The sequence below is a fragment of the Lactuca virosa genome, chromosome 8 (genome assembly GCF_052849685.1).
Source record: "Lactuca virosa cultivar CGN04683 chromosome 8, Lactuca_virosa_CGN04683_v6, whole genome shotgun sequence".
Lineage (NCBI taxonomy): Eukaryota > Viridiplantae > Streptophyta > Magnoliopsida > Asterales > Asteraceae > Lactuca > Lactuca virosa.
Window position 1 is genome coordinate 67,378,838 of NC_136433.1, and position 72,089 is coordinate 67,450,926.

General features: G+C 37.2%; 2 protein-coding genes, 1 long non-coding RNA gene and 2 pseudogenes across 5 annotated transcripts; 3 read left to right on the forward strand and 2 right to left on the reverse strand.

Annotated features, from left to right (window-relative positions):
* Positions 1-13,339: 13,339 nt before the first annotated feature.
* LOC145128241 (Regulator of Vps4 activity in the MVB pathway protein) lies at positions 13,340-16,341 on the reverse strand. The gene is made up of 6 exons (XM_079063037.1): positions 16,158-16,341; positions 15,614-15,746; positions 15,436-15,539; positions 14,875-15,046; positions 14,657-14,797; positions 13,340-13,791 (listed from the first exon to the last, which is right to left on the reverse strand). The coding sequence occupies exons 1-6, from the start codon at positions 16,205-16,207 to the stop codon at positions 13,483-13,485; spliced, it is 909 nt and encodes a 302-aa protein (XP_078919163.1). The 5' UTR covers positions 16,208-16,341; the 3' UTR covers positions 13,340-13,482.
* A 3,689-nt stretch (positions 16,342-20,030) lies between these two features.
* LOC145132774 (caffeoylshikimate esterase-like) lies at positions 20,031-23,402 on the reverse strand. Its single transcript, XM_079067673.1, has 8 exons — positions 22,958-23,402; positions 22,825-22,854; positions 22,271-22,400; positions 22,038-22,184; positions 21,048-21,178; positions 20,811-20,948; positions 20,603-20,701; positions 20,031-20,507 (listed from the first exon to the last, which is right to left on the reverse strand). The coding sequence occupies exons 1-8, from the start codon at positions 23,273-23,275 to the stop codon at positions 20,289-20,291; spliced, it is 1,212 nt and encodes a 403-aa protein (XP_078923799.1). The 5' UTR covers positions 23,276-23,402; the 3' UTR covers positions 20,031-20,288.
* Positions 23,403-28,981: 5,579 nt separating this feature from the next.
* LOC145134750 (uncharacterized) lies at positions 28,982-30,153 on the forward strand. The gene is made up of 4 exons (XR_013719327.1): positions 28,982-29,151; positions 29,333-29,375; positions 29,456-29,529; positions 29,604-30,153. It is a non-coding gene; the product is annotated as an uncharacterized LOC145134750 (long non-coding RNA).
* A 5,636-nt stretch (positions 30,154-35,789) lies between these two features.
* Positions 35,790-39,392, forward strand: LOC145130441 (putative ubiquitin conjugation factor E4; annotated as a pseudogene). Its single transcript, XR_013717759.1, has 10 exons — positions 35,790-36,670; positions 36,786-36,990; positions 37,081-37,232; positions 37,338-37,549; positions 37,634-37,786; positions 37,861-38,064; positions 38,137-38,249; positions 38,348-38,465; positions 38,969-39,058; positions 39,158-39,392. The product of XR_013717759.1 is annotated as a putative ubiquitin conjugation factor E4 (transcript).
* A 327-nt stretch (positions 39,393-39,719) lies between these two features.
* On the forward strand, positions 39,720-44,747 carry LOC145129628 (uncharacterized; annotated as a pseudogene). Its single transcript, XR_013717570.1, has 11 exons — positions 39,720-39,809; positions 41,943-42,326; positions 42,481-42,771; positions 43,037-43,096; positions 43,358-43,411; positions 43,532-43,575; positions 43,666-43,859; positions 43,971-44,030; positions 44,138-44,212; positions 44,481-44,614; positions 44,698-44,747. The product of XR_013717570.1 is annotated as an uncharacterized LOC145129628 (transcript).
* The last annotated feature ends 27,342 nt before the right edge of the window (positions 44,748-72,089 follow it).

Here is a 72,089-nt window from a genome sequence, read left to right on the forward strand (position 1 = left end):
AAAGAGGTATGTATTCTATCTTGTTATATTTATTATTTTGTATGCTAGATTAGGATAATACCTTGGATGTTCATAATTGTATGTATAAAAGAGAAAACATAGATCCAAGGTATTTAGGGTTGCATGTACACTTAGGAGTGTTAGAATGCTCATAACCCAACACTAATGGGGTAGTGATCGACTGCGAGCAGTAGTTGGTTCAGGTCAGGACCCCAAGTGGGTGAGAGTTGGTGATTCAGGGTGAGAGGTCGTAGCGTGGGCCGACTTTGTGTTCAGGAGCGAGGGCTAGGCGCTACCTTCAGCAGGGTTGTGCATGTTATGTCGCCTACGTTATGGATACCCGGGAGGCGGGTAAGGCGACCGTGAGCGATGTGCCAGTTGTGCGGAGTACTCAGATGTGTTTCCAGAGGAGTTTCCTAGGATACCTCCGGAGATACATGTGGTGTTCTGGATTTACCTAGTCCCTAGTGCAGCTCCTATAGCCAAGGCACCATATCGGTTGGCTCCTTCCGAGATGCAGGAGTTTTCTACACAGCTGCAGGAGCTGTTAGACAAGGGATTTATCAGACCGGGTAGTTCGCCTTAGGGAGCCCCGATTCTGTTTGTGAAGAAGAAGGACGGGTCCCACCGGATGTGCATAGACTACCGAGAGCTGAACAAGGTAACTGTGAAGAACCGTTACCCACTCCCAAGGATTGACGATCTCTTCGACCAGTTATAGGGGGCATCTTGGTTTTCCAAGATAGATTTGCGTTCAGGCTACCACCAAATGCGATTCAGAGATGAGGATGTACAAAACACTACTTTCCGGACTCGCTATGGCCACTACGAGTTCGTGGTGATGCCCTTTGGGCTCACCAATGCCCCTTCTGCATTCATGGATCTTATAAACCGCGTATGCAGATCGATGTTGGATCGGTCTGTGATAGTCTTTATCGATGACATCTTGGTTTACTCCACGACACAGGAGCAGCATCAGGAGTACTTGCAAGAAGTGTTGGATACCTTGAGGAGGGAAAGCTTGTACGCTAAGTTCTCCAAGTGTGAGTTCTGGTTGCGCGAGGTGCAGTTTCTGGGGCACCTTGTCAACCAGAACGGTATTTTGGTCGACCCGGACAAAGTGGAGGTCGTGATGAGATGGGAGGTTCCGAAATCTCCATCTAAGATTCGGAGTTTCCTCGGGTTAGCAGACTATTACCAAAGATTCATTCATGATTTCTCCAAGATAGAAATACCATTGACCCGTCTGACGAAGAAGGTCGTTGTATTTTGATGGGGGCCTGAGCAGCATGCAGCGTTCGAGACATTGAGGAAGAGGTTGTGCGAGGCACCGATCTTAGCCCTGCCAGAGGGCGTGGAGGATTTTGTAGCGTACTGTGATGCGTCCATTTCGGGCTTGGGAGCAGTCTTGATGCAGAGGGGGCACGTCATTGCCTATGCCTCGAGGCAGCTGAAGCCTCATGAGGCGAACTACCCGACGCACGATCTGAAGTTGGGGTGGTTGTCTTCGCCCTCAAGATTTGGCGGCACTACCTCTATGGGGTCTGATGTACCATTTACACGGACCACAAGAGTTTGGGGTACCTCATGGATCAGCCGAACCTGAACATGAGGCAGCATCGGTGGCTAGATGTGGTGCAGGATTACGACTGTGAGATCTTCTACCACCCGGGGAAGGCCAACGTTGTGGACGATGCTCTTAGCCGCAAGGTAGCCCCAATCAGAGACATTTTCTTGAGGATGATGGCGGTGACTTCGCTTCTGGAGAAGATCCGAGAGGCCCAGCAGAAGGCTATAAAGGAGGAACATCGGAAGAGTGAGCGTATAGTGGGACAGATCTCCTCCTTCGACTATGATAGTTGTAGGTTGTTAACACTACATCGCAGAGTGTAGGTTCCGTACGCAGGTGGTGTGCGCCAGATCATGATGGAGGAGGCGCACAAATCCAGATTTTCCATCAATTCCGGGGCGACGAAGATGTACATAGATCTTCGTCCTAATTACTGGTGGCCCTGCATGAAGCGGGATGTAGCCTGGTACGTCAAGAGATGCCTGACCTGCAGGAAGTTCAAGGCCAAGCACTAGAGGCCTCACGGAAAGACACAGTCGTTGGATATCCCTATGTGGAAATGGGAGGATATTACTATGGATTTCATCACGAAGCTTCCCAGAACCAAGAGGGCCCATTTCATCCTGATCCAAGAGAGCCTTTCGGCCGAGAAGTTGACTGAAATCTACATCAGAGAGGTAGTAGCTCGACACGGAGTGCCAGTCTCCGTGATTTCTGACCGAGACGTACGGTTCACTTCCAGATTCTAGAAGAAGTTTCACGACAAGTGGGGTACTCGTCTGCACTTTAGCACGACTTTTCACCCGCAGACGGATGGTCAGAGCGAGTGGACCATCCAGACTCTAGAGGATATGTTGTGGGCATGCGTCCTAGACTTCAGTGGTAGCTGGGATACCTACCTTCCCTTGGAAGAGTGTTCCTACAATAATAGCTACCATGCGAGTATCGACCGTCCTCCCTTCGAGATGTTATATGGGAGGAAGTGTAGAACCCTGATATGTTAGGGTGAGGTTGGACAGAGGGTCATGGGGAATACTGAAGTGGTATTCAAGACGACAGAGAGGATCCAACAGGTATGGAGTACGCTTCAGACTGCTCAGATTCGGCAGAAGAGCTACGCCGACAGACGCCGATCGGACCTGAAGTTCCAGGTCGTGGATATGGTTCTCCTGAAGGTGTCACCTTGGAAAAGTGTCATCCGGTTCAGGAAGCGGGGCAAGTTGGGTCGCAGGTACATTGGTCCTTTCAGGGTTGTAGCCCAGGTGTGCAAGGTGGCGTATCGACTGGATCTGACAGTCGAGCTTAGTTAGATCCACAGTACCTTTTATGTCTCCCAGCTGCGGAAGTGCCTGGTAGATGACTCTGCGGTGGTATCTCTGGAGGATATTCAGGTGGATTACAGCCTGAACTACATCGAGCGGCCGGTATCCATCCTCGACAGGAAGACGAATGATCTGAGGAACAAGAAGGTCGAGTTAGTGAAGGTGCAACGACAACACCGCAAGGGTTCAGAATGGACTTGGGAGCTAGAGGACGAGCTGAAGGAGCACTACCACGAGCTATTCCCAGATGCAGCAGACTTCGAGGACGAAGTCTAAAATAAGTGGGAGAGATTTGTAACGTCCGGTTCCTGGTATGTATTTTAATAAGAATTATTCATTTTTGCAAATGGACTTGATGAGTTGGAGGCCCCAAACTTGTCGAGTAGGAATGGGATTTTTGGACGTGGGACTTGAAGTCTACCCGACGAGTTGAGAAGCCTCAACTCGACGAGTAGATCTTCCAGAGTGAAACCCTAATTTTCAGTGTTTGCACCCTATTTAAGCACCTTAACACTTCATTGTGGCCTCCCTCATCGCCTCCCTCAGTCTAGCAAACCCTAATTCGTGATCTAGAGCCTCTTTAGTGTGTGTGAGTGAAAAGAGATTGATTCCTGGGTATTTCCTTGAAGGAGTGGAAGCTTAAAGTGCTTGGTTGAAGGAGGAAGCTTTGGATCTAGAGATTTCGTTGTCAAAGCAGCCTTATTGAGGTATAAAGTCTATACCTTGACTATTCATTTACTAGATCTCTTCATGGGGTAGTTTAGGGATTTAAGGAGCATATTTCGGAACCATTCATGGATTCAATCATGTTTTGGAGTCATGACTTCAGATCTGGAGCCTTTGAAGGACTCCATGGCATAAAGGTGCCAACTTTATGGCCATGGGAGTCCCATGCAACTTGTGAACCACTTTGTAGGACTTTCGAGCCAAATAACTCATGCATGGACGTAAAGTTAGAAACTTTACATGATATATCGAGCCTAGGGAACCAGATCTATTATTTGAATGCAATAAGCCTGACTAGAAACGACTATATGGATTTAGACTATGGGGGATTCGACGAGTTGTTCATACAACTCAGCGAGTTGGGTCGTGGTTCCCCAACCTTTTCTGTTACTGAGCAAACTCGTTGAGTCTAGAAGATGACTCAGCGAGTTGGCCATGGTTTGGTTTATGAAGATTGAGGAACTCGACGAGTTCAAGGAGGGACTCGGCGAGTTGTGAGTAAAAGGTCCCGACTATGCTATGAAGATGAACTCGACGAGTTCATGAAAGGACTCGACGAGTAGGATCGAGATTTCAGGGTTTTATGGATTATGGAACTCGACGAGTTGATGGACCAACTCGGCGAGTTGAGTCAACCAGGATGTTGACTTTGACTTTGATCATTGACTAGAGTTGACCCTTAAAAGGGTTATAAGTATTAAAGAGTAATTAAAGAAGATTGTTATGTGTAGGAGTTTGAGATGAGTTGATCCTAGAGTCGAGGACAGCTCAGCTACTTCACGACTTTGAGGTGAGTTACCTTCCAGTAGAAGTGGGTCTAAGGCCACAATGTCGGCCCACTAGTAGGAGTTGTTTGTTAGATGATTGTCTTTGTGATAATTGTCTGGTATGCCACTATCTGTTATGTTTTATGTGCTAGTAGGTATGATGTCATGTGATAGTGGTAGTAGGGGGATAGTCCCCGTATCCGGTCGAAAGGACCAAAGGGGTAAGTCGGGCACCCTGGTATGTCTGACAGTATGTTTATGTTATGTTATTATGTGGTAGTGGTAAGGGTGAAATAGTCCCCGTAACCGGTTGAGATACACCAGAGGGTAGGTCGGGCACCCAGATATGCCTGACATGGGGTAGGTCGGGCACCCCGGTATGCCTGACAATGGGGTAGGTTGATCACCCTGGTATGCTCAGCAGGGTAGGTCGGGCACCCAGATATGCCTGACATGGGTTAGGTCGGGCACCCCGGTATGCCTGATGGTATGTTTATTGTATGGTATGTGGTATGATGGGGGAACTTACTAATTTTCGTGCTTACAGTTTACAGTTTTGGTTTCAGGTACCTGTTCTTCGAAGGGTAAGGATCCGGCATGACTACAGCGCATCACACACACGATTTTCCGCAAATGACATTCGTGGGATTTGTACTCTGACATTATTACTATCTGATGACATGTTTTTGAGACATATGATCTCTGGTTTTTATGAAATGAAATAACTTGATGATGTTTTCTATAAATTGTTTTATGAATCGTTATATCAAAAATGAAATATTTTGTTTAGAATTTGGGGTGTTACATAAACAATGCACAAAAAAGGCAACCCTAAATGGTAACAAAAGAACAATTGGATGTATGGTGCAATCAGTTGGTGTGCCAAACTACTCCAAAAACACAAATTTTACAAAAGTGGCAATCTATACCATCCCCACTACACCCCCTCCCCATTCTTCCTAACAAACTACTCCAAGGTGACTGGATTTGCAAAAGAAGAACTACCACCATCTTTTTTATACACACCCTTCCTTAGCTTTATCTTGGTTATCCTCTCAGATGTTTTCCTTGTTCTCTTAACCACGGGGACAACCTCATGTCCTTCATCATCACCCTGATTTCCCTCAAGATCACCCATATCATCACCATCACCTTCAGCTCCATCACCATCATCAGCATCTCCAGCACCATCTCCCTCATCATCACCCCTACCGGCACCATCATCAACATCTCTAGTACCTTTAGCTCCACCATCCAGATCACCATCATCATTAGATGGGTGATCATCAATGAAATCATTCACATCCTAGTTTAAAAAAACAATTAGATCACAACATTAAAAAAAACAATTGTTAACTGAAAAAAGAAAAGATGTATTACCAGTTCAACTAGTTGGTAATCATCCAATTCCAGTTATACCCCTGGCATAGCTTCTATTTCTACAATGCTATAACCATCTTCTATCATATTTTCAATGTCTTCAAGGCCCAACTGAATCTTCTCTGGCAGAATATCCTTCTCTATGCCCTCAGTAAACTCAATCACTTCATTATCGTCCACCACATTTTTACCCTTAGTTTGATTTGACTTTGTTTTGTTTTAAAAGTAGTCCCTTGTAAAATTGCTTCAATTCAATACCTTGTTTTGTTTCATCATGAATTGATTTAAGCTCTCTACATATACTAGATCCTACTTGCCCAAAAGTATCACTACCTTGCATTACACCTTTTTTAGTAGTAGTAACATATGCTTGCATCATATGATTATCATGCACCACACCTTCTTCTACAACATTAGCACCTTCTTGCATGAAGTTATCACCCTCATCAACAACTGGAACTTCTTGATTATTAGTTGTATTAGGGACATCTTGATTAGTAGCTACATTAGGAACATTAGCACCCTCATCAGCAACTGGAACTTCTTGAGTAGTAGCTACATTGGGAACTTCTTGATTAGTAGATGCATTAGAAACATTAGCACCCTCATCAGCAGCTGGAACTTATTGAGTAGTAGTTGCATTGGGAACTTCTTGATTAGTACATGTATTAGCAACATTAGCACCCTCATCAGCATCTACAACTTCTTGAGTAGTAGTTGCATAGGCCTATACACACAGCACACCTAAACCTTTGCCTGATGTCAGTAATCATCTCTTTAAGCTTAACCTTAGGTTTATTTGCAATTTCAGTGTAACAACCCAATTTTTCAAAAGAAAATTTTCATTTTTAATTAGTCAAAACACCTTTCTATAACTATGAAATCCCAATACAATTGTTTTCAAATTTATATCCAAAACAATATTATTTCCAAACATCAAAGTGTCCCATAAAATGCCCGAGAGAGAGTGCACGCCGCGCCATCAAACCTTGCCCTTGCCCTTGGGCTCAGATGTACCTGAAACAAATCCACAAACTGTAAGCTAATTCTTAGTGAGTCCCCCAGAGCATACCCCACACACAATCCACATAACACATATCAAGTTAGCTATAACAGCTACATATATCACATAAGCCATGCATACAACATATAAGGAAGCCATGGAAACCCTCCATGGTCTTACACCTAGTGCCAATGGAACCCCCACATGGTCTTAACTGCCTGTCATGGGAACCCCCACATGGTCTTCCTGCCTTGGGAACCCCCACAAGGTCTTCACTACCAAACAAGACATAATGCAAACTATACATGCAGATATACTAGGATGTCATGGAAACCCTCCAAGGTCTTATACCAAATGCCACGGGAACCCCCACGTGGTCTCAGACTACTGCCATGGGAGCCCCCCGGTGTCTTCCATGCAAAAGTCATACTAACATAACGCATAATCAATCAACAATCCACATAACATAAAATGGGTTGGCCTTGGTGCCTTAGACCCATTGGTATGGTGAGAAGACTCACCTTTCGAACGTTGAACTGACAAGCTAGAATCAGGTATGTCCCACGCACCGCTCTTCCTAAACTGCCTATAACTAACATGTGATTAACTTGTCATAATCCCATAATTGCCCTCCAAGTCAACCTTGGTCAAAGTCAAGGTCAACAGTCAAGGCCAACAGTCCCTGTTGACCTCAACTCGTCGAGTGCATCCAGCAACTCGTCGAGTTAGCTGTATGACTCGTTAAATCGACTAGTTACCTTTGTAACTCGTCGAGTTCCTCCCGAGTCCATTCCACTGAATCCCGCCTCGACTCGCCGAGTCACCCTAGTGACTCGTCGAGTTCATCATATGTCCAAAAAACTAATGTCTAAACGGACCAAAACCCTAATCCTTCACTGCACTGATCCAGAAACTCAAAAACGGCAAACCCTACACCGACTCGTCGAGTCAGCTAAGGGACGCGACGAGTTCCTTCAGTCCTTTCCAAGTTCAGCCCTTTATAGTGGGATCTAAGGTCCCAAACTCCAGATCTAAACTCCCTTAGTACAGATACCACGTAAAGTTGCAAACTTTACGTGCATGCAAGGCCCTTCAAGGCCATAACACCAAAACTAGGCTTCCTACAATGTTTTTGTGCATGGAAAGGGGCTAGGCTGCATAAAGTGAGCAACTTTATGTCATTGGGGACCTAGAGAGGTCCAGATGTGGAACCATATCGTTGTGATAAGTCCAGATCCAAGTTTGAATTCATTTTGCACCAAAAATGGCCATTTACTTCCAAGAAAAGGGATCTAATCAACTAGAGATCAAGGTGACAACTTTATACCTCAAAACAATGGCCAAGGCAGAGTAGATGTCGGATCTACTGCTCCTCTCCTTGCTCCTCCCTCTTCAAGCTCTAGAATCCTTCACAAATACCCCAAAATCACTCACAAAAGCTCTCACTCTCACTCAAGAAGATGCAAGGTCGAAATAGGGTTCTCTCTGGCTAAAAGGGTGATAAGGGAGGCCACAAGAGGCGGGTTATGCTCCTTAAATAGGGTGCAAACCCTAAAAATTAGGGTTTCTCTTTACAGCTCCTACTCGTCGAGTCGGGGACTTCCGACTCGTCGAGTAGGACCCAAACCCCGCGTCCCCTAACAGTCTCTACTCGACGAGTTGGAGCACCCCAACTCGCCGAGTCCATGCACAAAACCCTTAAAATGATATAAATTAATCAATATGGAACATGTGTTACATTCAGTTATGTAGTGTCTACCTATCCATTTAGGAGTAACCATGGAGCCAAGTTTAAACTTCCTACCACAAACATGAGTAACTTCTAAACTCTGTATCTGAATAGATCTTTCATTGAACATCCATGAGGCATACACTCTAAAAGGGCAAGCATTATTCTCATTTGTTCCCACATCTTACAACTATTCTATTACTGTCACACTTTTCAAAGTAAAGTTGATACATATTGTGGACTGCATAGTTTTGGATACAAAACTTCAGCTGTGTAACAGTCTAAAAAATGTTACCAAGCTTTGGTTCCATTTTGTCCCATCTTGTTTTTGGATAATGTATTATGTACTTGTTTTTCACCTGCTCTTGCTCTTCTTGATCACTTTGCCAATCATTCCCATGATACACTTGTGTTCTTACTTCATCATCCAAACTAGAGTTTCTAAGTCTTTCATCAGTTTGTAGCACATTAAGAAATACGTCCTTACACTTGTCTAGTGGAGTAACGAACTCTTGCTCTGATTCATGATCCATGTATATTCCATGAAGCTCAAAATCCATCTCATTAAGACCAGAGAAAGGCTCACGTAAACCAGAAAATGGGTTTGTGCTGCCTTCGTCTTCTGAATCCCAATTCATCACAAGAACCTGAAAAGCCACAAACACATTAATGTTCACCTCTCAAGAACAAAAAGATTAAATATGAACTGTAACAACTTACCCTGTGAAATCGATTCTCGGATAACCTCAAATTGCACCTTTTAGAACACCTTTACCCTGTAACTGAACCTTAATCTCCTTCAAAAACCCCTTAATTTGAGATGAATGAGGTCGATTATCTGAACGTTTCTGAGTGAAGGTGTACATTTACATGCTAAAAGGTGATGGTAAGGTGATGGGTTCGTTTCTCCAGATAAACGGACATTATCTCATTAACATCGTTTGTCAACTCGTCAGTTAAATGCCACTTCTCTAAACTCTAAAGGGTTACCGGTTACAACTTGTTCACCGGCTCAAACTCAATAAATGCACCATTTAATGAAAGTATCCGACTTTATTAACCCAAAAACTCATCCAATGGTAAAACCGACAATTTTTGGAAAACTTAAGGGCTTTTATGTCATTCGCACAAAAAAAAACTCGCATTTTACAATTTTTTTGGGAAAAAAAATGACTAAAAGGGCCGGATCGAAAAAAAATACAAGGTCTTTTTCAGGCAAAAAATATTGACGTTTAATCTAGAAAAAACATAAAATATAAGGTATTTTTTTAGATTAACCCCCTTTTTTATAACATTAAGAATTATATAATAATAATATATCATTTTATTTCAGAAACACATGAGAGAAAGATGAAATTACCAAAAGATCCTCCAGCTTTTTGTTGAATTCGGCTTCGGTTTTAGAAGAATCCCATGAGATGTTGTACTCTTGAGCAATTTCCTTCAAGACATTGAGCTTCATGTCACCCCCGAAGGGGTATAAACGGAAAGTTTTTCAATTATCTAAAACAAAGGGAAAATTAAAGATAAATGATATTTGTCATATGGTATTATGTATAAACATTTTTTAAAAATAATTAAAACAAACAATCATAAATTTAAACGATAAACAAACCAAGAAAAAAACAATAAGATTCAAACACAAACTATTTAGGCAAAAAACAACGCATTGATCTCAATGAACATTTTAATGGTTTGATTTATTGATTTTTGCATGTAAGTTAATAAAATCTAAAATAAAATTGTATACAAACCGTTAAAACATTTGTTATAATATTTTGATAGATATTCAAGAATGTGAAGGAAAAACTACCAAGATGCAATAATTAAGTCATAATACTGTCTAAATTATCACTGTTGTGATTTGATTGAATATTTAAACAATTAAAAGAAACCAATTTTCAAACGAAGACATTGTTTTAAACATTTGCAAACCTCGGTCAACTTGATCAAAGAATGCTCAACGGTTCTTCCTTGTTCTTTTTGTCGTCGAACTTAAATGAGAGAGAGAGAGAGAGAGAGAGAGAGAGAGAGAGAGAGAGAGAGAGAGAGAGAGAGAGAGAGGTTATTGTTTTGGTGATATATTGTTTATTTCCTTAATGATCATAATCCTTACTTTAAATATATTTACTATTGGGTAAGGGGTTGATACTTCCACAACTGTTTTTATTCATCCACAGATTTTTATGGGAAAATGACAAGAATCCCCCTCATTTATATTTGATAATCTAATTAATTAGGCCTAATTTCTCTTTCATATTTTCGTGGTTGTCTTTTTTCTTTATTCCGTCGATACTCGGTGGTATATCAAGATTCCCACAATCATGGTATCTCATCATCCATTCTTTGTTCATCCTTGTTGTATCTTCAATCACCTTTAATCTGATAAAAATCAGTACACAAAACCAATACATGAACATAAACACAACAGGTTTTACATATATCGTCAATGACGAAATCCCAGTCACACAAAACGAGATCGATTCAAATCGGAACAAACAGCGGGATAGACGATACATCAAACCATTTTATCTATGTGATAAGTTCTTCGGTGAGTTAACAAGCTTTCACCATCGATTTTTCCATCGCCGTCGATTCAAAATTGTTCCTAGATTTTGGTGATTGGTTCACATTCTTGCTAACCTGAGATAATTCAATGATTAAGTGGTTCTCGTCGATGGGGCTGTCTGTAAACGGTTATGCAAATGTCAGTACCCCATTTGTTGCAGCGAAGTTTGATACATTTTCAAACGGGATCTGGGTCCAAGAAACTTTAGCGGTGATATTTTGGGATTTCAATATCTGATTTAAAGCTTTGTGAAAACCACCATCCACCAACATTAAGGAGCCCATATCCAATGATGGAAAAGATAATGGCAAGACTTGGAATGAAACTAATCGTTGGATTATCAGTTATGATTCCATTTGTGGTTGTTCCTACCTTCTCTATGTGGAAGTGAAGAAGAAAAGAAATGAAGAAGAATACAAGGATGTCATGTTGTGATGAACAGAATTGGGAACCGGGGCTAGAAGACACTATTAAGCACATGTTTTTAAATTGTTAATTACACTAGGGGTATAATTGTCATTTTCCTTAAAAATATGTGGATGAATAAAAAATAGTATGTGGAATTACAGTTCCCATTGGGTAAGGCTTCCAAGGTCAAGGATATAGATTCGGAAATTTTTGGTAGGAAAGTAAGAAATTTTTTTATATATATTTTTTTTTGACAAACAAAACAAACGAATCACTAGATGAATCAAAAATAACATGATTCAAAAAAATAATAATAATAATCCCGAAAAAACATCTCTATGATTCATTATTATATATATATTAAAGTTATGAAAAGTTTTAACAGTAAATGACACCTTTTTTGTCAATTTTGGTCCTCCAACTTACAACATTGACCATTTATCTTTATGCTTTTGTTCACAAACAACCATTTCACTTTGGTTTGAATTTTTCATAACACTCGCCTTTTATTACATATTATTAGTATTTAGTTTTTTGGCAGAAATGGTCCCTCATTATTATTATTATTATTATTGTTAGACAAAATTACACGATTGGTCCCTGTGGTTTACCAGATTTAACATTCTCTTTTTGGTTTTAAATTAATGTTTTATTTATTATAAAATATCCACCCAATACCATAAACCCACCCACCATCTGCCATCACCACCACCGCCAAAATTACATAAATGGTCCATATGGTTTACCCATGGTGACAAATTCAGTCCCTACTACCTGACAGATCAAATTACCCTCACATTAACGGACAAAAAGCAACCAACATGCTACTTTACTTTACAAAGCAATACCTTCCGACCCCGGCAACGCCGGGGAATCTTTTCTAGTTTTTATGATGATTTTGTTTTTATTAACTAAAATTGTCATAAAAAATGAATTTTTTTTCTTGATTTACTTAAAAGTGAATCATGAATGTGTTTTTTTTTTTTTGAATTTTTCTTATGAATCGTTTTAATTTTAATTCATCTAATGATTCATTTTGTTGGTTTGCTAAAAAAAATATGTATATGATTTTTTTTTACTTTCTTACCAAAATTTTCTTTTATTTGATGTTGGTTGAGGCTTCCAAAGCACTACCAATATTGTTAGTCCATGATCTCATGATTAATATATGGCATAAATAATTATTTTATTTTACCTTTTTATCTAGTAAATAATAAACAAACATATTTATTTATTTATTTATTTAAGTTGATATTTAATAAATTTATCATATAAATATTATTATTTATTCTGAATCTTCTATTTTTTATAGTATAATCTCATAATCTCATATAATTAAGATTTAAGAGTATAGCAATTTATTTATATCTTGCACATTATTTTTAACAAAGGTAACGATGGGCTAATTGTGATCCCTAAGAAAATGGGGTTAAATGCATCACCTCCAAAGCAAACTTCCTTTAATGACTTTAAGAGGAAGGAAGGGTATTAAGTATGGTATAAATTTTTAATATAATTAATACATATCAATAAATAATCAAACCAAGGGCAAAATAGTAATGTTATATAAAAAATGAAACAAAATAAAACTATAGATGCAACCAAATTTGCAATGAAACAGAACCACAATGACTTTCCAAAAATACAAAGTTGTCTTCAACTTAGAGACTTTTCGAAAAACCACATGCTCTATTTCTACAATTATATGTACAAATAAATGTTCAAAGTTCAAAACACATTGTACATGTTGCTTGAAAAGCAAGTAAAGATTTCAAAGTATATGATAAAAATTCAAAAAAGATAAAAAGAAAGTAGAACCCCAATATTTTTTGTTATATCTATATTAACAAGTCCATTTTCACAACTTTAGCAAATAAAATCTTATCAAACTTTTCATTCCCATCTATCAAAACAAAAGTACAAAACCACTCAACATTCATTCCACATCAAACAAAAAAGAAAAAGAAAAAAAAAAGTTTACATTTTGTCATCATAAACTTAAGTATAATTACCTATTTGCCCCTTGTAACGTACGCGAGTTAAAATTAACATTAACCAATTCAGCAGCAGCCCGAGCAGCAGCCGATGCGCGATCCGCAGCAGCAATGGCAGCTCGAGCTCTCTCCAAGACATCATTTGATTCTGATGAAACCGGAATTACCATTTTGCCCTCCACTGATGATTGATTTACTTTGGTGGGATTTGAGTTTGCAGTATTTGTTGGAGGTTTAATGGGGACATGATTTGCAGCTTTAGGGGATTCTTTATGACTTTCAGGGAGTTTTGTAGTCACATTTGATATTTGCTTTGGTCCATTCTACAAATTAACATTTTAAATATTATTAACTCGTTAAGAATCTGTTTGTTTGGTATGATGGAATGGAATCACAAATGAATGGAATGGAATGAGATAAGTAATGGAACAGAACATTACATTCGATAGATAAAGTTAATTGAAATGACTCATTCAGACACTTCTGTAATGTATAATTAGAAGAACAAATAAAGTTAATTTGATAAATGAAGAAAAAACGTTACTTTCATAAAAATAAACTTTAATTAAATAAAGATATACACATATTTCATGTCCTTTGAAATATATACTACATGTATTGCAAATAGTCGAAATAAATTATTTATCATTTAAAAAATTGTTTGCAAAAAAAAAAATGTAAACACCATGGAATCTTGATATAGAATTATAAGAAAAAACTATTTTTAGTTTTTTTTTTTTTTGGAAAATTAGAAAAAATTATTGAAGTTTTGAAATTTTTATAAGGGTTAATCTTGTAAAAGACCTTATATTTTGTGTTTTTTCCGGATTAAACCTCACATTTATTTTTTGCCTGATAAAGACCTTGTATTTTTTCATTTTTTCCGAAAAAGCCTTCAACTTTGTGTTTTTTTTTCCAAAAAAAACCCCTCAACCTTCTAAAATGCTTCCAAATAAACCCTCAACTTTTGTAGCTTTTGTCGAAAAAACCCTCACTTTACAATTTTTTTGGAAAAAAAATGACAAAAGGCCAGATCGGAAAAAATGAAAAATACAAGGCCTTTTTCAGGAAAAAAACACAAAATATAAGGTCTTTTTTTAGATTAACCCCTTTTTACTAACATTAAGAATTTTATAACAATAATATATCATTTTATTTCAGAAACACATTAGAGAAAGATGAAATTACCAAAAGATCCTCAGGCCTTTTGTTGAATTCGGCTTCGGTTTTAGAAGAATCCCATGAGATATTGTACTCTTGAGCGATTTCCTTCAAGACACTGAGCTTCATGTCACCCGAAGGGGTATAAACGGAAAGTTTTTCAATTATCTAAAACAAACGGAAAATTAATGTATAAGAAAGTGTTAAAATAAATAAATAAATAATGAAAAGTAGATTGTATTAACTGTACGATTGACACTAGTATCAGGGCGAAGCTCAGAGGCAGCTGATATGAAATCTTTTCCATATTTTGTGGTAAATAAATTTCTAACAGTTAATAAATCTGGTAAATCTGAGCATCTTGGAGATGCAAAGATTATGCTTGCAACTGCTTCCTTCAATTCCAATGGACATTCCCTGTTTTAAACAAAAGGGCAAAATGGTCATTTACTCACTCAGAGAGTTCATTCAATCCTAAGGGTAAAGTGGCTGAATGTGTAATGATGTTTATCTGGATAAAGTGTTGTATATATAAAGTTAACTTTATGTTTTAAACCGTCTGAACAAGTCAAAATGACCATTTTACCCTTATTATAAACATTACAAATGCAAGTGTTTGTAAATTCAGTGATTATGGTTAACAAACTGGAAAAGTGGAAAACTTTAACAGATTGTTCGATTCATAATTTTGTTTATATGAGCAATTCAATTCACAATTAAACAATCTTCACGTTCATTTGGAAAACAATTAGTCTTCTTTCAAGTTACCTAATAATCATAGGTGACATGCATAAATGTAATTTTACCTCTGGCTTTCGATAATTGGAACTCTTGCAAGAACAAACTCACAGAACATTTCCAAGATCTCATATGCAGCCCAGATATTTTGTTCTCTTATAACATGTTCCACCTAAACGATTAGAATCAATTTCTTAACATGAAAGGTGAAAACCGAAAAAATTTAACAAAAAGTTATGAACATACCCGTATTCTAGCAATTGGTTCTTGCCCAGATTGAAGAAATTGTGCTATTTCCTTGCGCATAAGCTTCAATTGCATGTCTCTCTTATTTTGAAGTAATTTAATCCGTGATATTGCCAAAGTTAGGCATGTTTTACTGCAATAACACCCAATATCGGCAATTGTTCATGAAATGTATACAAAATCTCTTGATTGTGTTCTTACTTCGAAAAATTGAAGCCATTTTTATGCTATTCTAGTTCATCGACTACTATAAGATTCTTTATTTATTAGATCTGAGATAAATCCAGATCAATTTTGGATTCGGGAGGTGAAATTATTGACCATAAAAGTCGGAACGTGTTCGTAAATTTTGAACTTGATCGTAAAAATAGAACAGATTCTGGGCTTGGATTTTCAGATTCGATGATCGAAAGAACATCAGAAATTTTGAGGGTATGTAAGCAAGAAATTGGAGTTGTCGAGTTGACATAGAAATGGAAAACCTAAGGTAAATTGCAAGAATCTTTAGGAATTAAGAATTGGGAAAGAGGGTCGACTAACTGACCATTTTGCGCCAATAAGTCCCCTATTGAAGATTTGGTTCAAGAGCGACATCGGAGCCGACGAAATCAATCATACACTGCTGGTGGCGGATGCACGGCGACAGCGGCGGCGGCGGCGGCGATGATGGTGGTGGGTTCCTATAGTGAATAGATTTAGCAGTCGATGATCGATCAGCTCCGCCTACTGATAGTTGACAATTTGGTTGTTTTTGGCTGTTGGTTTGGATTATTTACAACCTTAGTCCCTTAACTTTAACACTTCCCTATTTTGATCACTGCAATTATTTAAAAGCAAAGTCAAGTAGTTAACAATGACAATGGAGTTGGTGTAACAACAGTATCAACAACTAACAATTAACAAGTATGTAAATCATTATAATATAAAAGTGACATAACATGAAATTGTCAATTTTTGAAGGAATCTATCATATACCATGAAATTGCCATTTCTTTTAGGAATATATTACAAAATAACCATATGCTTTATAAAATGAATTTTGCAAAAGTATCTTTGAATTTGCAAAATGATTTAATAAAATCACCATTAGCAGGTATTATTTACAAATTATTTTTGTTAGAATACTTATTTTTCGAACAACCAAAGGTTTTATAAAAGCAAAAATACTAGCTACAAAAAAGAAGTCAAACATACAAAGGATCAAATACTAACTACAAAAAGAAGTCAAACATACAACGGATCAAATTATGTTTTTCTTTTTTATTTCTTCTATTGGAGTCAAACATACAAGGTCTTACTTGCAAATTATGTTTTCTTACAAAACAGAGATCAAACATACAAAAAAGAAGTCTTAATGGTTGAACAATTTGAGACGCCAAGCATATTACTAGTGTTATGCAATTTATTCCCCCTTGCCCTTCAAATTCAAAAGATATACCTTCTAGAATTGTGGAAATATTCACTTCCACAATACAATTATCATCATGCTTTAGAGAAGTGACTCTTTAGATGTGACAATTTTAGCATGTATATTAGTAATCGTTGTGTTTTACATAATTTTTTGATAAAAATTTCACAAAAAAGAAATTAAAAAAAACCAACTTTTTTTTTTGAAAAAAGTTGTCAATCTTAAAGATGTCAAAAAGTCTCCTGGGACCCCGTTCTCATGGGGGACCCGTCCCGTTTGAAGATATTTATTAAAAAAAATCGTGGGCGGGGGCAAGATTAACCCCCGTTAAAATTTCGGGAGCAGAGGCAGGGGTGGGCAGTCCCGTCCCGAAACCCTAGGGGTCCCCGTTAATAAGTTATACATATATTTACATATATTAATTATATAAATATAATAAACAATAACATGATTTTGAGCTTCCAAAATTCAACAAAAAAACATGTTTTTAAGTTGTTAGTAAATGTTTTTAAGATGCCATAACTTCTTTTTTTGTTTTTAATATGTAAAAGTTTGCTATAAATAAATATTTGTTACCTAAAAAATAGTTTCTTTTAGCCTAAAAATAGGCAACCCAACATTAATCGGGGGCGGGGGAACGAGGGTTGGGGCAGGGGTAATAAGGGGGATTCGGGGGCGGGGGCGGGAGAATGGTGAAATTATGGGGGCGGGGGCAAGGGATACACTCCACGTCCCGTTTGCCCCTGGTGACATCCCTAGTCAATCTTTTTTTCGAAATATCTGTCACGTTTAGCAAACCTTTTGTTTTGACTCACAACTCCTTTGTTTTTTATGTTGGTGGTGTTTATTGTGTTAATGATAGTGTTTATTAACATTAAAATTTAAGGAGACATTTGATGTTTTGAAAACAAAAAGAAAGGATGTCGTGTCTCATTTTTTGGCAAAATACATATCAAAATTTATTTAAATGATACTTGGAGGTTGTAGCAGGTAAAGAACAACAATTTAAACTGACTTGGTATCTTAGACAACAGTCTATGTAGGCTTGGTATCTTAGATCACTCATGGTTATAGATTAAGGCTTAGAGTTTAGGACTCAAGGTATAACTTATAATATATGGTTTATGACTTGGGGCTTATTTCTTATGGCTTATGACATAGGGCTTCTGGTTTTGGGCTTAGAGTTTATGTCTTATGGATTGGGGTTTCAGGCTTAAAGGCTTAAGGATTAAGGCTTAGGACTTATATCTTTTGGCTTAGAGCTTATGGTGTATGGCATATGACATATGGTTTATGGCTTATGGTCTTAAGGTTTAGGGCTTAGGGCTTAGGGCTTATGAGTTATGGCTAAGCAATTATAGGTTTAGGGTTTACGACTTAGGTTTTAGTGATTAGTGCTTATGATTAGGGGTTAGAGGATTATAGCAAGTGAAGACAAGCGCCCTAAGTTGGCTCGGCATGTCCGATTCTTGTTGACAAAATGCATAAACACATATTTGATTTTTGTTGGCAAAATACATAAACACATATTTGATTTTTGTTGGCAAAATACATAAACACATATTTGATTTTTGTTGGCAAAATACATAAACACATATTTGATTTTTGTTGGCAAAATACATATCAAATTCTATTTACATAATACTCAGAGATTGAGATTGTAAAAGGTAAAGACCAACGGTCTAAGCTTGTCATCTTATTTTATTTTAAAAATCAAATAGAGGCGAATTTTAAAGTCTTAGTGATCTAAGATACCAAGTCAGCTTAGACTATTGTTCTTCATTTGCTACAATCTTTGAGCATCTTGTATATAGATTTTGATATAGGTATTTTACCAACAAAAATTAAACAAAACATCCATTCTATTTGTTTTGAAAAAAATCAAATGTATCCTTCAAATTTTAATATTTAAAACTACTAACACCATAAACATCAACAACATGAAAAAGAGCATTTGTGAGCCAACACAAAAAAGTTGATCCAAACAAAAAGTTTTGCCTATTGTGAAGGTTTTTTCGGGAAAAAAAAAGTTTAAGGGTTTTGGAAAAAAAATCGTGTAAAACTGAAATATTACTAACAAACGTGTTAAAAATGCCAAATCAAAAGAAATATAAAGAAAAAATGTAAAAGCTTTTTTATTAAAAAAACAATGAATGAAGTAGAAATTTAATCAATTTATACGATCCTTGTTAGGGGTGAGCAAAAACCGAACCGCAAACTGAAAAAACCGCATAAACCGAAACCGAAAAACCGACACCGAAATGAAAACCGATGGTGCGGTTTTTAGTTTTGCAAAAACCAAAAATGCGCGGTGGGTGCGGTTTCTAGTCTTGCGAAAACCGCAAAAAACCGAACCGCACCGCATATATATATATATATATATATATATATATATATATATATATATATATATATATATATATATATATGAACCAAAAACTTTAAAATTTCTATAAATATAAATATCTATCTTATCTATCAGATGATGATTGTATATTTTTAAGTATAAAAACCGCACGGTGTGGTTTCTAAACTTCAAAAAACCGAGGTTGCGGTTTTCGGTTTGGTTTTGGCCAAAAACCTCACCAAACCGCACCATGCTCACCCTAATCTTTGTAACTACCAAACTACAAGGACTATTTGTATAATTTACCCTAACATTTATATAATAGAATGGGGTTTTTTTATAATATATTGTATTTTTCTGTCACCAATAACATTAAATAAAAGGGTTTTTCATATAAATTAAAATTAAAAGGGGCTTTAAATAGTCACAAATTCAATATAAGGATTTTTTTTTTTTTTCATTTTGGGGGGGTTTCTTTGTGTTTATTGAAACTATAAAAGGGTTTCACATACCCAAAATTAATACAATGTTTTTTTCAGTGATTAGTCTTATAATAGGTTGTGTTTTTTTTTTTTAATTACCCATAACATTAATTACATTATTTACTAAAAATAACAAACTACAACCATTTAAGATCAAAGCAAAAACAATTCCACGGACACTAAACAAGCTAACAATTTCTTTATTAATACAACAAACAAATGTCTTTCTACAAGTCTTGCAATACAAATCTTCCAAATATTACACATAAACAACATACATATTCATCAAAATCCACCAAAAACGTGGTAACAAAAAGAATAAATAATCCAATCTCGTGTTTCAATGGATTGTTTACTTTAACGCAACTTAAACCGAATTTCTTTAATCTCACCAACACCCACAAAAAAAATAATTTATAATAATAAATAAAATAACAGCTATCTAACAGAACAATGAGCATCTAACCATGCAATAATGTCATCAAGCACTTGAAATATTCTTTCATCGGATTCCCCTTCTAGAATACAATGATAACTTCCTTCATAAAGTTTCAAACTTTTGTCCTTGCTGGCAGCTTTTTCGTAAAGAAACTTGCTGATATTAGGATCTGTTACCCTGTCTGCAGCTCCATGAAGTATCAACAATGGTGATGAAACCTGTGTGGTTTTTTTTTCAAACAAAGTTGAATTTATTTTTTATGTTTGTTAAGAAATAAAAATGTACAAATGTTTTTTTTTTTGAAAAACCAGACCTTTTCGACTTCTGATTCGAGTTCATTTGTCGCGTTTAGAAGTTCAACAGCCGTCTGTAATCGCGTTTGATCGGAGTACGATATGACATTGTAGTCCGCCTGACAAATAAGAAATTGTCAGTGTCACTGTCAGTATCAGTATCAGGGTCTATTTTGTTTAGTTTGATCAAAGTATGATATGACATCGTAGTCCGTTAAAAAACCTAACCAATTTTCTTTTTTGTGGGTCCCGAAACGCCAGCTCAGCAAGATCTTTCTGTGGTACAAGTTTTGCTTTTGGCATTAATCGTGACAAAAAGATTAAAATTTTTTGTAGTGGTTCCGGGGGCTTCATTTCCTCTGCAATCTTTGAACGAAATCGAAGGTCAAAATGGGAATTTTTTTAAACAAAAAACTTATGTTGATGATGTGATTATTATTATGAGGGGTAAAAAGGGAAATTTACTTTGCACATTGGAGCAACAAGAACTACACCATCCCACTCGCGTTGTTCTTTGAGATGAACTTTAAGTGCAACGGCTCCTCCCATTGACTGGCCTAAAAGAAACCGAGGCATCCCTCTCACTTCGGGTCTTCCTGTGAAAATTATTTTTACAAAAATGGTCCATGAGCTTTGTGAATTTACCATGTTTAGTCCAAATTTGAAAACTTTTTCAATGTTGGTCCGTATTTCAAGGTTTTATATCGATTTTGGTCCCTGGAACCTTGAGATAAGGACCAAATTTTGAAAACTTTTATTCCAAATTTGTGCTTTATGATTTTTACCATGTTTATTCCAAATTTGAAAACTTTTTCAATTTTAGTCCTTATTTCAAGGCTTCATACCGATTTTGGTCCCTAGAACCTTGAAATAAGGACCAAATTTTGAAAAAATTTATTCCAAATTTGTGCTTTATGATTTTTACAATGTTTATTTCAAATTTGAAATCTTTTTCAATTTTAGTCCTTATTTCAAGGTTTCATATCGATTTTGGTCCCTGGAACCTTGAAATAAGGACCAAAATTGATATGAAACCTTGAAATAAGGACCAAAAATGATATGAATCTTTAAAATAAGGACCAAAAATGATATGAAACTTTCAAATAAGGACCAAAAACGATATGAAACTTTGAAATAAGGACCAAAATCAATACGGAACCTTGAAATAATGACCAAAATGAAAAAGTATCAGGGACCAAAATCGATACGAATTTTAACAAAAAATCAATTTTGAATTAAACATGGTAAAAATCAAAAAGCACAGGGACTATTTTTGTAGTTTATTGTTTTACATTTTTAAGCCAGAGTTTTGGCTTATAGAACTTCACATGGAGTTCAATGTGCTTACAAGTTTATATATAAGAAAAAACAAACAAAGCCATATGAATTTTGAAATCAAAAAATACTTTGTTTGACGAAAAAAGTCAAATATAGAGATTTAGACAAAAGGGGTACCTTTAATTTTTGTATATTGTTCGATTACATTGTCAACTATATCACTAAATTTAGGGATATATCCATGTAGACCTTCAGAGAGGCCAAAACCAGGATGATCAATGGCATAAACACCATAACCAGCAGCAGCAATTTTCTTTGCAATGCCTGAAAAAAGGATTATAAATTATAATCTTAAAAGAATTGAATTTCATGATTATATAAGGCATAGATGATGAGGTGTCACCACAAACCTTCAAAGAAAAAGGTGCAAGTGTCGCCATATCCATGAACAAAACACACAGCAGCTTTGATTCTGACTCCAGGCCTTGGTAACCAACTTTTACAGAAAATTTCTTGACCTTTTGAGTTCGTTTCAAACCACTATAATGCAAAAGCAGATATATATATTTAGTCAAATCATCTAATTGTTCACAACTAAAACATATATTTGTCGACCCCAAATGGTGAAATTAAGCTATTTATAAGTGGAGTTCAGGAGTTGAACTTCAGATTTTGAAAGATGAAAATATTAAGGGTTCAAATTTGATATTCAAATAGATGTGGTTAGTTTGTTTGCTCTATTGAGGGAAAGGAAACCTGTTAGTTTATGTAGTTTCAGATTTCTTATTCACAAACAAACAATTCTTATCGATACCCATTAATGTCTACAGTTGACTAATTTGATAGGTAAAGGTCAATTCAGACTCTGATTTTGGACATATGTAAGATTCTCAGTATTTCTAATCGCATAGAAACAGTTATATAGATTGCTACGCTACAGAGTTTAAATCGGTGGGAAATTTACCTCTTCAGTCCTGATGTCTGTAGGAGCCATCTACCGATTAATCAGAACAAGCATAAAGATATCAATCAGTAAGAAATTAGCAAAAGAAAAATTGAGAATCATCAATCGAACAATTAAAATATGAAATTTGAACCTTAAACAAAACATGATCAAGCTGTTCCTGAACTTGAGTGAAAGACAATCGAACTCTCCGGCGAGCAGGTGCTTGATCAAGATTCTGAGACGCAATCGCATTCATCTGATCGCTCACTCCTTCTATGGGCTTTTTCTTAGCCATGATCTTCAAATCTGGAAGTCTTCCTTCTCCTGTTGACAGGATCAAGGATACTGAGTTTTTCGAGTAGGGTTTTAGGCGAAAAGTGGATGAACCGGAGGTATCGGGTCTGTGAGGGCGCAGGAGTATTTGGTGCACTGTTGGTCGGAAAGTTGAGATCAGAGAATTATTGGGCATGGTGGTAGTTGAGAGCTGAAATGGAGTTGACAATTGGGGGAAGAGCAAAGGAACACACAATCGCTAAAGAATTGGAAAAGCATCGTTAATGGTGGAATCAGTCTGGAAATGGCTGAATATAAATGGGTTTAACTTTTATTCATTTTTTCGGAAAGCACAAAAAGTTGTCTTTCACGTTTCTTTATTACACGTAATAAACGTGTGGTAAGAATATATTATTTCGAAACCCTAATTTTTTAATAAATGTTCTGACTGGATCTAAATATGTACTTTGAATTTGTGTAGTAGACTCTTTCAAGTTCCTCAAAAAACATTTTTGGAGTGTTTTTTTGTGAAAATTATTTGCTGATTGCTTCTCATACAGAACTATTAGTAGAGTTTATAGCTCATGCTCTATCGATTTATCTTTCTCGATCCAGTACTCTTACACTCATGGATTATCATCTGAATAATTATATTGGTTGTATATATTTACATGGTGATTGCTAGAGTGCTAGATATCAGTATGAAATTGGTTTATTATATTTTTATGCGGTTCAAAAAAAGATGGGTTGCAAATGAAGAATTATAGTAAGTTGAAGTATTAAAGTATGACATATAGTATGAAATATGTATTACACACATGTTGCCTTATGAAAAGAAGTTTTAGTGAAAGTAGAAGAGGGATAAGCATTGGATAAATACGAAAGTTGACATTTTATAAAGTGAGGGTCAAAATTTTTAGTGAAAGTAGAAGAGGGATGCACGTGGGATAAATATGAAAGTTTAGAAAATGAAGGGTAAATATGATATTTTATAAAATTCAAAGTGGAGGGTCAAAATGATAATTTAAAAAGTAATTTGATAAAAAAAAATACTATTATTTTACCAAATAGAGGGTTGCAAATGAAGAATAATAATAAATTAGGGATTGAAGTATGAAATATGCATTATAAACTTGTACAATATGTATTATAAAATGAACTTTTAGCTGGTAAGTGCTACTCACATAAGCTAACTTGCATTTTAGTGTATATATATATATATATATATATATATATATATATATATATATATAATTTTCTTCTACCCTTTGTTTTTAAAAAATACCTTATACTAAGAGTTTATTGAAATCACTTTAAACAGTGGTACGAGATTTACAACAATATATATAATACAGAGTATTAACAAGAGTTGATTTCTAAGGATAGAGAACTACAATATAACTTATCATTATCTAGAGTTATCGCTAACACCCCTCCTCAAGCGAAGAGGTAGCAAACAAACACGAAGCTTGGCACAGAATTGTTCAAATGGTGGGCATGGAAGACTTTTAATGAATATGTGGGCCAACGGAAATGAAGCTGGAACGAACTGAGTGTGTAATTGAACATAAGCATCTAACTCATGAAGAAAATGGTAGTCGATGTCTATATGCTTCGCTCTTTTGTGAGAAATGGGGTTTAACTAAGGAAAAGAGCACTCTTGTTGTCACATAAAAGAATAGGGCGATCCCGAGGCAAGGCATGAAGCTCATGTAAGAGGTGAGTGATCCAAATAATTCCAGCAAACAATATTTGTTATCGCCCGACATTTAGATTCACAGTTGAAGCGAAACACAATGGGTTGCTTTTTAGCTCTCCAAAAGACAAGATTTTCACCCCGAAATATGGAATAACCATAGGTGGAACGACGAGTCTCAATACATCAAAACATCCAACGAGCGAAGATGACCGTGAGGAAGTCATGGAGAAGTAAAATGAAGTCCATAAGACAAAATGTCGTTAACATATCTAAAAATTCTTTTAACAACTTGAAAATGATCACTAGTAGGAGCATGTAAAAGCTGGTTGACTTGATTAACTGCATAAGACAAGTCGGGGCGAGTGATGGTCAAATATTGTAGAACATCAACTAAAGATCGATATAGAGTAGGATATGAACATGGAGAACCGGAAGTCACAAGATAATCTGATGTAGATAATGGTGTTGAAGTTGGTTTAGCATCAAGAAGAGCGGCTCTAGAAAGAATGTCATGAGAGTATTTAGCATGAGTAAGAAATAATCCATTTTCCATATACGAGACCTCAAGACCCAAGAAATAGTTTATCTGACCAAGATCCTTGATAGCAAACTCTGTGTGAAGTATATAAATAAACTTCCGAATGAGAGGTGGGTGATTACTGGTAAGTATTATAGTGTCTACATAGACTAGTAGATATAATATTTGAGACTCTCATTTGAAGATAAATAGAGATGCATCAGCTCGACTACAAATAAAGTTGAGATAAATCAAGAAAGAGTTCAGGCATTGAAACCAAGAACGCGGAGATAGTTTAAGACCATATAACACTTTTTTTAATCGACAAACATGATTTGGAAATCCTTGATTTGTGCACCCAGGAGGTTACTCCATAAACACTATGTCAGTGAGATGCCCGTTTAAGAAAACATTATTTACATCAAGTTGGTGAAGATGCCACTTATGCATGATAGCCAATGACAAGATAAGACGAACGGTGACAACTTTGACAACCAGAGTAAAAGTATAATTATATGTGTCAGGTCCCAGAATTTGACTAAAACCTTGAGCGACCAAGCGATCCTTTAGGTGTTGCACTGTACCATCGGAATTAAACTTTGTATGACAAACCTATTTAGAACCCACGATATTTAAACCACGTGTACGAGGAACAAAATCCCAAGTGTTGTTGGATTTAAGAGCAATCATTTCAACTTCCAAAGTGAATAATCATTTTGGATACAAATCTATAGGCCCCTAACATATCAAACTGTGAAATCATTTAGCCCTTCTTCTTTTAGTCCACTTTGTGTGTTCTTGAGTTGTTTCATGGTGTGGACTTCGCCAACAAGGGATCATTTCCTCCGGGCCTTAAGGCATGGTATGTTTGAATATGTAATCTGACCATTTTTTACGAAGTGCAGGTTGGGGTTGAGGGAGGCAGCCTTTAAAAATGTCCATGCATAATCAAATACCAGTGTTATAGTTATGTATAATAGATCCATATTTTCTTGGTTGTCCTTCCACTATCGAAGTCATTGTGAGATTTCTAGTTGACAGGACATTTATGGATCTTTGATTCCTATCAAACTTTGCGATAGTGGTCGAAATATTGACATCACTAAGCTTGGATTTATTGATTTGTCCCTCCATTTATTTGGAATCTCTAACTTCTATAAATCTAATGAAGGAGGAGTTGTCACCAAATATGTATTTCTTCTTGGCATTGTATGCATCCACCAATAAACAAAAATTATTAGAATCTTTTCAATACACTTGCACTGGTGCATCGTTCTGGTAGATTGGAAATATAGAAGGTGGTGGCATTATAGATGACTAGGTTGTGTTCTTCATGTTTACAAGTATTATTACAATGTATTCTTCTTGAACTGACCTCTTGTCAATCATAGTTTATTCCATCTTACTGAAGAGCATGGTTGACATTTCGTCATTTCATCTCAATAATGTTTTTGCCTCCTCAAATTTTGATGACTTAGTGATCATATTATTTTTTTCATATGTACCATAAAATGGGACCAAAACCGACTTTAAGATCTCTGTTTGAAAACTGTCATATGATAGTTTCAAACTGTCACAAACCACCAAAAACGGTCATAAAAACAGGTATTTGAATAAAAGTCAAAATGGGTCAATTCTCAATGAAAACCATACCTCTGCCCCTTGGACCCCGCTCCCAGGGGCGCTATCCCCGGATCCCCGTTCGTTCAGGGGCTTCGCGTTCTTTACTTGATCAAACTTAAACAAGTGTGTACTTCACACCTTCTTTACTAGTTTAATATTTATCAAGATCACTTTTGATCAACAAAGTAATCTCATTACACTTAAATAACATTGATGATAACAAATCACCAACATGGTAACCTTTGGCAATTTACACTACTAACCTCTATGCTTTTTTATTTTATTCATAAATCATCCATCTTTGGCAATATACAGTAACGATCCTTATACTTTTTTGTTACAATTTGGTAATTTTGGTCTCTTCTCTGATACAAAGTCATTTCGCCACAATACTTTCTACAACATGGCAATATTGGCCCCTTCTCTATAACTTGGCAATTTTAGTACCTTCTCCAATATTAATTAGATTAAGCCACAATATTTTCTATAACTTAGCAATTTTGGTCCCTTCTCTATATTAATTAGAATAACACTTATGAACATTACTTTTACCCTTTTTCAACATTTGACCACCACAATTTCTATATTTTGTCAACTTTAGTCCGTTATGCATATGTTAAAAACCAACCCAGAAATAAATAGACAAAATTGCAAATATGGTCCCTATGGTATGCATTTTTTCTGATGTTTAGTTTAATCCTCGATTTTTTTGGCTTCATGGTCTTTTTTACTTAGTTTGTACGTGGATTTGGTCCCTCCCAAAACTGAAATAACTAAATTGCCCTTATTATATTTATTTCCATTATTTTCTAAAAATATTTATATTTATTAAAGAAAAATAGGGACCTCTCTCTCTCTCTCTCTCTCTCTCTCTCTCTCTCTCCCCCCCCCCCCTCTCTCGTATAAACACAAGCACCAAAATCTGCAACACCATAAATCTCCCCACTTTCGATCCATGGTTCATGATGTATATGCTCCTTAATTCTAGCTTTTTTTACCCTCGCAAAAATGAAGTATTGTTGATTTAGCCAAGAAAACAAAGACATTCAATATACAGTCGATCTTTTATTACACAAGAAATACAATCTCTGTTTTCATTTTTAGCATCTCTTTTTTCAGCTTATTGAAATCAATTACTTAAAGTTCTTGACACATAATGAAAATCCCAAAAACGAAACATGATGATAATCCCAAGAACGAAACCATAAAAATCCGAGAAATCAAACCTACGACTTCCAACAATGATCGTCATCATGTGGCCCATCTGAATCGATGTTGCCATGATGGCGATGAATCAGAGCAAAAAAAGACAAAGGAATCAATTTTACCTCTTTAATATGCCTCTCTCTGAAACCAAAATCGAAGGCAACACCCACCTCCCACACCTCATATCCACTTAATTCTCCCCTTACTCTCAAAACGAAAAAAGTCTGAATCGATGTCGCCATGATGTCATCGATTTGCCCGTATTATCCGCTTGATTTATAGTTTTTTCGTGGTTTTTCTATGATTTAAGGGTTTTAGATTGGAGGATTTTCCAAATTGATTGAATGGTAGGTTTTCCGATCTAGTTGCAGGTTTGAAGCAACACTCTCCAATGGTGATGGCGGTTTGAGTTGCATGTTTTAGAACAAGAACAGAGGAAGGAGAGGTGGAGTATATGGTGTTTTTGCGCTTCAGAGCAAATTGGATGAATGGTGGGTTTTCTGATCTGGTGTTGTTGATTAGAAAACATCACGGGGGATGGAGACTTATGAAGATGTCCCTGGTTCAGAGAGAGAGAGAGAGAGAGAGAGAGAGAGAGAGAGAGAGAGAGAGAGAGAGAGAGAGAGAGAGAGAGAGAGAGAGAGAGAGAGAGAGAGAGAGAGAGAGAGAGAGAGAGAGATGTGGATCCTTATTTTTCTTTAATAAATATAAATATTTTTAGAAAAAAATATATATATATATAATATGAATCAACCCACAAAAAAAACGAAAATTTCCCAATCCAAAGCACACCCTTTAGTTCTATATAAAAAGTACACAGATATAACTAATTTACCGAATTGCAAAGTCCACGTGGACAATATCAAACTTTTGCCGCTTTCTATTTGAATGACTTAGAGACGAACCTTCTCAATAAATACTAACGACCTCTGTCTCTGTTACAACTTACAACATTCTTCATAACTCACTTCCAGTTCCATCGCCTTCTTCAAGCAATCTTCCCCGCTTCTTGTGCTTACTGATTCAGGTACTATTCATGATTTCTTGGTTTGGTTATTCATGCTGTTTCAATTTGGGTATGAATTCGATGTTTCTTTGATGTTCTTGAAGATGTTAATAACAATTCTTTGAATCCGTCGAATCACTTTCATATGCTGATTTTTTGAATTTGATTTTTGGTTTATTTGTTAATTCCGACGCGATGTTAGGACACTAGATCGCAATGGCTCTTTCAGACGTACAACACGCCATGTAAGAACTTCAATTCACTTAACTTGTTTTATATCTATATATTTTTATATAGAAATATTTTGACATTTGTTTTGTTCAAGTCTACTACGATTGGTGTTAGATTTCTTGGTCCGGTTGTTAGCGGGGTACATTGGCCAACAGAACAACACTCAAGGTTAGAAATCTCTCAAATCCCGGAAAATTTCACATTTAAACTTGTTTCTTGATACTGGATTCAATGGTTTGCAGAGATTCCTCCATCCTAATCAACGTTAGAAGATTGGTTTGCATCCACTTACCCACCCGATGATAAGGCTGGCACTAGCGATCCAGAAGATCGCTGCGGACGACAAGAACTACAGATACCAGATTTAAATGAACCCCCCGTCGATAATCTTCCAGTCGACGACCAGCCCATCGGCAACCCCCCAGCCGACGACCAAAACCTACCTGCTGACAACCTCCCGGCCAACGACCCTCCGGCCGGAAATCCTCACGCCGGAAACCCCGAAAACCCTCACGCCGGAAACCTTGACGCCGGAAACCTTGATGCCGGAAACCTTGACGCCGGAAACCTTGATGCCGGAAACCCTCACGCTGAAAATCCGGCCGAAGACGCCCCCAGACCCCTTGCTGTTTACACTCGAAAACGGCGTCGTAATGATTGAGTGGTAGTGTGCTTTGAAAATGTTGTAAAAATGTGAGATTCTCTCTATCTTGATATCATTGTGTTTTTTTTGGATATTAAATCTTGTGTTACGTAATCGATTGAAAATTGTCTGGTGTATGTTCGATGAAATGCTTGACTGAATCTATAAAAACATTTTTTTTTTACTGTTTAATAAATGTTTTTAAGAATTTTAGGTTTTATTCATGTTGCATTGCATAAAGTTATTAAAAAAACACCTTTTTCAACGTTTGGATCCTCTATACATATATTATATAATGTATACAAATCCTTCGGGAATTATTAATGTGCCAAAACAATAATGGAAATGTCCCCCAATAAATCACCCCTCATTGGCTTCAATAATTTAACTCAGCAAACAAAGTAAACGTAGAAAGAGGCAAAAAAAATTATTTATAAACGGTCAAAAAGTATGCAATGGTTTGTTCACAAAAAAACTTTATTAACATTATGGCTTTTTCAATAAATTCATGTAAATGCAATGGAGTTTTTTGTATTTAACCCAAAAAGGAAACACAAAATCTCTTCATGCTTGTACATGGATATTTTATAAAAGAAAAGCTAGCAACTATGATGCTAAGCTTGATGGTCTAAGCATAAATACTTGTAAGTATTGATATAGAACAATAAATGATAATGCCATAGATTAAAAAAATAATAAAAAAAAAAGTAAGGTCATCTAAATAATCAAAATATCATTGTAAATGATTAAATTATCAAAATATCATGATCGGGGATAAAAGTGGACAACGAAATTTTTTTTTATTTTCTCATTTATGTTGGTACCAATTAAATACTTCAAACTTGTGTGTGATCCCATGGTTTTTCACCACGGGTCATATTTTTTTTGTTGGTTTTCTGTTTTTTCAAAATGTTTATGTTTTGATTTGTTGGTGTTGGTAATAAGAAGTGATGATACAATAAAAATAACAATATAAAACAAAGAAAATTTGAGAATTATGACAGCCAATAATAGTTTCCCAAAAATGTATCATATTTCACATAAAATAATTAGTAAAGGAAATGATTCGTCACTTGGCATCCTGCCTTGCTTAAATTTATGTGCTAATGAAACTACCTTTTTACAAATATTAGAAATCGACTCCATAGCATTAAAAAACATATACATATTTTTAAATCAATTTGTTTCTCAATTCCAGGGAAAATCACTTTCAAGAAATCAAGGAACATATACTTTATCAATCGAATCAAACTTATAAGCAACTATGTGCTTCTTAAGAAATTGATCAAAAGCAGGTCTCCCAATCTAAAAACACATCACCAAATTAATCATTATCATATTCAAGAGCATATTTACATAATAACTTGGAACATCAAAAACTTGTAAACAATTGGTTCCTACTTTGTTGAGTAGATCACTTTTTTGCACCTTTTATGTGCCAAGTCTGACCATTTTACCCTTGGTGCTGGTTTATGGGTCTCAGTGCGTCTCCTGTGGCTACATGTCTTCTACTCCTTGGTGCCTTCACTTGTTCATGGTGCTGCAATTGAGAATGCATTTGGATGTTAATTAATTTGCTAATCTTTTTAATTTGGTCTATGAATTGACCTTTTTACCCTTCGGGGGTCTATCTCTCCTGTGGCGATGTTGTTTAGATATTTGAGTGGATAGAATTCTCATCACCTTGATGGTGCTTTCAAGCCTTGTAGCAAACATTGACCTTTTTACCCTCGGTGCCGTTTTGGGTTGTATGTTTCTATTAAAACAACCATTTCATAAACATTTAAAAGAACTTACAGGCTCATGTCTAGCCTGGAAATACATTAGATTATACCAAACCTAAAATAAAACTTGATTAATTTACTTTCATATTCCCCAAGGATATTTTGGACATTAAAGAAAGCCAAACCAATAAATTAGATAAATACATGGTTCGGTTAATGAAAACAAACATTATGTTTAATGCACATTTTGAAAAGTGAAAATATAATTAGAAAGTCAAAACTTGAAAAAAAATACCATGCAACATCCAAATGGTCCATCATCTAACACAATCTCATAATTTCAACATGAGAAATTAAATATTTGGAAAAAGTATTTATCCACCAAAAATATTCAAACATCATTTTGATTTTAAAAAGCCTTGTTCTTAAATATTGATGTTTTATCTGGATACGGTCCAGTTGGAATTTCTCATTATTTACTCTCATCCTTGCATACACCCCAATGAACAACAACATCACTAGGAATATCAGTTTTGCAAATTCAGTTAATCTCTTGATGCAAACTCATAGAGTTATCAACCAAAGTTTGTTTTACTACGTTATATTCCTCATAAAAAAATATTCCTCTTCTCTGTAGATTCTTTTGAATTGAAACCTCTATATTTTTGCAAAATGTTAGATAAATGTCCCAGAGTCCCTGGTTTGATTGAAATAGACGGGTAAATCAGGTTGTGAGAAGCAACAAACGTTGAAATAAAAGAAAATGAGAAAAATATCAGCTTCAAGATCAATGTTGGTATTGAATAAAAATGTTTCACAAACACAGCCTGGCCATATGGAAAAATCTTGTTTATTTTCTATGTCAACATAAATTGAAATCAAAGTCACACGACATAGTGTACTGAAACATTGAAACTTACCAAAAGAGCAGATTTATCTTTTGGGTGATTGAATTTACACATATGGCCAAACTTGCATTTTTGGGTCTTGAGGAAGTAGTGTATTGAATAGCAGTTAAAGGACCTGATCCCCATCCCTAAACTTGAGTAGCTTTAAACAATCCCCATGTTGTAACGTCCTAAATTTCAACCCAAAATTTTCAATTAAAACTTTAAGTGTTTATTCAAATCACAACTACAATATCTTAAAACATTTATCAGAGTATCACTTAAAAGTTTTCATGTACACAAGTCCCCATTGATGCGGTGCAATCAAGCCGTGCCCTTCCTTTATTATAAGAAAACCTGAAACTTTTAAACCACAAATCGTAAGCACAAAGCTTAGTGAGTTCCCCAAAATACCACACACACAGCCGTACCCATCCTTTACTATGATCTTGTTGCTAGATTCTGCTTGACCATTAGCTTGGGGATGAACAAGAGTGGACATTATCATTTTGATTCCCCAACTCGTGCAAAAGTCTCTTGTCCTCTTGCTTATGAATTGGGATCCATTGTCGCATATGATTTCAGCAGGGATCCCGAACCTGGTCAAAATATTGCGTTTAACAAATGAGACTACCTCTTTGTCTTTCTTTCGGGAGGGCCTCAATTTTAATTAACAGATCTCCATCAAAAGAGTTTGACATCAAGAGGGGAGTGAGGCAAGGAGATCCTCTCTCCCCATTTCTCTTTATCTTAACTATGGAGGGTTTTAGTGTTTCCTTAAAAGATGATTGTGATCATCACTTTTTTCAAGGTATATCCTTACCTCATAATGGTTCTCATCTTTTACATCTAATGTGTATGGATGATGCCATGTTTATTGGTGAATGGTTTGAAGTAAACTTAAACAGAATTCTTAGGTGCTTCTTTCTTGCTTCCGGTTTAAAAGTTAAACCTCTTTAAAAGAAAGGTTTTTTGGCATTGGGGTGGAGGATATTGATGTAAGTCGTCTTGCTAATATTTTACATTGTGAGCTGACAAGTATTCCTTTCACTTATCGGTGTGAATATGAAACTTGCTAGGAATTGGGACCTGATTTTGGAGAAATTTAGATCGAAGCTTTCTATTTGGAAAGCTCGTAATCTCTCTTTTGGGGGGTAGATTAACATTGGTAAAATCAGTTTTGGGGAGTCTTCCTCTTTATTACTTTGCTCTTTTTCAAAGCCATGAGGAAAAATATTGATTTGTTGGAAGGAATTCGAAGGAGGTTTCTTTGGGGTGGTTTAAATAATCAAAGAAAAATTTATTGGGTTTCTTAGGACTTGGTGACTTTACCTAAACACAAAGGAGGTCTCGGTGTTGGTAGTCTTAGAACTTTGAATGTAGCGCTTCTTGCAAAATGGCGGTGGATGCTGAAAGTTGAACTAGAATCGTTTTGGTATTTTTGTATTAAATATTTGCACAACTTTAAATTGATTAATGGAATGCCTTTGGCCAAAAAGGGTATTTCAGACACTTGGTCGTCTATTTTTTAAATAAATGGAGAACTTACTGAGTGAAATTTTCTCTTGATAATTTGTTTTTCAGAAAGATGGGTGCAGGAAATCATACTCTTTTTTTGGAAAGATAAGTGGCATGGAGATTATACTCTCAAACAATCATTTCCTAGATTTTACAAGCTGAACAGTAACAAAACCTGTCTGGTGTTGGACATAATTTATGGTGGTATTGGGGCTGGTTTTTAGGGGCAGTGGAAGAGAAATATGAAAAAAAGTAAATTACACGAATGGTCCTTATGGTTTAAGGTAATTTGCGTGTTTGATCCCTAACTTAGTTTTTTAACTCGGAAGGTCCCTACTATTTGTTTTTGTTACGCGTTTGGTCCCTGTCTTAACTAAAAAGACTATATATCCCTTGATTTTTTAATTTATTTAAATAAACACACCCACAACCCCATCTCTATCACCTTATCTTACCTATCCCACCATTTTTTCCTATTTAAATAATAGTATTTTTAGGTAAGACAGGGACCAAACACGTAACAAAAGCAAACAGTAGGGACCAAGCGTGTAACAAAAACAAATAGTAGGGACCTTCTGAGTTAAAAAAATAAGTTAGAGACCAAACGTGCAAATTATCCTAAATCATAGGGACCATTGGTGTAATTTACTCTATGAAAAAAAGGTATGGAAGAATCTGAGCTGAACAATTTAATGAGTTTGTTTGATGATGTAGAGTTGCCCAATATTCCAAATTCGTGGTGCTGGAAAGGTATGTCAAGTGGTATTTTCTGTTAGTTTCTTAAGAAGTTTGATGGCAGATAAACTAGAACGTGATAGAATTCTTGGTGGTTTTATATGGATGAAGTGGGATTCTATATAAGTTATTTGTTTTGTTTAGAAGTTTCTTCTTGACAGGATTCTGGTTGCTTCCAATTTGTGGTTGAGAGGGATCACGTTTGGTTCTTATTATTGTCCTTTTTGTAACAACTCGGAGAAGGAGGTAGATAACATTTTTTCAACTATTCTTTCTCAGTTCATTTATGGGATTGGTTCTTGGGTTGGTGTCGATTGCTTCCAATTTGTGGTTGAGAGGGATCACTTTTGGTTCTTATTCTTGTCCTTTTTGTAACAATTAAGAGAAGGAGGTAGATCATATTTTTTTCAACTATTCTTTCTCAATTCATTTATGGGATTGGTTCTTGGTTTGGTGTCGTTGTTGTTTTCTTGGCTGGTTCAGAATGAGGACCTTCTTAGTATTTTGAAAGCTTTTTCCCATGATAAAAATAGAAGGAACCTCATCTTAACTCTTTTATATGCGGTGATCTGATTTTTTTGGAAACCCTTAAATGATTTGGTGTTCAATAGTTAAGGTGGTGGATGATATTCAACTAATTTCATTCAACTGGATTAAGCATAGACCTAGTTTAAGTTATGTTTATTGACAATTTGACATGATTGTGTATCTCTCATTTTGTTGCTTGTTTCATGTAATGTTTGCTCATTGTACTATATTTTTGTTCTAGCCTCTTGCTAGCTTTTAATGAATCGGCAATTAAAAAAAATATAAAGTATATTATCTATTATGTTATTTATGTATATGTATGTATATTATCTATAATTATTATATGTATATGTACATCAAGTCTATAGATACATACAAGCCTCCATTGGCTTGTTGACTATGGAGAAACAAAATTCTTAGAAACTTTTTGTTGATCCTTCTTCTTTACCCATTCAAAATAATCAAACCTGCCCATTTTCACCGTCTTCAATCAAATCAAATCAATTCTGAGACTATGGCGACGACCACCGCAAAACCGCTGCGATCGCTGAGGAAATCGAGGACATAATCCTAAGCAAAATCTTCCTTGTAACTCAAATAGATTCAATGGGGAACGATACACGAGCTGTTTACTTGGAGATGACGGCAGCTGAGATTTTAAGCGAAGGCGGTGAACTGAGACTTTCTAGGGATGTGATGGAACGAGTTCTTGTTGATCGTCGCGCATATGAAGGGAAGAAAATCACTAATATGAAAGATAAATCAGTTAGGGCTCAGATGGAGTTAGTTGTAAATCAAGCGAAATATTGTAGAATTCACTTAGGTAACCCCGATATGTTCGCCGATTCCCAAAGAGATAAATCGAATGTTTCTCCATTGTTGCCTTTGATTTTCTCTGAAGTTTCTAGTTCAATTGATACTTTTGGTGGTGGTAGTAGTGGTGGTGCCTCTTCTCCTCCTGGTTTTTTGGATGAGTTGTTTAGGGATTCCGATTACGATTCCATGGAAACGATCTTGAAGCAATTGTATGAGGATTTAAGAGGGGCTGTACTCAAATGTTCTGCTCTTGGAAACTTTCAGCAGCCATTGAGGGCTTTGATGTACTTGATAAGTTTTCCAGTTGGTGCTAAAGCTTTGGTGAATCATCAATGGTGGATTCCCAAAGGTTTTTTCATAAATGGCCGTGCTATTGAGATGACAAGCATCTTGGGTCCTTTTTTTCATATCAGTGCTCTTCCTGATCAAAGTTTTTACAAGAGTCAGCCTGATGTTGGGTGAGTTTGATCTTGATTTTCTATTTCCATGGCTATTATATGACTTACCTTTTCAAGTTTCCATCTGTTCTGTTAGATCATTTTTGTTTAACTTTCATATCCATGGAATATGCAGCGAGCAGTGTTTTATGGACTCATCAACAAGACGCCCTGCTGACCTTTTATCTTCATTTGCAACAATCAAATCTGTCATGAACAATTTATACGATGGATTGGCAGAAATTCTTAGGTCTCTTTTAAAGAACACAAACACACGAGAGAATGTGCTCCAATATATTGCAGAAGTGATCAACAAAAATGCATCAAGGGCTCATATCCAGGTAAAAACAAACTTTTTAGACCATAAAGGCATAATTTATCTATCCAGGTGAAAATTTTATTAATATTGGATAATTTGTGATTGGTGATAGGTTGATCCTATGTCTTCTGCAAGTTCAGGCATGTTTGTGAACCTTAGTGCTGTTATGCTTCGATTGTGTGAACCTTTCTTGGATGCAAATTCAACAAAGAAAGACAAAATTGACCCTAAATATGTGTTTTATGGTTCTCGTTTGGATTTCAAGTAAGATACTCTTATCTACTATAGATGTATCTTTTTCTAAATAAGAAAAGATTGAAACTACAATCCCTCAATATGAATTTGATCATGATTCTCAACTGAATACAGAGAACTAACTGCTCTTCATGCATCTTTGGAGGAAGTTACTGAATGGTTAAACAAAAACAAGCCAAGCCAAACAATGAAGAAAACAGGTTGCTTCAATCTCAAGAAACAAAAGTCAAACCTATTCATTTATTTGTGAATGTTTCTTTATGACTGCTCGGGTTCTAAATTTGGGTCTTCTGAAAGCTTTTTCAGACTTCAAGGATCTTGTCCAGGTATTTATTTCCTTAATCCCATGATTCAAAGTACAATGTCCTTCCTAATAAGAAAAGAAAATACAATGCTTTATTTGGTTGCAGGATATTCAAAGACGTGAAGATAGTTTAGCAACCTTGAAAACCATGCAAGAGCAAACTCCTTCACCTCGAGTGACACAGGAAATTGCTCGAATTGAGAAGGAAATCGAAACGTGAACACAGGATAAATTATGTTATGAAGCTCAGATACTGAGGGTAAATTAGTCTTTTCCTTTTTTAATATTCGAGTTTCAGTTTTTTCAAATCCTTTTTTTGTATGTTATTGTTAGGATGGAGGACTACTTCAACAGGCATTATCTTTCTATCAGTTAATGGTGGTTTGGTTAGTAAGTCGAATTGGTGGTTTCAAAATGCCTTTACCACGATCTTTGCCCATGGAATTCGCATGTATGCCTGAACACTTTGTGGAAGATGTTATGGAGTTGCTTATTTTTGCTTCTAGAATCCCACGTGCTTTAGATGGTGTCAAATTGGTAAAAACAAAAAAGATTTTTTTTAACTAATTATTTTCTCTAGTCTCACTTTCGCTTTTTTTTCTTTGGCAGGATGATTTTATGAACTTTATTATCATGTTCATGGCAAGTCCAGAGTACATTAGGAATCCTTATCTAAGAGCCAAAATGGTTGAAGTCTTGAATTGTTGGATGCCTTGTAGGAGGTATTTATTTATTTATTTTGATTGATTGATTCTATCATCTTATGTTATTTGCTTACAAAGGGTATTTACGTCTTTTTACGTGTTGTGTGTGTGTGCAGTGGCTCATCGTCTGCTACTAGTACACTTTTTGAGGGGCACCAACTCTCTGTTCAGTATCTTGTGAAGAATCTTTTGAAACTCTATGTTGATGTCGAGTTCACAGGATCCCACACTCAGGTGAGTGATTGTTTCCCATATTTAAGAAATAGCAATGTACTTCTATTGGTTTGTTTATTCTAGCATCCGATTTTTCTTTTTTTCTTTTATTATTATTCTACATATATTTATAATTTAGTAGATATTTTGAAACCTCATGTTTTTATTAAAAAAATTTGCAAGTACAATGCTATAGTTTTTTTAGATATTCCAAAGTACAATGCCGTTCTAATAAAAAAGTTAAAAGTACAATGATGCAATTAGAAGAAGCGAAAGAATTGTAATTTTAGCAATGTCATCCAAATACAAAGCAACTTTAAAAAAAAAAAATCTAAATATCATGTATTTAATAAGAAAAGAAATTAAAAGTACATTGCTATAATCACATAGATACTCAAAATACAATGCCATAGTAGTAAAAAGCACAATGCTGTAATGAGAAGAAATGAAATTTGGATTCTATAATAAACAATTCAGTAAAAGTACATTGCTATTTCTTATGATATTTCTTCACTGTTATGCAGTTTTATGACAAGTTTAACATCCGCCATAACATTGCTAAACTTCTAGAATACCTTTGGCAAGTCCCTGTTCACCAAAATGCTTGGAAACAGGTAACTTTTTATTATTATTATTATTATTATTATTATTATTATTATTATTATTTTAATTTTTAATCAACTAGTTATTAACTCTTTTTGAAAATGTTACAGATTGCGAAAGAAGATGAAAAGGGTGTTTACTTGAACTTTTTGAACTTTTTAATCAACGATAGCATCTTTCTTCTTGATGAAAGTCTGAACAAGATTCTTGAGCTTAAAGAGCTTGAAGCTGAAATGGCTAACACAACTGAATGGGAACAAAGATCAGCACAAGAGAACTAGACTTTACCACTCTCAAGAAAATGTCTGTCTTTTCACTTGTCTCTATCTTTCAAAATATATATAGGGGCATTTTCGTCATTTTCTCAATTTACCCATTATACCATTTTTACCATCTAAAAACACCACAAATACAAAAAAAAAAAAATCACACACAATGTAGATTCATTATCTTGTCAATTTAGTCGTTGACTTATAATTTTTTTAGAGTAAATTACATGTTTGGTCCCTGAATATAGTTGGTTTTTGCGATTTTGGTCCCAATAAGTATTCTATTTCATTTTTTTGTCCTTATTTGAGGTTTTTGTAACGTGTTTGTCCTTTTACATATTTTTCTATTTATAAACAAGAAAATACGTTTTACTGACACAAATATAAATGTTGGAATCTGCAGTACACTCTGATGAAAGATCCCGTCATTTTACCATCTTCAAGAATCATAGTAGACAGACCCGTGATTCAGAGGCATCTTCTCAGTGACCCTGTAAAATTTCCATCTTTATGTGTGTGTGTGTGTGTGTGTGGGGGGGGGGGCATTTACGTCTTTTTCACAAACGAGAGCGAGAGAGCTTCAAACAATTGCAATTTTTGTCCCATTGATATCGGTTTCGGACTTTCGGTCCCATTCCAGTGCTATTTTTTATGATGACAAGGATTAAGGGCATTTACGCCTTTTGCACATGAGTGATTTGTCTCTTTTTGAGTTGCAATTTTTGTCCTATTAGTGTAATGCATGAGAAAACGCAATATCAAGGGCATTTATGTCTTGCACAGACAAGAGGGTATTTATCTCTTTTGCACAAATGTGAAATAAAAAGCAAGTCCCTGTCCCTTAAGAATTCGAAAAAACCCTAGAAGATGTTTTTTCTTCTTTTCACAGCTGCTCTTTCCAAATCCGCTAGATATCCGGTCCCAAATCGTCACCCCTTTCTTTATTTTTTCGATAATAGAGTTGGCTATTTCTGTGGCGTCATCTCCCGAAGGCAGCGGCGACGAGGATGAAGCTAGCAGAGGTCGGCGATGCAGGTGGGTGTCGTTCGCAAAGAGAAAGGGCGGTGTTGGAGACCCCGAACAAAACATCGACTCTTTGAAGGAAACGGTGGAAGGAGATGGGGTTGAGGGGATGTAGAAGAAAAAAGAAGCGATGGGAAGCTCTAGATTGGTGGGAAGTGGGGATCATCATGGATCGGTGGATGTTAATTCGTTATTGGTTTAGAGTAACGACGGATATTAATCCCGAAAATATCGATATATTATGAGAAAAAAAGGACCAATAGAGAGTTAAAATTAGCTCTAAAACAATAAAAATTCTTTTAAATACCTGAATATAATTTGTATGCCTTATCAACGTCGCTGAAGAATTATTATAAAATTTTCAGAACGGTAATGATCTCTGTTTGTTATATCTTATAATCTAAACACTATTATAAAGAAGGTTTAAATTACCTATTTTATTTTTGTAATCGTTATTTTATATTGTTAGTTTTTATTGTATTAGCTTAATCTTTTGTAAGACCATCTTCATTTTTTCCCTTATAAATGGAGTAAAAAATTGGAGTAAATAGTGTTTCATCTCCAACCCTATTTCATTTTATATCCCATTTTTTACCCCAAAAAATATATTCCTAGAATATTCTATTTTTATAACTTATATATATTGTCAAATACACCCCTCTACTAATTAAACTCTATATTTATGATTAATTAACATAAATTAATATATAACTTGATATTATAAATATTAAATATTGCATTTAAATTATAATTAATAGATAAAATAAACTAGAAATATATAAAATAAAAATGAGAGGGACTAAATATGTCAACCAAACTTCACCTCAATTTTTGGAGATATGAATAGTATCCCCCCATATATGAGGGAATACTATTCATATCTCCAAAAATGGAGGTGAAAATGAGGTAGGGTTGGAGAAGAATAGCGGAAGAAATGAAGTTTGGGAGTGGATTGGAGATGCCCTAAACATACAATTGATATATTTGGAAATTAAAATAGTATATATTCTTACTCAAATCAAACTATAATTAAAGTAAAATCGTACATATTTTTGAAAATAGAAAAAAAAATAAATTCTTGGAAACAATTTGAGAAGTTTGAATTTATAAGAAAAATGAGAAAAAAATTTAAATTATTAAAATTAATGAGACTTTAATACATTTAATACATTACATATATAAATCCTTTCTAATAAATATCTTACATATTAAATGTGGAATTTTAATTTCATAAAATGAAAATTAAAATAAAATGACAAGTGGAAAATAGAAAATTCAAAAATTCTAGAAAATGACATGTGTCCAAATGAAGGAGAAGAGGACATGTGACAAAAAAAACTTTCATTTATTAAGGAGGATATATATATATATATATATATATATATATATATATATATATATATATATATATATATTATTAAACATATTGACCATTTCTTGAAAATTAAGAAGTACAATAGGTATTACTTCATGTACAATAATATTAAGCATATAACCACATCATATACTTATTACACTGTATTACCTTGCCCTAATCTCCTAAACACACAAATGCCGCCATCAAACCAATTCTCATCCGGTTTATCTCTTCACACACAAGCAGCGCACCACCACCTGTCTCCACCAAAGATGTAATCGACGCCCTGGAAGTCCACCTTTTCCGTCACACACAAGTAGCCCTAACCCTATCCCGCCACCACGATCAACCACGATCAACGATTTGGGGGAACAACAAGTAAATTTGATCCGGGTTTGGAGCTTTTATTTCTTATTCTCGAAGATCTCTCCGGCTTTGAAAATCGAGGATGGCACGGGGAAACACGCGTTTATTGGGTTAGGGTTTACAGAGAGGAACGAGGCGTTTGATTTCAATGTGGCGTTGTCGGATCATGAGAAGTATGTGAAGAGAGAGATTGAGAAGGATGCCGATGAAGCCAGCGACTAGAGTCATATCAATATCCATCCTGCTGTAAATCACAGATTGAAGGTATGTATCATCACTTACAGTTTTCCGACTATGCATATAAGATTATATAGTCGAAATTTTCAGATTAGTAGCTGAAATTATCTAATGCCTAGAAGTATTGAAATGGATTTGAGCTCATTAGACATGTATTAACCTGAAACATTACGTATATTAGGAGGGTGAAACAATTCGAATCACTGTAAAAAACAAACCTGCAAGTGGAGCTGGGATGCTTTCATCTGCAGGATTATCTGAAAAGATTAAGCCACTCAACCTTGCTCCTCCACCCGAGAAGGTTAAGTCTAAGCCTCTAGGCCTTGCTCCTCCACCAGTTGCTTCCGGGAAAATTAGGTCTCCTATCCCACCTGCACCCAATGATCCTGCTGCTGTTCGGATGACTTCTACAACTCATCATATTGCTGCAAGGAATTCTACAAATGCTTTCACATATTTCTCTCAGCTCGAGGTATGTCTAAACAAGCACAAATCTGAAGCAGAAAACTTTCATAATGGGTGCCTTTTAGAGAGTGAGACATACATTGGTGGTCGTATGCTTCGTTTGGCTTTCTATTACTCCCCCAAATTTTTTGATGTATAAAACGAAAAGCATTCGTGTTTACGAGCAATGTCTTTTCCACACTATCAGATATAAACTTCCATTATCCGACAAAGTGCAAGCTCATTATGTTTTGTATGGTTTTGAGCTGAATATTCTTGCTTCTACCATTCAGGGCAGTGATCAAGATAAGTTGAAGCAGATGGTGAGTGAAGAGGATCGAAATTCTACCAAGGTATTTGCTCATCTAAGCTGCTATGTCTTATAGAATGAATGTTCTACCTCCTTCATGGTTGCATCTATGTGTTATATATGGATGCTATGTCTTATAGATTATAAAAATAAAAAGAATTTATGTGATCTTGTATTGAAATACATGTAATAAGCTCTGTCTCAAATGTTTCATTTCCTTTTTGTGATAGTTTTGTTATAAGTATATAGGGTTACCATGGTTGATAGTGCATGTTTTTACCTAATTTCTATTATGATATAACAGAGAGAAGGAGATGTTGATGCTGAGTCAGACAAAAGGGATTTAAAGAAACTAAAGGTAGAGACATACACTTGAAAAGATACCATGAATATTCATGATATGTTTTTCACTTTTCCATATCTTTAAGTAACTGATTGTATTCATGTAATTCTGCTTTGTATTTATATACTGATGAAGATGAGGAAAGTGTCAAAGAGAAAAAGAATGCAACAAATGAAAAGGTATACTGTTATACTATTCAATTGGATTACAGATAAATTACAAACATACCCTTATGTATTCTTCCTCTACTTGTATCAAGATTGTTGCAGAGTATGCAAAGTCAGGAAAATCTTCATGCAAGAAATGCACTTAAAAGATCGATTCAAAATCTTTAAGATTGGGATTGAGTATATGGGACCCACGTGGGTTTGAAAACACCAAATGGTATCACTCATACTGTTTCTTTCCTCTTGATGTAAACTTGTTGTCAGCAGAATCAATCGAAGGATTTTCACAACTCAAGGTGGGGCCCAATTTCATTTTCTTTTGATTGACAATTTTTTTCTTCACTTATAATCAGAATCACGATTTTGTCAACTGTTTTTGCTGTATTTTTTGGTGTTTTATTATGCAGAGCAATGATCAAGAAAAACTAAAGAAACTTATGACAGAAAGGGATCAATCTTCTAAGAAGGTATTGTTTAGTGTTTACTTTTTTTTCTCATTTTTAATGAATTAGAAAACTATTTAAAGTTTAAACCAGTCATTTTAATGATATAATTTTTGAGTTCCTATTTTTAGACATCTGATAAAATTGATGAAGACATTGGATTGAAGATAGACTTTTCAGCTAATGATGTCAAGGACAATTACAAGGTAAGATCAATCAACAATTTTTGCTCAATTTTATACTAAAATGTTAAATTTATAGTCAACTTCTATTACTTTTATGCATCTGTAAAGGATGCTATGCTATTACAGAAAAGGTAATGTTAAATGTTAATAGTTAGTTAACAAGTGGTGTTCAGTAAGTAATGTGTGTTAGATGTGTGTGTTTTTTTTTTTTTTTTTTTTTTAGTTTTAGTTTGGGGATGATTATAAGTTGATTTTTAGTTGTTTTGTTTTTCCTTTTTGATGTATGTAGCTTCCTAATAATGGTTTTAAGACCACAAGGACAACTGAGAGATGTGCTATATCAGAACTAGAGAAGGCATGTATATGAGAATTAGAAGGAGAAGGAATCAAAGAAAAAGACGAAGAAGGGATCTGGGAAAAACGGTGAGGATTTTCCATTCTTTCGGTTTTTTTTCCTGATTTTCAGACAATGTGTATCATCGGTTTCATTTTTGCTATATATATAGTTGGGGCTTACACCTTCTGAATCATTGATTCGGTTGAGGGTTCCTCGGGAGTAGATCAATCCTTAATAATAGGCCGCTCTGATTTTTGGTTGTATATATATATATATATATATATATATATATATATATATATATATATGTTGTAAATAATTGGTGGTGTTGTAAATAATTGGTGGATGACATAATAATTGGTGCATGGTACATTTGTCAACATTTCTAACTAGTTACAATTATATGTTAGTAAAATTTGTAGTATAAATACCCCTTCATTGTAAAGAATGAAACACACCAAAAAGTTATAAGAGATATAACTTTCATATTCTCTCTAAATATTATTTCTTCTCAATTAAAGTTCTTATCAAAGTTTACTAGTTTGGTTTGATTTATAGTTACATTAATTACGCTTAATTCATAACACGTTATCAGCACGAAAGCTCTAATCAAGGTTATTAAACAAGTGGAAAATCACATCTATCTTAATCAAGGTATGTATTACTTATTAAAAACACTACTAATTATAAAAACCTCAATCATATTAAAATAATAATAATACTAATGAATTAATGAAACTTATACATTATGGACTACTAACAATTTTTATTTCTTATACTAACATTTCTTTATGCATTCTAATTTTTATACTAACATTTACATTATGCAACTAATTTTTATTTATGCAAACTAACATTTACATTATGCAACTAACTTTTATTTATGCATACTAACATTTATATTATGCTACTAACTTTTATTTGTGCATACTAACATTTAAATTATATTTATTTATACATGTCAATGTTTATTTATATTTTAGATACTCTTCATAATTTTATTTAAACATTTACTAATATTTATTTATGTTTCTAATTAGTAAAGTTATGTATTAGTTATAAGTCTTATTATATGATTTATAAAATACATATACATATATACACAACGAGAATATATATGCAACGGTTATAAACAGCAAAAACAACGGCTATATTTTTTTTACCATAAATAAACATCTTTACCCTGCTTATTTTACCCACAACAAATATTTCTCTTTTTTATCAAATAAATCAATTTCAAGAAATCAAGCTTCAAGATGATTCATCCTTTTGTGATAATCATGACTATAATAGTCATGTTACTTTTTATCCCAATCCTTAACATCGAAGATAATATGAAATTTCATCTACTTTTAGACTTGTATGCAATGTTAGCTTTACCGCTTCTTTTTTGTGTAATATTTATTGAAATAAATGGATTTTAATTTTTATTTTTATTTTGTTTAAAATTTATAGTTACATTATGTCCAACATTGCAAAGCTCGAGTTTGCAGCACTTGAAGTTAGCGGAAAAAACTATGTGCCATGGATGATAGATGTAAAAATGCATCTTGAATCCATGGGTATCTCAAATACTATATATGAATTTAATAATTGCTTGGCACAAGACAAAGCAAAAGCACAAGTTTTCCTTCATAAGCATATTGATGAAATGTTGAGATTTGAATATCTTGATGTTACTGATCCAAGTATTCACTGGAATCTTTTGAAAGAAAAATTTGATCATCAAAAGGAAGTTATACTTCCAAATGCTAGAGATGAATGGAGAACACTAAGGTTTCAAGACTTCAAGAAAGTAAATGAATACAACTCAACTTTGTTCAGAATATGTTCACAACTCAAGTATTGTGGACAAGAGGTTACTGATGAAGATATGTTGGAGAAAACTTACTCAACATTTCATGCAACAAACATTACCTTGATGCAACAATATCGGATGCAAAAGTTCACAAGATATTCTGAACTGAATGCATGTCTGCTCGTTGCAGAGCAAAACAATGAACTCTTGATGAAAAACCATGAATCTCGTCCAACGGGATCAGTAGCACTTCCTGAAGCAAATGCTACAAATATTGATGGTCATCGAAACAATACACGTGGACGAGGGCGAGGTCGTGGTCGAGGACGAGGCCGTGGCTATTTTAATTGAAACCAAAGCCATAATCAGAACCATAATTCTGGTCGTGGACAAGGTAATAATCGTGGTCGTGGCCAGAAAAGGAATAATTACCAATATTCACAAAGAAGCAATGTCCACACACAAGATAAGGCCAAAGTGACAAGGCATGACACTGGACATTACAAAAATCTGATGGTTCATGTTATAGATGTGGTAGCACAGGCCATTGGTCAAGGACCTATCGCATACCTGCATATCTTTGTCAACTTTATCAAGAGTCCATTAAAGGAAAAGGAAAAGAAGAAAACCTCATTGATAATGTTGAATTCACTCTGCTAAATGTTGTTGATTTCTGTAATGACATGGAAGACATAAACTAAAAAAAAAATCTATTATTGTTCTAGTAAAACTGTTTTTCCTTCGTTTGTTTTTCATGTAATGTCTTTCCTACAATAAATGAGCTTTCTTTTTAATAATAATTATGATTATGTTTATTCACTTATTATTCCTTTTATATGTGAAGTTTAATATGAGTCCAACTGGAGCAAAACACCAAGAAAAGATTGGAGATCTTTGTATAGCAGATAGTGGTAGTACACATACTATTCTGAAATCAAAGAAATATTTTTCAGAATTAGTACCAACAAAAACAATCATACATACAATATCAGGTCCTGCAGACTTGATAGAGGGAATTGGGAAAGCCCATTTTATATTACCAAATGGTACAAGCTTTTGTATAGAAAATGCCTTATTTTCTCCAAAGTCTAATAGAAACTTATTAAGTTTCAATGATATATATTTCAAAGGTTATGACACAAAAACTGTGACCATTGAAAATAAGAAATATATGTATATTATAGACAAAAACCATGTGCTTAAAAAACTACCAACACTTGATTCTGGTCTGCATTATACATATATACATATGATTGAATCAAATATGGTAGTAGAAGGAAAACATTGTGATCCTGGGACATTCAGTTTATGGCATGATAGGTTGGGCCACCCAGGATTAACAATGATGCGAAGGATAATTGAGAATACACATGGGCATCCATTGAAGGACCAAAAGCTCCCTCAATCCAACAGCATAAAACCATGTGCATCTTGTTCCCTTGGAAAGTTAATTATAAAACATTCTCCAATGAAAGTTGAAAGGGAGTCACCTAGATTTCTAGAAAGAATTCAAGGTGATATATGTGGACCGATTCACCCACCATCTGGACCATTTAGATACTTTATTGTCTTAATAGATGCATCCAGCAAATGGTCTCATGTTTGCCTATTATAAACTCGTAATATGGCATTTGCAAAGTTTCTTGCCCAAATTATTAAATTAAGGGCACATTTCCCTGATTATACTATCAAAAGAGTGAGACTTGATAATGCTGGTGAATTTACTTCACAAGCATTTAATGACTATTGTATGTCTGTAGGAATTGTTGTTGAGCATCCAGTAGCTCATGTACACACACAAAATGGTTTAGCTGAATCACTGATTAAACGTCTCCAGCTAATAGCTAGACTATTGATAATGAGGACCAAACTTCATGTTTCTGTTTGGGGCCATGCAATCTTACATGCTGGATCATTGATACGCATGAGACCAAGTTCATATCATGTATATTCTCCACTACAACTTGCTTTCGGTCAAGAGCCAAATATATCCCATTTGAGAATTTTTTGGTGTGCAGTATATGTCCCTATTGCACCACCTCAACGGAAGAAAATGGGTCCTCAAAGAAGGTTGGGAATATATGTTGGTTATGAGTCAGTCTCTATTATAAGATATCTTGAACCATTAACATGTGATGTTTTCACAGCACGCCTAGCAGATTGTCAATTTGATGAGGCAAATTTCCCATCATTAGGTGGAGAAAAGAAGATTCTGGAAAAGGATGTGTCATGGCATGAGCCTACTTTATCATATCTTGACCCTCACACAAAGCAATGTGACATGGAAGTTCAAAAGATAATGCATTTCCAAGAAATGGCAAATCAATTACCTGATGCATTTACTGACACAAAAAGGGTGACTAAATCATATATACCAGCTGTCAATGTTCCAGCTCGAATTGACATTCCACATGGACAATCTGATGATAAAGTCACTCAAGAGTCTAAAACACGCCTGAAGTGTGGAAGGCCATTCGGTTCTAAGGATAAGAACCCACGAAAAACAAGAGGAGCAGAAAATGCACTAGATCACGATGAAAGTGTTCCTGGAGAAACACAAATTATTCAAATTCCCCCAGGAAAGGAGGATGATGCATTAAATTATGGTCAGACAAATAGAATATGTGACCAAAATGAAACTGACAATATAGGTGCAATATTTTCTTATTCAGTTGCATGTGATATTATGAATGATGATCCCGAACCACAATCTGTCATTGAATGTCAAAAAAGAAATGATTGGGCTAAATGGAAGGAAGCTATGCAAGTTGAATTAAATTCTCTTAACAAGAGAAAGGTTTTTGGGATTATTTGACAAGTAAACGTTATAAAAATAACACTATTTGTCCATGTGTATTTATTAAGAAAACAACATCTGGATATGTGATCATAGCAGTCTATGTTGATGATCTAAACATCATTGGAACGAATAAAGAAATCCTTGAAGTGATTGAACTTTTAAAGAAAGAGTTTGAAATGAAAGATCTTGGAAAAACCAAATATTGTCTTGGTTTACAGATTGAGCATATGCCTAACGGAATACTCATACATCAATCAAATTACACAGAAAGAGTCTTGAGACGTTTCAATATGGACAATGCTAATCCTTTAAGCACTCCAATGGTTGTTAGATCATTAAATATTGACAAGGATCCATTTCGTCCATGCGAAGAAAATGAAAAAGTCCTTGGTCCAGAAGTACCATACCTTAATGCAATTGGAGCTCTTATGTATCTTACCAATTGTACTAGACCTGACATTTCTTTCGCTGTAAACTTGCTAGCAAGATTTAGTTCAGCCCCAACAAAAAGACATTGGAATGGAATCAAACATATTTTTCGATACCTTTGAGGAACTAGTGATTTAGGGTTATTTTATCCTAACAATTCAAAAGAAAGCTTAATTGGTTATGCAGATGCAGGTTATTTGCCTGATCCTCATAAAGCTAGATCTCAAACTGGATACGTATTCATGAATGGAGGTACCGCAATTTCCTGGCGTTCTCAAAAGCAAACACTTGTTGCCACATCCTCAAATCATGCTGAAGTAATTGCACTAAATGAAGCTAGTAGAGAATGTACATGGTTAAGATCAATGACACATCTAGTTTTAACTTCATGTGGACTTGAAAAAGATATAGGTCCAACTTTAATATACGAAGATAACTCAGCATGTGTTACTCAAATGAAAGAAGGATATATCAAGAGCGACAGGACAAAACATATACCTCCAAAGTTTTTCGAGTACACTCAAGAGCTTATAAAGAACCATCAAGTTGAAATCAAATATGTTCAATCCAGTAACAATGCAGCAGACCTTTTTACGAAGGCACTTCCTACTGCAATCTTCAGGAAACATGTCCATGGCATCGGAATGCGACATGTGCATAGAATATAATGTGACAGATGTCTAAATAAGGGGGAGTCAACTATTCACTGCACTCTTTTTCCCTTCGCTAAAGTTTTTTCCCACTGGGTTTTCTTTAGCAAGGTTTTTAATGAGGCATTACGTCAAAGTTGAATGCTAAAATGATGTCATCCAAGGGGTAGTGTTGTAAATAATTGGTGGATGACATAATAATTGGTGCATGGTACATTTGTCAACATTTCTAACTAGTTACAGTTATATGTTAGTAAAATTTGTAGTATAAATACCCCTCCATTGTAAAGAATGAAACACACCAAAAAGTTATAAGAGATATAACTTTCATATTCTCTCTAAATATTATTTCTTCTCAATTAAAGTTCTTATCAAAGTTTACTAGTTTGGTTTGATTTATAGTTAAATTAATTACGCTTAATTCATAACAATATATATATATATATATATATATATATATATATATATATACACACACACACACACACAAGATCTTTGTAATATGTTATTTATCTTTGAATAGAATGTGTTGGCTTTTGATTTGGTTTATTGTAACATCCCAATTTTCAGGTCCAAAAATTTCTTTTTAATTAACCAACACATAAAAACATTCATAAGAAAATACTATGAAAACACATCATCTCATAAAACAATGTATCATGTCTGAAAACCCAAGCCATAGAATAATAACATATCAGAGTACAATCCCAGAAAACTCCATGCGGAAATCATATGTGTGTGTGATGCGATGCTACGCCGCCAGCTCCTTCCCCTTAGACGAAGAGGTACCTGAAACCAAAATCGAAACCGTAAGCACAAAGCTTAGTGAGTTCCCCCATCATACCACATACCATACAATATCATCGGTATCTATCAACCGGTAATCATCATCGGTGTCTTTCAACCGGTAACCAACATCAGTATCTTTCAACCGGTAATCGTCATCGGTATCTTTCAACCGGTAACCATCATCGGTATCTTTCAACCGGTAACCATCATCGGTATCTTTCAACTGGTAACTAAGGACTATTCCACCCCTACCACTAGCATGCAACAGCAAGGTACAATCATACAGTCAGGCATATCCGGGTACTGACCTACCCCACGGCCCTAAGGGACGCTGTCAGGGATCCTAATCCCTACTATACACGTAACATATCATGCAGATAATACTCGTGACCAAAGCACATAACCAAACCAAGATAATTATCACAAAGACAATCACCTTAAAAATACTCCTCTTTGGTGGGCCACATTGTGGCCTTAGACCCACCCCTACTGGAAGGTAACTCACCTCAATGTCGTGCAGTGTTTGAATTATCCTTGACGCACAAGTCGACTCCCTTCGACTCCTCGATCCCTACACGACGACCTTCAAGTCAACACACAGCCAGTACATCCCTAAACAGGGTCAGTCCAAGTCTAGTTAAAGTCAACTTCAATTTGACCCGACTCGCCGAGTTGGGCCGTCAACTCGCCGAGTCCCTCACCCTTTACTCGTCCTTATCCATGACCCGACTCGTCGAGTTGGGCCGTCAACTCGACGAGTTCCTCCCTCACATGAACATCGCATGAAACTCATCCGACTCGCCGAGTTGATGAACAACTCGTCGAGTTCACCTTCATCTGATGAACAAGTTATGTCCTCGACTCGCCGAGTTGATGAACAACTCGTCGAGTTCATCTTCATCCTTAAGAAGATTGCCTTGGACTCGCCGAGTCTGTTCTAGCACTCATCGAGTCCCATGAACTCCAGGTCTAAAATCACGTCCAATACATTGGGTAACTCTTCCTGTCCGATTACAACCCTTCTAACACTCAATTGGGTTCCTTTGACTCTCAACAGATATGGGGCTCAAAGCCTCGGACTGATCGAGTCCCAAGAACGGACTCGCTGAGTCAGCCATGTCCACACTCTAAATCCTTGATTTTTGATGTACAACCTTTGATCAAAAGATAGATCCAAGCTTCTATAATCGATCTAGCACGTAAAGTTACAAACTTTACGTGCTTGCATGGGACTTTGAGCTCAAAAAGACATAAAACAAGCTCTTAAGATGCATGGGGCCTTTCATGGGTGCAAAAGCAGTCCCCAACTGCTTTGTGACTCCTTTAGTGACGTGATTCCGAAGCTCTAACCCCCAACCATGTTTGCAATCATGGCTGGCCATCAAAAGTGGCTTATAAAAGCCCTAAATCTCCCCAAAAATGGATCTAAAAAATGAAAGAGCAAGGTTACAACTTTTTACCTTCAAAGAACTGTAGAAGGTGCACAAACTCGGGTTCCCTTGGTCTTTACTTGCTTCCTCAAGCCTTTCTTCTTCCTTCTTAAGACCACAAGCACCAAAATCCACCAACAAGGCTTAGATTGCTTCAATAACGGCCAGGGTTTCAATGAGAGGTGTTCTGGGAGAATAAGGGACGTTGTGGCCGACATATCATTGTTTAAATAGGGTGCAAACCCTCGAATTAGGGTTTTTGTCCAGTCAGAGTCTACTCGTCGAGTCCCGGACTCGACGAGTCCATCACTTAAATCCCGCGCCTCATCCCGCTTCTACTCGGCGAGTTGGTCCTTCAACTCGCCGAGTCCAAGGCCAAAAATGGAAAAATACTTAAATAAAAATACATACCAAGAACCAGGTGCTACAAATCTCCCCCACTTATTTTAGACTTCGTCCTCGAAGTCTGCTGCTCGATCCTGGAACAGCTCTGGGTAATGCTCCATCATCTCATCCACCGGCTCCCAAGTCCATTCTGAGCCCTTCCGGTGCTGCCATTGCACCTTTACCAGGTCAACCCTCTTGTTCCTCAGATCCTTCGACTTCCGGTCAAGGATTGCTACAGGTCGCTCAATGTAATTCAAGCTGTCATTGACCTGAATATCCTCTAAGGGTACTACTGCTGAGTCGTCCACCAGGCACTTCTGCAACTGAGAGACGTGGAAAGTGCTGTGGATCTGACTGAGTTCGGCTGGCAGATCCAACCTATAAGCCACCTTGCCCACCCGGGCTATAACCCTGAAGGGTCCAATATACCTGGGACCCAACTTGCCCCGCTTCCTGAATCGCATGACGCCCTTCCATGGCGACACCTTCAGGAGAACCATATCCCCGACCTGAAACTCCAGGTCCGATCGGCGCTTGTTGGCATAACTTTTCTGCCGACTTTGAGCGGTCTGAAGCCTGCTCCTGACCTGATGGATCCGTTCGGTCGTCTTGAGCACTACATCGGTGCTCCCCATGACCCTCTGGCCAACCTCGCCCCAGCAAATCGGGGTCCTGCACTTCCTCCCGTACAACATCTCGAAGGGAGGTCGATCGATACTCGCATGATAGCTATTATTATACGAGAACTCCGCCAACGGAAGGTAGGTATCCCAGCTACCTCCGAAGTTTAAAACACATGCCCGCAGCATATCCTCTAGCGTCTGGATGGTCCGCTCGCTCTGACCATCCGTCTGCGGGTGAAAAGCAGTGCTGAAATGCAGACGAGTACCCAGCTCGTCATGAAACTTCTTCCAAAACCTGGAAGTGAACCGTACATCCCTGTCGGAAATCACTGAAACGGGCACCCCGTGCCACGACGCCACCTCCCTGATATAGATGTCGGCTAACTTCTCGGCCGAGATACTCTCCGGAATCGGAATAAAATGAGCGCTCTTGGTCAATCGATCGACAATGACCCAAATCGAATCCACCCCTCGCGCGGTCCTGGAAAGCTTTGTGATAAAATCCATTGTAATATCCTCCCATTTCCACAGCGGGATATCCAACGGCTGCATCTTGCCGTGTGGCCTCTGGTGCTCGGCCTTGACCTTCCTGCAGGTCAAGCACCGCTCCACGTACCATGCTACGTCCTGCTTCATGTAGGGCCACCAATAATCGGGACGAAGATCTCTATACATCTTCGTCGCTCCGGGATGGATAGAAAATCTGGATTTGTGTGCCTCCTCCATCAGGATCTGGCGCACGCCTCCATGATAAGGGACCCACACCCTATGGTGAAGAGTCAATAACCCTCGGATATCATAGTCGAAGGAGGAAACCTGCCCCACAATCCGCTCGCTCTTCCGATGTTCCTCTTTCACGGCCTCCTGTTGGGCCTCCCGAATCCGCTCCAACAGCGGAGTCACCACTGTCATCCTCATACAGATATCCCTGATCGGCACTGCCTTGCGGCTAAGCGCGTCGGCCACCACATTGGCCTTCCCCGGGTGGTAGAGGATCTCACAATCATAATCCTTTACCACATCAAGCCACCGACGCTGCCTCATGTTCAGATTTGGCTGGTCCATGAGATACCTCAGGCTCTTGTGGTCCGTGTAAATCGTACAACGAACCCCATAGAGGTAATGACGCCAAATCTTGAGGGCGAACACAACAGCCCCCAGCTCCAAATCGTGCGTCGGGTAGTTTGCCTCGTGAGGCTTCAGCTGCCTCGAAGCATAAGCAATAACATGCCCTCTATGCATCAATACTGCGCCCAAGCCCGAGATGGACGCATCACAGTACACGACGAGATCCTCCATGCCCTCGGGCAGGGCTAAGATTGGCGCCTCGCACAATCTCTGTCTCAGTGTCTCGAATGCAGCCTGCTGCTCAGGCCCCTAATGAAAGACCACTGCCTTCCTCGTTAGCCTGGTCAGGGGTAAGGCTATCTTGGAGAAATCCTGGATGAATCTCCGATAGTAGCCGGCTAATCCCAGGAAACTCCGAATCTCAGATGGAGACCTCAGAACCTCCCATCTCATCACGGCCTCCACTTTGGCCGGATCTACCGAAATCCCGTTCTTATTGACAAGGTGCCCAAGAAACTGCACCTCGTGCAACCAGAACTCGCACTTGGAGAACTTAGCATACAAGCTCTCCCTCCTCAAAGTCTCCAGAACCTCTCGCAGATGCTCCTCATGCTGCTCTCACGTCTTGGAGTAAACCAAGATATCATCGATAAACACTATCACAGACCGGTCTAACATCGGTCTACACACGCAGTTCATGAGATCCATGAACGCGGCAGGAGCGTTGGTGAGCCCGAAAGGCATCTCCACGAACTCATAGTGGCCATAACACGTCCGAAACGCCGTCTTCTGTACATCCTCCTCTCTGACCCTCATCTGATGATACCTTGAACGCAAATCAATCTTGGAAACCAAGACGCTCCCTGTAGCTGGTCAAAGAGGTCATCAATCCTCGGGAGTGGGTAACGGTTCTTGTAACGCCCGTAGATAAGGGCTAGTCAATTTAGAGACAATAAGCATCAAAAATGACTTTTTGATGGAAGATTATTTAGAAGGATTAATCTTAACTAAGTTTTAGTATATGTTACAAGGATTCCGAAGATATAAAGAACGCCAAAATCCGAGTTATAACGAAGAAGTTATGACCTGTCGAAGTTTCGCGACAGAACCGGCACGACACAGCGCGACGTAAATAGTGAATTTACGTTTGGGCGATATTTGAACTTAACGATCTAAATGAAAGTCGTAGAATACGTTAAACCGAGAGCGTGCGTAAAAAGAACGCCCAAATCTGACTTCGTATGAGGAAGTTATGATTTTCCGAAGTTTCGACTTAGCGGTATGCAGCCCGAATACTCGAATATGAGATCGAGTGATTCTTAACCGAAACAATCTAAACGAGAGTCGAAGATCTCGTCGATAGTAGTCCAACGATAAAAAGACAGACGAAAACGGAGTTCAGATGAAGGAGTTATGAATTTCGAACGGAGTTTTCCTATCCCGGCCTACTAAAAATAATATATAAGTAATATATTTATAATATATTAAAAATGAAGTCAAAATTAGCCAATGGAGTCTAAACGAGAGTTGTAGAGCTTAATCTCACCTTCGCGTCGATATAAAGAACATCGAAAACGGAGTTCATATGCGAAAGTTATGAATTTCTGAAGTTCGGGGCGCGAACCCCAAAGCTGTGTCAGAGACCACGACGTGGAAAGCAGTGCCACGACTTGGCAGGTCTTCTGACACCTCCGGGAGTCCTCCAGACGCAACTTGCGATGACGCATGCAGTGACGATCAAGCCCACGACGTGGAAAAAGGTGGCACGACGTGGCAAGGGCAGATTTTGCCCTATAAATAGATTTGAAGGGCCAGCCGTTTAGGGTTGCTATTTTCTCTCCTCTCTCTCCCGTTTTACCTCGATTTGTGTGCAAGAAATATCCCGAAGCCGAAGATCCCGAGAAGAAAAGAGTTTCCGAGCCGAAGCTCTGCCCGCGAGGAGTCCGGTTTTTGTGAAGATCTTCCAGATCTACCAAAGAATACTACTTCTATAAGCCGTAGTGCTGTCTGATCATCTTCTGATCAAGTGAGTGTATAGTCACTTTCATCTTACACATAGATATGAAGTATTTTATAAAATACGTGCTATGTGTATATATATTGTTGTTTATATGTGTGAGTGTGTGGTTACTTTCTTCTACCGCATAGATATGAAGTATTTGCTATGAAATACGTGTTATGTGTTTATACTTTGTTTGTTTACTTGAGATGGATGCTGAATGAATGTTTTATACGAGTTTTTAAATAGTTTTAAGCTGTATATGTAATTTATATCTACAAATATGTTGGGTAGAACATGGGTAGATGAAATAGTTGGTGTGTGATGAAATAATGTGATAAGAGATAGGTGAGGATATAATGGTGAGGATAATTAGGTGATGATAGATAGGTTATGAATTACGAGTCCAGGCGATGTTGTGGCTACGTATTCATGCGATGATAGACTAACCCTTATTATGAATTACGAGTCCAGGCGATGTTGTGGCTACGTATTCATGCGATGATAGACTAACCCTTATTATGAATTACGAGTCCAGGCGATGTTGTGGCTGCGTATTCATGCGATGATAGTCTAGCCCTTATTATGATTTACGAGTCCAGGCGATGTTGTGGCTGCGTAATCATGCGATGATACCCTAACCCTTACTAGACACATATTGAGGGAGTGATCCACGAATTAGTATTGTCTATGAGATGTAGGCGATGATCCTTAGGAAAAGTTCTTAGGAACAAGCATATAAGGATATAAGATGTATGGAGATGAGAGGTAAATATGATATAGGAGATGACCCTTAGGATAATATCTTTAGGGAAGATTAAAAGAAGATAATGGGGATGGGTAATTGGGTTGATTGTTTGATGATTGGATATAATAATTATATTATTGTGGGTTGAAAACCCTATATGCTCACCAGGCTCCCAAGCCTGACCCACTCAGTTTTCTTTGCATTACAGGTAATGGCACAAGAGTATAAGTTGGTGGACTTGACGAGAGATTTTGGATTATAGATCAGTAGTTATAAATGACTGTTGTAAGGTCTATTTTATACTGTTTATGCTTTTGGTCTGTATCGGAACATGACATCCCGAGGCTTTATTATTTAATGAAAATACATTCTCTCTGAGAAATGTTTTGACAAATGGTTATCATATTTTTTTGGGACAATTTCTGCAACTGTTTTCTTTAAAAGATTACTCTGATTTTAAAACAAAGCATAAACAAATCGGTCTTTTCTGGCCGTGAAATTGGGGATGTCACAGTTGGTATCAGAGCATTAGTTTAAGCGAACTAGGAATTTGTAGGATTTCTAGACTTAAACTTAGAATGCTAAGCGATGATTGTGAGATGAGTGTCTACCATATTTTAGACACAAGCACTAGTATATTTTAGGAAAGATGCCTAAAATGCTTTTATGTGCTAAATGTTATATGTTTGCCATATATGATGTTATTTGTTCGGATCTATGGTCTGTTGCCGACCGGATCTGGAAACCTTATGTGTTTAGGATTCTAAACGTATGACGACGGTATTAGAACTAGCATGTAAACGTTTCGGAGTGATAAGGATGATTTAATTATCTATCATGGATGAGGATCTAAATTCACCTTATTCGGTGTATAGATCAAGAATGGCAAGGACAAGAAGCGGAGTTGGAAACGCGAACGAAAATAGGAATCGGCCACCTGTAATCGAGCAAATACCTGTTGTAGCTGCTGCACCTGAGCCGATGACGATGGCTGGTGTACAATTGATGATTCAGATGATGTTGGATCGTCAGATGGAAGAAACTAGACGTCTGCTTCAACAAGATCGTGAAGAACTTTCAATTCAAGTTGAAGAGCCCGAAGTGAATGGAGGGCCGTCGGAAGGAGGTAACTTCAGTGGGACTGTTGGTCAAGCCAACCCGCCAATTTTTAGGCAGAATAACCACGATGGAGGGAATGGTGGCCTTGGTTGCAAGTACAAAGATTTCTTGACTTGCAAACCATCGACCTTCACTGGAAAGGAAGATCCGATTGGAGTCATGGATTGGATCTCAGAGATGGAGCTAGCCTTCATGACGTGTGGTTGCAGAGGCAAGTTGCAAACCACTTTCACAGTACGTCAGTTCAGGGGTGGAGCTGTTCGATGGTGGAACACTCTGGGAAAGATCCTAAACCCTAATGAGCCACTGCAACTGACTTGGGCAGAGTTCTTGGTGCAATTCAAGCGCAAGTTCTGCTCGACCCAAAATCTGCTAGAACTGGAGAACAAATTTCTGACATTGACAAAAGGCAGCATGTCAGTTGATGAATACACCAATGCATTTACAGACAAAATGGAATTTGCTTTGCGCATCGTCCCAGATGAGCTGACAAAGGTAGACCGATACGCAAAGGGACTTCCATGGGAGTACGCAGTGCCAGTACGTCAGGCACCTACTCTGGAGGCAGCTATCTGGGCTGCCAAGTCTGTTGAGGACATAATCAAGGGAAGAACCGCCAACAAGGTTGAAGTTGGTGAGAAAAGAAAGTTTGAGGGATCCCCAAGATCCGACGAAAAGAGAAAATTATCGAAGTCTAGTTTGAAGAAGTTCGAAGGAGGAAGAGATGAAACCAAGTGGTGTGAAAAGTGCAAGAAGAAGCACTTCGGAAGATGTGATGGAGAAGTGACCTGCTATAAGTGTGGTAGGACCGGTCACTATTCCAGAGATTGTACGTTCGACAATAGGAAGTGTTACGAATGTGGAGATGGTGGTCATATTTCGAAGAACTGCCCAAAGAAGGACAAAGCTGCAAAGAAAAACGTACCGCCACAGCCAAGGGCATTCCACATGATCCTCGACGAAGCGAATCAAGGATGAGGATTTTATATCCAAGGATCAAGTTATGAAGTAGCAGTGCGAATAGTAACTTATGATGTAGCCTATTAGAGGCATAGTATAGGGTGAACTTGAACTTTTGTGTAATCGTTTCAAGATTTAATATAAACCCTGGTTTTGTTATCTGATGTGATTGTGTGATTTCGTATGGTGACTTGGTTGACTGAGGGACAATACTTGGGACGAGTATGAGTAGGTGTGAATAGTAGTAGAGATCTATACTACTGGAAGCACATGACTCACGCTTGGATCAGGGAAAGTCGCAAGGTTACCAAGAAACTAGTAATTGATTACGTTCTATTCATGTATGTCATTACCATTGTTTCGGTAATGACTAGTAAGAGGGTTGTTATTCTGACCCTAGCGGTCATGACAAATTGAGTCCGACTACGATGAGTTTGTTACGTGGTTCATAGAACCAAGTTCGATGTAATATCTGACCTAAGTCAGAAGATTGAAATCAATGCGATCGATAGCATCGCGTTCGTTGTTAAGGAAGCTTGTAGCTAGAAATGCTACATACAAAAATGTGATTATATCACGTTAGAATATGAAGGAAGGTATAATCCATTCTGGAATTTGACTCTAAGAGACTTGAGTCTAAGCGTTGCATCATACGATGAGAGGTCATTAGAACATGACCCATCGGTCTGTTACAATAGATAAAGAAAAGTACTTATCCTAAGAAGAATAAGGAGTCATAATAAGGATTTATTTTGTAACTCGAAGCTTACAATTGAAAGTACAACATAGTACGAAGAGCAGATGCAGGATTGAGCACTACCTGCTATCGAGAAGTCCAAGAGTTAGATACTCTTTCGAGGAAATATAGAACTTACAGTTATTACTTAGGATGGAGAGATAACGTATGGAGTCAGTATACGAATCCTGTTTCGTTGATGATTCTGGGACGTAATCATCCTAAGGGGGAGATAATTGTAACGCCCGTAGATAAGGGCTAGTCAATTTAGAGACAATAAGCATCAAAAATGACTTTTTGATGGAAGATTATTTAGAAGGATTAATCTTAACTAAGTTGTAGTATATGTTACAAGGATTCCGAAAATATAAAGAACGCCAAAATCCAAGTTATAACGAAGAAGTTATGACCTGTTGAAGTTTCGCGACAGAACCGGCACGACACAGCGCGACGTAAATAGTGAATTTACGTTAGAGCTATATTTGAACTTAGCAATCTAAACGAGAGTCGTAGAATACGTTAAACCGAGAGCGTGCGTAAAAAGAACGCACAAATCTGACTTCGTATGAGGAAGTTATGATTTTCCGAAGTTTCGACTTAGCGGTATGCAGCCCGAATACTCGAATATGAGATTGAGTGATTCTTAACCGAAACAATCTAAACGAGATTCGAAGATCTCATCGATAGTAGTCCAACGATAAAAAGACAGACGAAAACGGAGTTCAGATGAAGGAGTTATGAATTTCGAACGGAGTTTTCCTGTCCCGACCTACTAAAAATAATATATAAGTAATATATTTATAATATATTAAAAATGAAGTCAAAATTAGCCAATGGAGTCTAAACGAGAGTTGTAGAGCTTAATCTCACCTTCGCGTCGATATAAAGAACGTCGAAAAGGGAGTTCGTATGCGAAAGTTATGAATTTCTGAAGTTCGGGGCGCGAACCCCAAAGCTGTGTCAGAGACCACGACGTGGAAAGCAGTGCCACGACGTGGCAGGTCTTCTGACACCTCCGGGAGTCCCCCAGATGCAACTTGCGATGACGCATGCAGTGACGATCAAGCCCACGACGTGGAAAAAGGTGGCACGACGTGGCAAGGGCAGATTTTGCCCTATAAATAGATTTAAAGGGCCAGCCGTTTAGGGTTGCTATTTTCTCTCCTCTCTCTCCCGTTTTACCTCGATTTGTGTGCAAGAAATATCCCGAAGCCGAAGATCCCGAGAAGAAAAGAGTTTCCGAGCCGAAGCTCTGCCCGCGAGGAGTCCGGTTTTTGTGAAGATCTTCCAGATCTACCAAAGAATACTACTTCTACAAGCCGTAGTGCTGTCTGATCATCTTCTGATCAAGTGAGTGTATAGTCACTTTCATCTTACGCATAGATATGAAGTATTTTATAAAATACGTGCTATGTGTATATATATTGTTGTTTATATGTGTGAGTGTGTGGTTACTTTCTTCTACCGCATAGATATGAAGTATTTGCTATGAAATACGTGTTATGTGTTTATACTTTGTTTGTTTACTTGAGATGGATGCTGAATGAATGTTTTATACGAGTTTTTAAATAGTTTTAAGCTGTATATGTAATTTATATCTACAAATATGTTGGGTAGAACATGGGTAGATGAAATAGTTGGTGTGTGATGAAATAATGTGATAAGAGATAGGTGAGGATATAATGGTGAGGATAATTAGGTGATGATAGATAGGTTATGAATTACGAGTCCAGGCGATGTTATGGCTACGTATTCATGTGATGATAGTCTAACCCTTATTATGAATTACGAGTCCAGGCGATGTTGTGGCTACGTATTCATGCGATGATAGACTAACCCTTATTATGAATTACGAGTCCAGGCGATGTTGTGGCTACGTATTCATGCGATGATAGACTAACCCTTATTATGAATTACGAGTCCAGGCGATGTTGTGGCTGCGTATTCATGCGATTATAGTCTAACCCTTATTATGATTTACGAGTCCAGGCGATGTTGTGGCTGCGTAATCATGCGATGATACCCTAACCCTTACTAGACACATATTGAGGGAGTGATCCACGAATTAGTATTGTCTATGCGATGTAGGCGATGATCCTTAGGAAAAGTTCTTAGGAACAAGCATATAAGGATATAAGATGTAAGGAGATGAGAGGTAAATATGATATAGGAGATGACCCTTAGGATAATATCTTTAGGGAAGATTAAAAGAAGATAATGGGGATGGGTAATTTGGTTGATTGTTTGATGATTGAATATAATAATTATATTATTGTGGGTTGAAAACCCTATATGCTCACCAGGCTCCCAAGCCTGACCCACTCAGTTTTCTTTGCATTACAGGTAATGGCACAAGAGTATAAGTTGGTGGACTTGACGAGAGATTTTGGATTATAGATCAATAGTTATAAATGACTGTTGTAAGGTCTATTTTATACTGTTTATGCTTTTGGTCTGTATCGGAACATGACATCCCGATGCTTTATTATTTAATGAAAATACATTCTCTCTGAGAAATGTTTTGACAAATGGTTATCATATTTTTTTGGGACAATTTCCGCAACTGTTTTCTTTAAAAGATTACTCTAATTTTAAAACAAAGCATAAACAAATCGGTCTTTTCTGGCCGTGAAATTGGGGATGTCACAGTTCTTCACCGTTACCTTATTCCGCTCCCTATAGTCTATACACATCCGATGCGACCCGTCCTTTTTCTTCACGAACAGAATCGGGGATCCCCAGGGAGAACTACTCGGTCTAATGAATCCCTTGTCTAACAGCTCCTGCAGTTGTGTAGACAACTCCTGCATCTCGGGAGGAGCCATCCGATACGGTGCCTTGGCTATCGGAGCCGCACCAGGGACTAGGTCGATCCTGAACTCCACCTGTCGCTCCGGAGGTATCCCAGGCAGCTCCTCGGGGAATACATCCGCGAACTCTCGCACCATGGGCACATCGCCCACCGTCGCCCTACCCGCCTCCCGAGTATCCATAACATAGGCAACATAACCTGCACAACCCTGCTGGAGGTAACGCCTAGCTCTCACTGCTGAACATAAATCTGGTCCTCGCAGTGGCCTCTCACCCTGAATTACCAGCTCTCCCCCACGTGGGGTCCTGATCCACACCAACTGCTGCGCACAGTCAATCACTGCCCCATTGGGGCTCAGCCAATCCATACCGATAATAACCTTGTTCCCCCGCAAAGGTATGGGAACCAGATCTACCAGATAATGCTCCTCAAACAGTCGTAGGATGTAATCTCGGTAAACCTCCGACGCTCGTACCGACCGGTCATCCACAATCTCGACCTCTAGAGGGCAATCCAGCATGCCCGAAGACTCAGGAAACTTCTTGCTAAGCGCAAGAGAGACAAATGATCGAGTGGCACCCGAATCAAACAACACCTGAACTGGGATACCGTTCACATGGAACGATCCTAAACAGTGCACATACATAACATATCAAGATCACAGCGCCATATCATAAAAGCATAAGAAATGAACCATACCCGTCACTACATCAGGTGCAGCGCGTGCCTCCTCGGCTGTCAACTGAAATGCTCGGCTCCGCACCACTGGAGCCTCTGTCTTGGCCTTCCGGCTATCTGCAACCCGTGCTGTCGCTGAGACCGGCGCCATTGCTGGCGCCGCTGCTGATAATCTCGGGCAGTTGGCCTTTTTATGGCCCCTATGATTGCAATGGAAGCAAATCAGGTTGGTCATCTGTACCGCAGGAGTAGGGGCGGTACAATCTCTGCCAAAATGCCCAACCTTGCCGCACTTATAGCAGCCTGAACCCGACCCAGTGCGGCAAGCTCCCTCGTGTGACCGACCGCATTTCCTACAGCGGTCCCGCCCAGACTGGCTTTTCGGCCTACCATCGGATCCCTTGGGCTTCTTCCCCGAAGCCCCCGTCGTCAGCCCCTCCGCTGCCTTCCTTTTCCAGATGTGCTCCAGATCAATCTCCCTCTCCCAAGCCCTGGCAATCATGGAATCCAGGGTAGGGCAAGCTGAGAAACAGACATGTTCCCGGATGTCAGCTCGTAACATATCATGGTAGCGGGTCCTCCTAATGTCCTCATCACCCACATACTGGGGCACCAACAATGCCCTCTCCCGGAACTTGGCGGTGATCTCCGCCACAGTCTCCGTAGTCTGTCTCATGTACAAGAAATCTCTGGCCAGCTGCTGAAGCTCCACAGCTGGCGCAAACTCCGCTCTGAATCTGGTCACAAAGTCTGACCAGGTCATAGCCTCAACAGCCGAGGCTCCCAATGAGTCACCAACAGACTCCCACCAATCTCTAGCTCTGTCTCTCAAACACCCTGCTGCATATCTCACCTTCGACCCCTCGGGGCAGAAGCTGGTCAGCTGCGCAGACTCGATGTCTGCGATCCATCTCCTAGCAGCAATGGGGTCTTTCACCCCATGGAAATCCGGCGCACCGCTCCCTCGGAAGTCCTTAAAGGACAGTGTGCACGTACTCGTCTGGCTAGACGCCATATCACTCCTGAATGCCCGGAGGCGATCCTCCATCAGCTCAACAATCCCTTCCTTGATCGACCCGAAAATGAACGGGATCGACTCAAGAATGCCTCTCGTGATCTCAGACGCGATGAACTCGCGCAGCCCGTCATCAACCTGCTCGGATCCTGCACCCGAGCCCGATCCTGATCCTGATCCGGAACCTCCTGCTCCATGTCGTGTGGTCACCATGCCGAAAATACACGCATAAATGTCAGGATCATACATACTTCCAAGAGGCCTAACACACTTTCCAAGGTTCCCGGTTCCATCTAGGCCCTCCTTGATTCGAGTACGGATCATCTGCTTCCAGTAGTACGGGCCCATACTACCTTCCACATCTATCCGTGCTTTCCTCAAGGACTGCTTCGACTTCACCAAGTCCCTTTCACCGATACCCCTTTCCACTGACCTCATCCTAGGTTTTCCTAGGGCACTCTCCGACCTACCCTCCGCCATCAGCTGCACTAGGAGTCCCCACCATTTCCCCCTAACTAACTTGCGGATACTGCTACATATCCGTTCCTTAGCTAGTTGAAGGTGGCCAGAACCCCCATAGCACAAAGCAAGCAACATTTGAGCATTGGGTAACCAAATCAGGCATAACCTACACAGGCCATCCTACTGCTGACTAAACAGTCCTATCATACAGCTCATACAACAGGCATATAAGGCATCCTCCTAGATCCTTAGCCCTAACTAGCATGCAATTCTCAGGATCATATATCAGGCACACAAGGCATCCTCCTAGATCCTTAGTCCTATTCTAGCATGCACTTTTCTGAATCAAAACCATATAGCATAACATATCAAGTACGGGTATCTTGGGGAAAACTTACTTGAGCCCGGCCGGTCGCATGCATCACACACTTCGTCTTTCTTAAAATCCTTCCATTTAGATTTTAGAAAACCATTTTTCCTTGTAAAAACCTTTTAGCCCCTCAGTTTGAGTCCAGACACCCCCGAGGGTATGTCCGAATCCCTCAAACCAGGGCTCTGATACCAACTTGTAACATCACAATTTTCAGGTCCAGAAATTTCTTTTTAATTAACCAACACATAAAAACATTCATAAGAAAATACTGTGAAAACACATCATCTCATAAAACAATGTATCATGTCTGAAAACCCAAGCCATAGAATAATAACATATCAGAGTACAATCCCAGAAAACTCCATGCGGAAATCATATGTGTGTGTGATGCGATGCTACGCCGCCGGCTCCTTCCCCTTAGACGAAGAGGTACCTGAAACCAAAATTGAAACCGTAAGCACAAAGCTTAGTGAGTTCCCCCATCATACCACATACCATACAATATCATCGGTATCTCTCAACCGGTAATCATCATCGGTATCTTTCAACCGATAACCAACATCGGTATCTTTCAACCGGTAATCGTCATCGATATCTTTCAACCGGTAACCATCATCGATATCTTTCAACCGGTAACTGTCATCGGTATCTTTCAACCGGTAACTGGGGACTATTCCACCCCCTACCACTAGCATGCAACAGCAAGGTACAATCATACAGTCAGGCATATCCGGGTACTGACCTACCCCACGGCCCTAAGTGTTGGATTAGTGTCTAAGTCCATAACTATTTTGGTATTTACTTGACCCGATTGTGAGCATGGTCCTTTTGGGTTGCCTTCACACTGGTGACTAGACAGGATGACAGTTGAGGAGAGAGGTTGATTAGGGCATAAATATGATTTATTTATTATATTATATGATTAATATAATAATTTGGAATCATATTGTTAATTAGTATTTAATCAGAAATTAATTAGGAATTAATTTCGGGATTAAAGGAATTAATTAAAAGTACAGGGGCTGTTTTGTAATTATTTGATAGTTGAGACTTTGGGCTATTGGATCACTTTTATTAAGGCTTGAACGAAAATCCTAGAAGGATCTAGGAGTTTTCGTCCAAGGGCTTAAGGAAAGGAGTCCATGGACTTGCTTAGGCCCTAAGCTAAGGGATTAGGGTTTCCACCTTGAAACCCTAGCTAGCCTCAAGTATAAATAGCACCCTAAGGCACTAGAATTCGTCCAAGCCTTGGGAAACCCTAAAAGGGACGAATTTTAGGGCAAGATATCCTTCTCTCCTCTCTCCCATATTCATCCTTTCACCTAGTGTGTTTGTGAGCCATTAGAGGTACTACACTTGTGGTGCTTGCTTTCAAGAGCTAAGGAAATTCAAGGAACTAGTTGTTATTACTACATAACAACAAAAGGTATGTATTCTATTCTCCTATGTCAATTTCGAAAATAATAGATGCATGCTAGGGTTCTTTTGTGTTCATAAAGTTGTATAACTAATAGTGAAAACATAGATCCAACTCTAGGGTTGCATGCACACATAGGATTGTTTGTATAAAACCCATCAGTGGTATCAGAGACATTGGTTTTTGTTTTCAATTAGCTTTATTCAAATGTATGAACTTGACATATTAGGGTTTATGGCTAATAAAACCTGGAGGCTTGATTTTCGAAATTAGGGTTTCTAAACCCTAGATTTCGAAATTTTTGGTAAGATTTCCTAAACCTTTTTTTTCTTTGGCCCCAAGATTTCGATTTTAGGGTTGTCTAACCCTAGAATTTCGAAATTGCCTCTTTCCCCATGATTAGATCCTAAATTTCAGGGATTTGGATATTGCCATATCTTGTAATTATCCTTTAAATGTTTAAATTTGGTAATTAAAGATTTTGAATATCCCATCCCATAATTTCGAATTCTAGGGGATTTAAGGGATTAGGTTAAATTAATTGTTTAATTTAAGGGATATCCTTACCAAAGTAAAAGATAATTGTCAAATTAATTAGATAATCATTTCTTTATGTGATAAACTTGATTTATTTGAATTATTTGATAGATTATCTTGCAAGAAATTGAATTAGGTCATATTAAGATAATTACTAATTAATTGGTTAATTATTATTAATAATTTGATCTAGAATGTTCTTGCTTATGTTTTGAAAAGTTTCAAAACTTGCCCTCAAGTTTTGGAATTTAAAAGTTGATTAAAAGTTTAATTTTGAAATGTTAAATTCTAAAACCCTCGTATTTTGAATAAGTTCAAATTACACCCTTATGGTTTTGGAAAGTTAATAAAACCACCTAGTATTTTAAAAGTATAAAATACACCCTATACTATATATGTAACATTAAAAGTCTAATATTATATATATGAGTAAAAGTCAGTCTTACCGTTAGTAGGCCTCATTCACGAAGCTGGTCTATAAGGGGTGTTTAAGGAAATTGCCTATAAAATGGCGATTGAATGGGTATCCACTCTTACCCACCGCACTCTTGACTAGTGGAGGGTCGTTAGCCGAACAGGTAGGATAGGACAGAAACCTTCCATTATAAGTATAATGAAGTACAAAGTAACTAAATGCTTTTACAAATTCCCAAATCTTAGTTACTCTAGGATAAAATGTGAAAGTGATGCTAATCCATGGAATTACACTTTGTGCCCCTGTCAATCGTTGGTGGAGCGCGTGTGGTTAACCGGCACACTAATTTGGGATTGACATTGGCGACAAAGGGTGGCTCGATGTTTTATCATAGATCAATGGAGCGTGTGTGGCTAACCGGCACATTGATTAGGTGATGAAGACATTGAGTGCACCATGTTGGTTCGCATGGTTATTCACAAACTTGTTTGCGATCCTCGGCATCCCAGTCGCAAAATTTGAAGTGCATATCGAGATTTAAACATGCCATTGAAAGGTTCAATGAATCTCAAAAGATCTAGGAGTTTTCAATTCATTTAAAACTTAAATTTCTTTTTCGTTTTTCATGGTGGGAATTGGTAAATCGTCATTTACCTACCTTCAAATATTCTGCAACTAGATTACGGCATCCCTCTTCTAGGTTGTAGAGTATTGTGTTGGATCCTAGCCTTGATGTTTCATTTGGGTGTCACATCAAGGATTCTAATCAACTTAACTTGGATTCTCTCCCGTTTTGTAGATGTCAAAGTATGACAACTATGGTCTTCCCAAATCCCTTGGAACAAGCTTTCCAAATGAAGATGATGTTCCACGATACGGTCAAGGAAATGAGAGTCATGCTTCACTTCCTCCACCTCCTCCAATTATTCTCCCTAACCCACAAGTTCAAAGGCTTGAAAAGTTCAAGCTCACTCAAGCCCTTATTGGCAAGTAAACACGAAGATGGGAAACCTGTGTGTGCACACATCTTAGAGATGAAGTCACACATTGATAGGTTAAGGATGATGGGTGTCGATATCTCAGAAATGTTGGCTGTTGACTGGGTTCTTCAGTCACTTCCTGAATCATATAGTGAGTTCGTTAGAGAGTACTATATGATGGACCATGAAGTGACCCTCATTGATTTGACCTATTTGCTTATAGCTGCTGAATCAGAAATGATTTGGCGTGCTAATCGAGTAAATTTGTCTGGCAAATCAAACTCTCAAACTTCAATGGAAATTGAAAATAGTGACATTGGAAATCCAGAAAAGGTAAATTCTGAGATAGTTCCTTGTGCCATTTCAAAAGAGTCCATCTGCTTCTACTGCCAAGAGAAGGGGCATTGAAGACAAAGCTGCCCTTTTTACCTGAGAGATCTAAGAGATGGGAGAGTCAAGACGTATGGCTCTACTTCAGGTAAAATCCAATAACTAACTCTATAAGTTCCTATTCTTTGATTTTCAATACATGATGTGATAAGATTACATTTTAATGTTTTGTAGGATCGAAGAAAAGAGAGGAAGCTTAAGGGAAGAAGTAAGCTGAATCTGATCGTGAAGAAATGGATTTCGATCGCATTGCTTGAAGATCGGATTTTTGAGCTACTACTTTAGAGTTAGAATAGATTGCTTAGAAATTGAAATAGCATAGTTTTCATTTGAATTGCATTGTAAGGACAAGTTTTTCCGCAATAGAATGAATTTTGATTTCGTCCTATTTATTTATCCTTGCAATGGTATATGTGAAAATGGATGTTTATGTATTTCTAATTTTAGCAATGTTGAATTGGATGTGATTCTTGATTATGTTATTTGTGAAATGTCGAGGATTTGCCAAATAAAGGAAGATTCTCATCACCCAAGTTTCAATTGGACAGAAACTTGGAATCATACAACTTGGTTGCGTGATGAATGAGAAACTTCATATTTTGGAAATTAGACTAATTCTTTGGCAAAGTGTCAAGAGAAGGACCAGGAGATCGAGTACACTAGGTTGTGCGTTGATCAAGTCCACCACAAGAGTGATAAAGATATTCATCATGATTTACTAAAGGTTAGTAAATATGATTATACTTATAAGATTAAGTATAATTCTGAGTTGATTGAAAGAGTTTAAATCAATAGCAGAACGAATAAGAAGAATCAAGTAGGCAGAAAGATAAAAGTTTCTCTATTCTAAGAAGAAGGGAGAGTACCTTTTATTGTGTTTTATGATAAGTCTTAATGATTAAGAACCATATCTCAATTGATCCTCTAAGTGAGTCTTAGTGCAATTGCATGTCTAAGAAGAGGAATCAAGAATTGTAGAAATGGTTAAATCAAGAAGTCAATCATACTTTGTTTCAATATCAAGTCTTAGAGTCAAGATTCTGACATGAGTGACAAGTCTTAAGTAGGTTTATAACACTCGACAAATGTGGAATTTGGAAAAGTTTTCTTATTCTTGCACATTTGAAATTGGTAAGTTGTGATGTCTTGGATAAGACAAAGACCAACCAGGACCAATTGTGTGAAGTGTTGAACTTGACAAAAGGCTACACTAACTCTTGAATATTTGTTTGTCAAGAAATGGTTCTTGACAAGAGAATCTTATATGTCAAGGAGTCAGTGGGAGTCTTAATGGTCTTGAAAAGTTTCAAGAACAAATCAAGAGTAAACTTAGTTGATCATCACTAGCACACGACTTGAGGTTTAAAGCCTATCGTGGATGACATACTCTTTTTCTGTGCCATTCCAATTGAGTTAATTATGCGTGTGAGTTATATGAGTTCTCATTTGAATGCATAAAGACAAAGCACCTCGATCAATGGAAAGTACATTGATATGAAAGGGTGAGTTGCTTGGAAGACATGGTGGGCATTCATGTTACCATGAGGCAAGAAATCAAGATTGAACAAGTTCAGTCCATAATGTTTTGGATTTGTCGCAAACTTTCGTTTTGACAAATTCACATGGATAGGAACACATACATCATAAAATCTAAGTGTCATAAGGTTTTCCTCCTTCATGAAAATGATTGTGAGGAAATGCTTTCACTAAGAGAGATTTTAAGAAGATAGCAATTGTGAAAATTGTATTCTCAAATTCGATTATGATTACGGCATCCCTTTTCATAGTTCGAATTGTGAGATTTGGCAATTGATCTGAACATTTGGGACTTAGTAACATAAATTCTGAATTGTTTAGACACACATGTGAGCTATCTAAGGCAAAGGTGTATGAGCTTAAAAAGCTTAGATAAAGGCTTATCAAAGCATTAGGTATTAGAAATATGAACTTAAGGAATTCAATAAGCATTGTTTCTAGAAGTCCAATTGTTTTCTGAATACATGTCAAAGCTAGTGGGAGCATAAGTGTTATGCTGGTAAGAAAATAATCATCATGTTAGTGGGAGCATGATTATTATGGTAAGTATTGCAAGTTAGCAATATTAATTATAGAAAACAAAGATTCACTTTGCAAAGTTGCAAGGGTTGAAAAGTTGTTTTGCTATAATTAAGGGAGAGAATATTATACTTCGTTTCAAAATTCTAAAGCTTAGATCGAGAAATGTTAATAAATTTAGTCAAGGATACATAGTGCATTCTCAAAATTCGATTATGATTACGGCATCCCTCTTCATAGTTCGAATTGCGGGAACATGACACATAAAATATTATGGCAGAAGGCTGATAAAGTATCACGTCTTTATATGAGACATTATGCATCGTGTCTAATACGCTTCGGGTATGGGACCGATTGCATATGTTATAATATTTGACCATTCTAAATTTTCCAAATGCCTAGGGCATTAAGAGGGAAAAAGGACTAGAATCGGTTTTGACTAAAATAATTAAACAACTATCAAAGGACGGTCTGAGGTTCACTGAGGATTTGTCGCTTGTGAGTAGTTGGAAGTATAGTACTGGATGGACTATATTGACATTATTATGAATAGATAAGATTCTATTAAGAATAAGTTGTCATATAGCAAATATGGAAATGTTTCCATTAATGGGAGTTGGATATTAAGACTCTATGTAGATTAGAAACTTTTATGCAAAAGGATGTTCAAAGGAATGTACTTTGAGTGAGAGACATCACATCTATAAAATTGTTTTGTAACAATTTCTGATAGAGAACTTAGTAATTTCATTAGCCGGGTCTTGGTGACTTTTGTGCTATGACATTACGAAAGAATCATTGCATAAAGTGTTAGAATCTGACATATTCTAAAAGTGGCAAGAATTTGGTATTCTTATACTAATAATAAAAAAAAATTGGGGATTGTGAAAT

Coding starts and splice junctions, on each gene's coding strand:
- LOC145128241 (XM_079063037.1), bottom strand. CDS start 16,207: ATGTCGCTCTTGAACCAAATCTTCAATAGGGGACTTATTGGCGCAAAA. Junction 15,747..16,157: donor GGACTTATTGGCGCAAAATG/GTCAGTTAGTCG, acceptor GTGTTATTGCAG/TAAAACATGCCTAACTTTGG. Junction 15,540..15,613: donor AACCAATTGCTAGAATACGG/GTATGTTCATAA, acceptor CTAATCGTTTAG/GTGGAACATGTTATAAGAGA.
- LOC145132774 (XM_079067673.1), bottom strand. CDS start 23,275: ATGCCCAATAATTCTCTGATCTCAACTTTCCGACCAACAGTGCACCAA. Junction 22,185..22,270: donor TTGCACCTTTTTCTTTGAAG/GTTTGTGGTGAC, acceptor TCCTTTTTTCAG/GCATTGCAAAGAAAATTGCT. Junction 20,508..20,602: donor TCGAATCAGAAGTCGAAAAG/GTCTGGTTTTTC, acceptor AAAACCACACAG/GTTTCATCACCATTGTTGAT.